The sequence below is a fragment of the Pleurodeles waltl genome, chromosome 9 (assembly GCF_031143425.1).
Source record: "Pleurodeles waltl isolate 20211129_DDA chromosome 9, aPleWal1.hap1.20221129, whole genome shotgun sequence".
Taxonomy (NCBI): Eukaryota; Metazoa; Chordata; class Amphibia; order Caudata; family Salamandridae; genus Pleurodeles; species Pleurodeles waltl.
Window position 1 is genome coordinate 479,966,028 of NC_090448.1, and position 72,089 is coordinate 480,038,116.

Here is a 72,089-nt window from a genome sequence, read left to right on the forward strand (position 1 = left end):
CCTAGACTACCCGAAGGAGCCAGGGAAGATAGTGAATTACTTAAAAAAACGGAAAAAAAAAAAAACACACAAAAAACGCAAGGTTATTCACTGGGTAAGGAGTAACAGGCACTGATTTTCTGTAATAACGTCTGATCTTGTACTGCTGAAAAGTTGCTCAATACAGGATGGGAAGTTTGATTATATAGCCATTAAAATGAGTAAAGAGGAATCAGCTTGCGGGCTAGTTAATCTGGACCTATAAACCTCCCATCCAAAGGGCTCCCAAATACAATTTAACCCCCCCCCCCCCCTTGCAGGGAGTATCCTAAACGCAGTGTATTTACCCCCAATAAAACCACATTAGCCATGAAGAACGAAGGGTTTACAACGGTACGAATGGCACCCAGATGAAGACCTTGATGCAACTGACTGATCAAAGAAGAGGCCTGGGTCTGCGATATTAGTAACGCATCAACCTGTCCCCTTACACCAAGATCGCACAGCACACAAACAATCATAGCAGGAGGACTAGACCCACAATTGAAAGGGGTAGCTTCACTGCTAAATCCTGTGCAGAATGTAGTGGATGCATTTTCTGAGGGGACCATAACATCAGTGAGACACCTGTCTGCCACTGCCCAAACATATACAAGGTTGACAAATGAGAGGGCTACAACACCACAGGGAGGAACACCCTTGATAGTTCCTGCATAGCAAACAGGGAATGGATCGCAATTTTATTTTCTCTGCTGGAATGTAGCAGGATAAAGATCTGAAGTTGTTGACCCTGAGTGGGAACATACATTGATAACTTTCATATTTGTGCTTTCCAAGAGATGTGAGCACTACAACCTATATATAGGACAGGGACATGTCAATTTTAGTATAGAGGTGGAATGCTCCTCGATGTGACGGCCGTCAGGTCTCACAATATGGGTTAAAACGTCAATAGCATGCAATATAAAAAGGCTGAGGGTCAGATGTATGACAGATTTTTCCCCCATTTAACAATCCTATTCTGCGAGTCAGTAACCTGTTGCCAACTCGCAGAATAGTTTGCATGTAGCTATTAGGAAAAGGCATGCCAAGGGCATCGCTTCCTCATAGCGAGTCACAGGGAGATCTAAGATTGTTTTGAGACCATGAGTGCAGTTGCAAAACAATTGCAGTTACCACTAACTTCAAGTTGGTGGTAACCATTTAAAAACAAGAAAGGGTCCCCAAGGGACCCCTTACCCTTTGTGAATAAAAGCGAAAACATTTTTTCAGAGCAGACTGTAGTCCCACAGACCACAGCCTACTCTAAAAAATAAAATAAAAAAAAAATACAACTTTTCATTGTTTTGTTTGAAATGCATCCAGTTTTCCATTCCTGGCCTTTGATACAAGTAGTATAAAAAAGGGTCTCTTGCAGTAAGCCTCCTGAATATTAAAACCACTTTTCTAGCCCATATCAGGATCTAAAACTGTAAAAGCCATGGAGGAACTCCTGGAGACTTATCGAAGAAGCCACCTTATACTAGCAGGTGACTTTAATACAACATTTGAACCCCTGGAGTTCTCACACAGAATACCTAAGCTATTTAACCCCCCCCCCCCCCCCCCAATTAAAGAAATGCTCAAAGGTGGCACTCCAGTTCGCATCTATTATGATAGCATAATGAGTGTATGCTTGTATTGGGCGCACAAACTCAGGAGCAAATTTTACATACCAGTGCCAATTCTAGAAGCCAAATTGATTAATTATATATCACTTGATCTAAATTTTTGGCCCACTGTTTAAGAAATGATGGCCGCTGATAGGACAGAGTGACCATAGCGCCCTCTAGAGTTGAAACATTTCACCTTTTCAAGTGCCCTCAATGCCTAGCACACGAGACCCCAACCACCCCCCTACCCCATTCACGTGGCTTCTTCTAAGGATAGTAGTAGAATAAAGCAGCCATCCACAAAGATGGACGAGGGCACACTTGCCTGTATATATTCCAAGGGCATCACAGCCTTAAACATGCTTGGAAGATCTGAGCAGCCAACAGTGGCTGTCGTGAATACATTTAATAATCTTCTTGAGTCCATCCAGGAGTATTTTTTATGAACTGTTAAGTTGCAGAGCATAATAATAAAGGGTCCAGAGTAGTTTGAGAACTGCAAAATAGCTAAACAGAATCTGAAGAGGGCGGTAAAAAAGTGGGTGTAGAATTGCTTTAACAGAAGAGGGGAAGATATATAAAAAGGAACAAGCCTAGCTAAGAAAAAAATGGGAAGAATCTAGCTGGAAACAACTAGTCAGTGCAGCCAACATGAAGGTACTAGATCCTTCTGGCATTTGCTTGCTAAAGGGGGTACCCTTTATTGTAAGTGAGGATGACTTCCATGTTGAACATCATACCTGTAAACAGTACTTTACTAGCATATACTCTGTTGAAGAAACAGCTGAAGGTAGTAGTGTTGGGAAGGCAGGGACGCAGGACCAAAAGATTGGGGGGATACTGTCCCTACTGTCACATTTACCACAGCAGAAACACTAGCAGCCATTAAATTTAGGACAACAGTCAAAGCACTGGGTCTAGATAGCATACCGGGTGACTTGTATTGGTCAGGCCCAGCTGTATGGAGATTTCTATTAAATGTAACATTGAATGCCATAGCTAATGAGGCGGAGATACCCGAGTCCGAGGGGCAGAAATAACCCCAATCTACTAAAAAAGGCTCAAAGAAATCTAACTTTTTTTGCGGCATTTATTTCGGCACTTTAACACCTTCTCAGAGCAGGCGTTAAAAGGCGGCATGCCATTGTTTGATGGGGCCTCAATGGGCTTCACAGGATTAGTGGCAACATTTCTAATGCTAATCCTGCAAAACTCCAAACTAGCCTCAAAAATTGACACTAGTTCCCTTAACTACCGCCATGGTGTCATTAGGACCCGGAGGGGGGGGTGGGGGAATGGTAGGGGTCACAAGAAAGGTGGTGCTGCATTGGGAATTTATCTTAAATAGGGTCCTGTGTTCTCAGATCTGTCCTATAGCGTGAACTTCCCATGGAGTTATGGCTGTTAATGAGTGGCATGAAGAGGCTGAACTCGCCAATGCAAATGTTGGAAGTACTTCGTTGTAGGTTTGGAGATCGATTAAAGGTGGTCACAAGGACCCAGCAAGGAATGGATAACAGTTGGCTCGTGCACCTCCCCTCTCCTAGGGCGAGCTTCACTTCCTGCTTCTGGAATTCTTGATAGCCCAGACAGAGGACTGATAAGTAAACCCTAGAACGCACTGTTGGCTCTGGGTTTTCCATGTTTTCGGAGAACTTACCAAACCTGTACATCCCCAACACAGAAGGGTCGATCAGATGTAACGGTATATTGCTTTTGTAAATCGGCAACTGCGACAGAAAAAAGATACAAGAGAAAACGTCATCAATGGCTATTTTTTTATTACTCCTTTAAAACTCAACTCTCCACTGGTTCTATAATTCAGTCTGAACTACTAGAGAGGAAGCTGCAGGCCATTTTCGATTGGATTGCTCCTTTCCTTGGATGCCGCTTCCCCCGTGTGGCCCTCAAGGAACATTACAGCCAGTTGATCGCCGTCATTTCTAAAATAGCTGAGTTTTTTTGGCCCTACTTCCTTGGAATTTTAAGACGGGGGGGGGGGGGGGGGGGGGGGGGGGGGAAGAGAAACACGAGTAAAAGAACTTTTTTTTTTTTTTTTTAATAACGAACTAAAAACCCATCCTCCTGCCAGACTACTCGGATAAGAACCCTATGTATTACCCACAGTCCCATCCCTTCACACACACTAAAGTCAAAACACTGCTCCAAATGCCTTTTGAAAATGGTTTGCAGAATGACGTTTGATTAAGGCACCTACGTAGGCCATCGTCTCTGCTTGGACATTCAAGTTGGCATGGATATTCCTTAGTAGATTCGGGGGACGGGGACAGGTCATATGCCTCCATTTGTGTAGGAGTCTACACAAACCACCACCTATGGTAGATGCAGCAGGACAAGGAAAAGCTCTACCACAAAAAACAACGTTCTGCCACAACCCAGTGATCTCGTCTCTCAAGCACCATTTTTTTTTTTTACTCCTCTACAGCGTGATACACACCACAAAGAACTAGTGAAATAATAAAACACAAATACCTAACTTCATCAATGCAAGGAACTGTCCACCCTTGCGCATTTAACGCGCCATTTCAGTACAGTTGTGTCATGTAGTCCTTTGTGTTATTTTTCCATCACTTTTTCCCCCCCAACAGCGGCAAACATCACGCAACAGTAAAATACAATTGTAATAACTGTGCAAAAGTTCATCTTAGTGTTAAGAAAAGGATGGAAATGGTACACAGTAGTAGTATAAATTCAGGGGCTGGCAGCTACAGCCAGTGGCCCACACGAATACTGCCAATACAAACTTATTGGACGTCAAAGTCACGAATGAACGAGGTGCCACCATCAGTTGGATGTGGAATTGTACATTTCCAGTATGCATTATCTTTAGTGTTTTAGCAGTTAGTATTATTGGTCTATCATGTGATTGATGGAGGCCGATAAGAGTGCAGTTTGGTAAAAAGTATAGCAAGCACAGAAAAAGCTGCATGGTAGTATTGAGATGTTTTACTAATTGTGATGCATAGTATTCTTATGAGGCATTTGAATTGTGTGGAAGAAATGCCATGTAATTGTTCATGTACCTGTACATATGTATAGAAACGCAGTGTTTTGACAAGGTCGCTAGGGAATGAACGTTATTATACAGAATTTCTTTAGACTATTTGCACTTAGATCATGATTAGTGGTTTAATACTGGAGGTTAAATGTTAACCAAGTTAGCTGAACCACAGTCCCCATCAGGAATGGTTGTAAATCTAGGAGCCTCATTTAGAAGAAACTGCTCACTGTGATCAATGCACCAGTTTGTTGTCCTGCCCTGCGTCCCTCCCCACACAATACAGTGCTACATGGCGCAGTGTCCACAGCTGTGTCAGAAATTGATGTGGGGTGCAGGTATAAGGTGGCACAAGACTTTACAAACCGGTGCAGCGCTGTGTGTGGGAATACGGTTTGTGTCATCGTAGTATAATTTTTTTTTACAGCAAAGCAGGAGCCTTGTAAATGAGTCCCTAAGTTTCTAATAAGCCATGGTTTACTACCTGCCTTACATGCATGTCAGATTTTCCTCATACCAAGTTAGGTCAGATGTCTACCTAGAAAGTAGCTTTTGCCTTTGTATAGTGTCTAAACGTCCAATATTTGCTATTATTCAGTGAGACCAGAAACCATGCAGCCAGACCACAAGATATTTATAGCTGCCACTTCTGCTCACCGGTCATTCCCCCCACAGACCCGCTGCTTTCTCTTAAAAGGAAGCTTTACAAGATTACTACCTTGGTTTTCTCCAGGTTCTTAAGAAGGAACTTGTGGAATTAAATTGCACAGAGGTCTGCCATGTATAGATTGAATAAGGTCTGGACAACACAGCCTTGTTTGAGGCCTTGGAGTATTTGGATTTTGGAAGTTACTCTCCTGTTGCCGCCAATTGTGACCCTGCCCCAGTTTCCACAGTATAAAAGATAAATTCCTCTTAACAAGATTGTCAGGATGTTCCAGTCATCTAGCTTTCTACACAGCTTATGCCTATCCACAGAATCAAATGCTTTTGACAGATCAACAAGGCAGGAGTACAGAGCGAGTCACTCCCTTTTATATATTTTTCTGCTAGGATCGCCAGGGCTGTGATGTTGTCAGAGATGCCACTCGATGGCCGAAAGCTGGTTTGATTCAGTGGGATTAGGTTTGCCTTACTAGCCCAGGCCATCAGCTCCTCCAGGAGGAGCTCCGCAAATATTTTTGCATCAATGTTGAGCAGCGCAATCATCCGGATTCCTGTAGTGACCCCTTTTCATAGAGAGGATGTAGGATTTCTCCTTTCCATGAGCATTGGGCTTTATTTTCCTTAGCGCAAGTGTTTAAACATTTTGCATAGTTGGCTATACCAGATAGCTTGATCAAATTTTTTTTAAACTGCTGCAGGAAGGTCATTCGGACCAGGAGTACCACTGCTTCTACACAGCCGTAATCGCGCTTCTATTTTTTGCTCCTCAAAGTTTAGGTTGGGGGGGGGGGGGGGTTCCTTGGGATAAGCCACTGCAAGGGTTCGCTGATAATTCCTCTGCTTTTTTTGTTATGGTGTAGTTTTGAAATGTGTTATACCCACTGTTACTCCAACACCGTATTACCTAGGACTCCAACAGGCCCTCACTCAAGTTGGTTATCAATGGACCAGACACGCTGGCTGTTATTTGTCTTACAAGCCTTTACGATTCTACCTTACATGAGCAGCAACTTCTTCCCCCACCCCCCCAACTTTGTAATGTGGGACTCTGCCGTTATTTAGGAGTGCAATTTCCCACACACACACACAATCGTAAAGCTGGAAATCTGGGTTTGCAATCCAATTGCTGAGGTGGTATCAATTTCTAGAAGATTGCACAGGTCACTAATTGGAATCATCGTACGGCAAACATGGTAGTGTGCTCCTGCATCTATTTCAGGACTTCGCTAGCCTACCACTGCGCCCCCCCCCCAAAGACCTAGACTTTTGCCTGAATTTGGGCACTGATATGGCATGTTATTACTCACTACTTTGAAGCTCCCACGTCAGAGGGTGCAGCACAAGGATCATAGAACTTGGTGCCTTGGTGCTTAGCAGTGCAAATGCAGCGCTGCAACTAGTTACCACAGGTGTAAAGTGCCTATTTTATAGGGCCCTACTCATAATGACGAAAACAAACCTAAACTTGAAGACAGACCTCAATCAGATAAAGAAGATAACTAGGTTGAGTCCCTGGAACCCCATCACAGTCTCTATAAACGCCAGCGTCAGATAACTACGTAAAACTTACCCAACCCCTGCAAAAGACAATTAATAGGATTTATATTTTAAATAAAGCACAATCATCTGGATGTAAATAGGAAGGTACAAAGTGAACCCGTATGGTATGTATCAACCATTCATATGGTAGTTCTGGATGGAGGAAATGGACATTTGAAGAAACGCTAGAGGTTGATATTCAGAGTCAATGCAGGTTGGGGGCTGTACACCTGACTGAAAGCAAACATAGCAGTAGACTCAAAACAGACACCACCATAGGCCAAAAATGATAATGACAGGGGAAATCAGCAATTGCCCCAAGCATGAAGGCATGTAAAAGGTTTAACTGGTGAAAAGCAGGGGGGATTACTTAAACACCCAACAGAGCACTAGTGGGCAGACATACAATCAACATTCAGAACTAGGGAACCGTTGGACAGCCCTGATGAAGTGACACAGCCAAAGGGTACATGTAGTAAGTGAACCACAAAGGCTAGACAACACTACTGCAACCCCTTCCATCCTCCACCAGATGACTTCACATGATGGCACAGTAAAGTGTGCTCTGATTCTAACTTGCCAGACAGCCACCCAAGGTGCACGATGTTTACTTCAAGTTTAACCTTAACTAAAAATGACCACCTGTCAACAAAAGAGAGAACTTTATTAAGCTTGACGAAATCAAACCGGGGTTGTCAAAACAATAGAAAATGAGATTGTTATCACATCAAGTTAGGGGTGGGGGGGGAGGGGTTTGAGGGGGAAACACCCCCCGCCACCCCCCCCCCCCCCAACACACACACCACAACAACACACACACACTTTGGGCACAGTACCGATCACAAAACCTGCAATTAACTAAACAAAATTGGAGTTCTGGTTAGACTGCCCAGGTGTACCCATTCTACCAAAATGAGGGGTAGATAGTCCCTGGATACTGTACTTACGTAGAAACTGATGTGCTATGTATATAGATTCCTCCATAATTCTGTTCCTAACCATTACCTAAATTCAGTTACTGCGGTGGCTTGTTAAGTACATGCCAGGTCTGAGCCATTTTCATCAGAGCCAAAGCCAGACTCAGATTAATAATCTTAGCACATGTATAAGCATCCTGTGTCCTTGCCCTCAAATAGTGATGTACACTGAAATGCTTACTGCTATAAGATAAGAGAACTGTACACAAGTTAGGCACCCACCACTTGATGATACTTTGACACTCATTTGGGAAATGGGGGCAACATGCTCAAAAAGTGAGAATCAGCAACATAGCAAAACCTTGCACACATACAGGGAAAAATTTAAGAGTTCCTTAGTCTTAATTGCAACACAGGGAGGGCCCACTCTCGCTCACCCACTCCAATCACATACTAAAACAAGACATTCTACTTTTATCATTCAGGTTGAATTATAAAAAAATATTTTATTTCAATCACTTACATTCTGTAAAAGTCATAGAATTTCAATATAAAAGTTACTATAACACACAACATTTACATGTTCCGTCACAGCTCAAAGGTGGTCCTTAAGGAGACACTTCAAATAACGAACAGCCATAACAGAATGCCTTCTCACAGATATCAGCATCACTGAAGGGAGAAAAAAAAAAAAATACAAAAAGTTAGACATGTCAATACATCCAGGAAACCCCCCCCCCCCCCCCCTCCCCCTTAAACTAGTGCCCTGGCCCAGCATCTAAAGCAGATGATTTATGAATGGACATGGTTTCAGAAAAAGAAAAAAATTCACAGAGCAGTGTCAGATAGTGGATAGTGACCAACGTCTGTGTGATAGAGGACAGGAAGGCAAATGGAAAATGCAGCCTAGCACTAACAAGTATGCATGGACAATCCAAAAAGAAGAAGCAAGACATGGATTATGTCAATGGGTGATGCCAACAACCTCCACGTCCTAGACACTTCTTCGTACAATGTAATCATGCCTTCAGCCTCCTAAAATTGTGGAAATGCCTTTTGAGACAGTCATACGCAGATAGAACCACTAAAAGGCGAGCTGCCTTAAATCCCACATTCTGTGGACATTGTTTAGACCAAAGACATTTTTCTAGCAACCGGGGGCATACAAATTAAGAGCACACAAGACCTAGCAAATTCACCACCCAAAAATGTATCAAAGATATGGACTTACTCAACAATGGGCACACAATGAACAGGTGACCGCACTGCAGCAGCTGCAGAGTACACTGCAATTTTTGCAAATGAACCGTTCACATTGTGCACAGGCTTCTTTATCACCAACAGATTTTACACAGGAAGAGCAGGCTTTGGAACTCCCAATGGGCACAGTTGCTGTGATGAGATGTTGCAATATTTAAGCAATGTTTCAAATATGTAATGTGTCATACAAAAAAAACATTCTAATCCTCAAACAAGTCACACATCCAATGACACCAAACAGTTTGACAAAGAAACTCTGCATAGGCCAAAAGAAAAACCACCTAACAAAACTGTACACTCAAATGACAATTAAAAGCCCCAACTTGCCACCCCGAACAAAAGATGGCCTATTCAGTACAGAGTGTATAGAAACCCCCCGCTCATGCATCGCCACACATCGATCCTGCAGTTGCACAGGTTTGGTCATTTGCATATTGCCAACAACCATTGTTAAATGTATTCAGTTTTTCATCTATGAAGGTCATCAAATGACCACGAGGAACCATAACCTGGCAGTCTCTTGTTCGTGTTTGGTTGTGTTAGAGTTGCCAGGGCCAATTTGTCTATTTTTTTTTGGGGGGGGGGGGGGGAGGGGAGTTGCAGTGACTAATAAATGTACCCACAAAAGAAACATTTAGTTCTTCACACGTCTATTGTATAACAAACTTATTTTGTCTAAATCACAAGTTTATTCTGTGTCTGTACTAATGAAATAAGCGGATATGAAAATGTTTCCACATCTTTGTAACTACCATCCGGTAGCAGTGTATTTTGGAATGGATGAACAAAAGGCTCTACAGACACCAATTGGAAGCAAGTCTAAGAAGCTACAAGTAGTATCGTTTGGAATTACGTAAACGGAAGAAGCACCAAATCAACGCCCTGCATGGTAACAGTGTTTCTTCGCTTCAGATATCTAATGTTTTTATGATTGGATGTTTTTTTCTTTGACTAATGCTTTTGACCAATGAAAACTACGAATGTATTTTAATTAAATGAACAGCTCACAGAGAGCTTTAGGTCATTCTGGAGCACACTTTGTTCTTGAGCCTTTCATGGTGATCTGTCTGACATCTCACGTTTTACCAGTCTACTGACGACTTGGTCAGTTATTTTCTGAGTTTATGTCTGTTCAAATGCTGAACTAATGCCTTGATGGTTTAGTGATCTTAAAGTCCAAATCCTAAAGCAGAAGAACAAACAAGATTGACTAACAGGGCAAGAATAAGAGGCAGACAAATGCACTACAAGGAAAGGCAACTAACAGCAATGCATAGGCACATACGAGTCTAGTCAGGCTAATCACCAGAACCAGAGCTGCAACAATCAAGTAATTAGACTTTAAAACATGTTATAAATTATAATTGTGCATGCAACTGAACAGGCCATAATTAAAACTGTTGCAAAAGGATAAAAATGTATAAGAAAACAAATTATCTAGCTTACACTTTTCGTGATTTGAACTCTTTAGCAGTTTCCCGTCTTGGCCAATTAGGGTCTGTCCTTGCAGTAGACCATTCACTTCACAAGATTCACTAGTCTTATTTTCAGAACCATGGTCAGGAGAATGGGGAATGGCACAGTTGACAACTGGTTTACTGCCATTCCAAACGCGATTCATGTACGTCTGTGCACCACTGAAGAGAAGTTTCTTGGTTTTCTCTAGACAAAAAACAAAAACATGAACCGCTCTTGGTATTCCTCGTATATGTTTCCATATTGCTTCAATGCACCCTACAATAACTTCTGATGTGGAATAACTAGGGTTGCGCAGCACTCAACATTGCATTTTAGGGTTGCACCATCAGTCCCAAAGCCACCACATTTCTTTGCACGGTTTTGACAATTCGTTACAACAAACCCTGCTTAAGAGCAGGTTTACTGTACATAGAACTATGCTGGGAAGAGAGGAAATAAGTAGGATTCATGTTGCCAAACCAGAGACCCTGTAAGGATCCAAGCCATAATGCCTCTTGCTGATCAGAACGCACTGCAATGGACTGTAGCGCGCCTTTTAGCCTCTTCAAATTAGCAATTTGGAAAGCTGAGAAGTTGCACTGTTTATGTTCTACTTCTGACCACATGACAAGTGTAGTTACAACACTTTATAGGCAGGAGTAAGGCAGCAGATAAAGACTGTACCGCCATTATGCATTTGACATTACACTGAACAAATAGACCCGTGCTTATGTATAATGTGAATACCATGCTGCACTACAATGAAGTTGCTACGCAGTGTTAATGTGCAACTTGATACCATATTTAGATAAAGGTCTGTTTTAACAGTCTAGCCATGTCGGAGGAACATAAATTACTCCCATATGCTAGAAGGCGTGTACAGTTTAGCCGTAAAGCCAGGCATTCGAGAAACTTGAGGCCGAAGCGTCCGTCGAAACAAGAGTCAGGGGGGTTAAAGAGAAAACCTTCAAACAAGTTCCAGGCTCAAAGACAACCAAAACTGAGGCATTGAGGAGATAGTGACGTCTCACCTAGCGATGACACACACTCCCGCAAGTAAGCATCGGGATTCCTTTTGGGAACAACATGCAACTGGTGACATTAACAAGCTGCGAGAATAAAAAAAATAGATAAATAAAAAGACTGATAAAGGTAAGTAAGACCGCTCCGTCCCCTTCAACAATTATAGGTCAGGACGCCATCGTTATGAGGTTTGACGAGATCCAGGAATCTGGGATAAACTAGGATACACGAAGGATAAGTTAGACTCTCACCCTGACAACCTGGGCGATTCATTAAAGGTTTTTCGATTCCAATCCAGCTCCTCACTCGCTTTACTAACCAATTTTATTTTTTTACGGATACAGCAATTAACCAAGGTGAAATGTGTGCAGCTAAACCAGGTTTAGTCTTACACGTATTAAATAACCACCTCCACTAACGAAATACGTTGTAGGTGTGTCCATGTCTAAATACAAAGTTAATGACTATTTCCTAAAAAAAATGTCTTACCATACAGTAAGGGTGTGTGTGTGTGGGTGGAGGGGGCAAATTATTATGTATTCTGCACTCCGAGGGCCCACATGGATCAAGTATCCCTGAATTGGCAGGTACATCAAGAGCGAAGGAAGGACAGAAATGTTTCCACACAGATCACAAACTAACCTAGTTTCATCCTTTAAAACAAACATTGGACCAATGCTTGGGACCAGTTAAATGCTTGCGCCCACTGTGCATCACTAGGCATTCTGCCTTATCTTGGACAGCACCTTTCCATCTACCCCCGCCACGCAGAACACCATAGCGTTGTCATTTCGCACCAACCCACTAGGTCCTCCATTCTCACAACGCCCTCATTAGCCCAGTTCAAATCCGCGACTGAGACCTAGCAGGGCCCTTTTGAAAGTCGGCGCTCGGAAACCAGTGGCAAAAACCATACGGTCCACTCCACCCGTCCGGCGCTTACCGAAGATTTCCCGCTTGAAAAAATCGCCTGACACACCGTCGCACAGCTGCTTCTGCCCAACGTGAGTTTTGAGCTGCAGGGGGCTGCATTCGCCGAACGGGTAGGATCGCTTAGGCATGGTATATTAACTAAGAAGTCGGGCTGGCTATTCCACCACAACGAACGAACGAGCTCGCACTTCAGGAAGTACCCGAGCCCTCCAAAACAGCGGGAAAAATGCAGCAACACACTCACGGAACTCTGCAAGCTCCGCCTTTCACCGTATTACGGGATGACGTCACAGCACATCCGAGCCAATGAACGTGGTTTCATTGTGGATTTCCGATGTCAACTACGAAGCATGCGAATCCTTTTCTTGCGCTGCCCTGAATTACAGATCACGAGTTAAAAATCGTCTGCAGCAGGAGAATGAGATATTTAATCGCGAATCCAAATAAGGCTAGGAAAAATGCAAGAAGACAATGAACAGTTTTTTATATCACCGACTACATTAATCGTAATTCATTTACAACACATTTGTGGTATAATGAAAATGGTTTTCGCTCTCAAATATAAGTGAATACGTCTTCGCGGGAATTCGTAGTTGTAATTTGCCTAGCTTCCCTGAGAATCTAAAATTTCAACATGGCCGCCAACAAGGATATCGAATAGTAGGCAGTAAATAACACACCTGCTTGTAAAACAAGCCGAGCATAAGCTAACCACTCATAAACAAGCTAGAGAGATAGAGAAAGGAGTGTCTCCGATAAACAGTGAAAACAGACTTCATTAATTTTCATTCAAAGAACAGAGGTAGATTGATTTTAGTTTCTTAGTCTAGTATACGCACTCTATGCACTGATACATATTTTTTACAATCAAAAATGATCTAGCTTACACGACAAGAATTTTCAATTCTATTAAGGCCACGGAGGCGAGGATTATGCTATCGCACTCTTTACTGTTAACACACAGCAGCCAATAGAAAAATAGAACTACATTTCCCAATACTAAAACAGCCTCGTTATGACCCCCAATCAGGGCCCACCATCTGCTATATATGCCCTTAACACCTTAGTCCTTCCTCTTTCTTTGTTTAATATCCAGCAACCAAAGACAACCATCAGCCAATAGAATTTGTGTTGTCGAACCACGGGAATCCCGAACGCGGGAGATGAACAGCACAACGCTGCAGCCAATATCAAACAGTTCTCCATGAGGAACTCACTCCAGCCTCCGTGGAATTCTTTCATGTAGCTTTCTCGTCTGAAAAAGAAAAACTTTACATAATACTATATCTTAATAAATCAAACAATCTCAACAAGGGTTACGTCATAATAATATCAATGTAAATAACATCAATACAATTTAACATTAAATTGTTACCAAAAACACGGGTGGGATAATCCTCGCCTCCGTGTCCTTAATAGAATTGAAAATTCTTGTTGTTTAAGCTAGAAGATTTTTGATTCTGTGTCAGGATTATGCTAGTTTAAAGCTGAGCAATTACCCCAGAAGCTACATCCACAATAGGTTTATGATAAAATAATTTGAAAGTAGAATCTGAAGACCAATCAGCCGCAGTCATAATGTCTTCAAGTCGAGAACCTGAATTGAAAGCTTTAGAAGCCATAGCTCCTCTGACAGAGTGAGTTCCAAACACAGATATATCAATTCCTGCCTCCTGCAACAGCCATCTGACCCATCTAGCTAAGGTGGCTGAAGACACAGGTCCAAATGGTTTCTGTAATGAAATCAACAATTGTCCAGAATGGTCTCTCCTCAATTCTCGAGTAACATCTTCATAAACTTTCAAACAATGTCCAACACAAAGTTTAGAATTATCCCTAAAACTTGGATACGAAATACATGTACAATGTGATTTAGTTTGTTTAGAAATCCGAAAAGAAACTCCTGTAGGAGTAAATACTCTACCTGCGATATCCAGGACTTTAACGTCAGATACCCTCTGATATGAAATCAGGCAAAGTAACATAGTTAATTTAGCAGACAACTGTTTTCTTGATAGACCCTCATTAGCCGGCCAAGAAACCAGGAATTTTAAGATAATATTTACATCCCATAAAGCATTTAGGTAGAGGAGGACGTACCAATCGTATACCACGTAAAAGCTTACATATCAAAGGATGTTCCCCAATAGGCTTACCCTCAACCTGCGGATGTTTAGCCGAAATGGCAGAACGGAAGTTATTATTCGTTCTGTAAGCAAGTCCTTGCGCCGCTAACTGGGACAAAAAATTTGCGATCATTTGCACTAATGCCCCCAAGGGATCCACACTCCCTTGACTGCACCAATCCAACCATCACTTCCATGCGGAGACATATGTCTTATGTGTACCAGGCGCCGAGGATTGAGAGAGGAAGAACCTAGTGTCTCCTGAAACTTCAGACAGTTGTTCGGGGAGCCCGAAATTCTCCAAGCCACGAGCGACAACTTGCCCTCCAGAACAAGAGGATGAGGTTGGCCCAGAGGATCCAATAAGAGATCCACTGAATTCAGAATTTGCACCGGAGCTGCACAACACAGGGACAATACTACTGGAAACCAAGATTGGGCTTTCGAGCATGGGGTTATCAAAATCAACTCTACACTCTGTTGAAGGACCAGGGAGAGAACCCTTTGAATAATCGAACAAGGAGGAAACGCGTAACTCAATTCCCCGTCTAGGACTGCAGGAAGGCGTCTGACCCTAGGGACATCGGATCTGGTATCCAACTGTAAAATCGTGGGAGATGAGAATTCAGGCGAGATGCAAACAGATCCACCGTGCAAGGACCCCAAAGGCGATTCAGAAATGGAAAAACCCTGGGGTGTAATCTCCAGTCGCTGGCATCTCGGAGATATCGAGAATTCCAGTGCGCTACTACATTCACCTTGCCCGGAATGTACACTGCTGAAATCAAGATTTGGTGAGCTAGGCAAAAATGCCAAAAATCTTTTGCGATCTCCGCTAGCATCTTGGATCGTGTTCTTCCCAATTTGTTGATGTATCTCACTGCAGCTATGTTGTCCATTTTTAGAAGGATACAACAATTCGACCTGAGAGGGGACAGAGTCTTCATCGCAAACGAGTCCGCTGGGAGCTCTAGACAATTGGTATGTAATTGGAGCTATTCCAGGGACCACCGACCCCCGTCTCTATCTGTCCACATCTGGCTCCCCAGCCCCATCTGCTGGCATTCAACTTTATGACCACCTCTGGAACAGAGGCAAAAATTGCTCTGCCGTTCCAAGAATCCATGTGAGCTAACCACCACTGGAGTTCCGTTTTGTCCTCTTGAGATAAAACTATCAGCTCTGAATAAGCTAGTCCCTTTTGAAGAAGCATAATCTTCAACCTCTGAAGAGCTCGATAATGTAGAGGGCCCGGAAAAATGGCCTGGATGGATGAAGCTAGGAGGCCCACCAGATGGGCAAGAACCCTCAAGGAAATCGAAGGAGCAAACAATGCTCTCCTCAACTTCTTCTTAATCGCCAATCTCTTGGTCAAAGGGAGTTTCAACTGAGACAAAATGGAATCTATCCTGAAACCTAGAAATTCTATAGTCTGAGAAGGATCCAGTTGGGGCTTTTCCGCATTTATAATGAAGCCCAAATCCTGAAGTAATTGAATCGCCCAAGATAGGTGGAGAAGAACAAGACTTCTCTCTTGTGCCATGGTGAGAATGTCGTCGAGATACATTATGAGACACACTCCTTTCTCTCTGAGCCACTGCATGACTGGATGCATACGTTTGGTGAAGCACCAGGGGGCGGGAGAAAGCCCGAAGGGAAGAGCTGCGAACTCGTAACATATGTTTCGCCAGAAGAATTGAAGGAAGCGACGATGAGGCGCGAAAACTGGAATGGTCAGATAGGCATCCTTGAGATCTAAACAGAACATCCAATCACCCTCTAGTAAGAGATCTCGGAGCAAATGAATGCCTTTCATCTTAAAATGGCGATGCACAATCCAATCGTTGAATTTTCGAAGATTGAGTACCAGCCGAGTTCCCCCTCCTTTCTTTTGCACCAGGAAAATAGTACTCATAAACCCTCTGGGATGAGGGGAAGAATGAACAATGGCTCTTTTTAGAAGCAAGGCTTCGATCTCCTGATCTATGAAACTGCTCTCTAGTTGGGAAAAACTGAGAGGAAGAGGTTGGGAATTCTTGTTCAGGAGTTGAGTAAAACTCCAGATGATAACCTGTCACAGTCTGCAAAACCCATGCATCTTGAGTGATTAAGGCCCAATTGTTTACAAATAAACTCACTCTGCCCTCCAACAAAACCTCCTGGAAAGAAAGAAGCTTTACCTGCTTAAGAAGAAACTTGGTTATATTGACCTCTTCTGTGAGGTCCTCTTGGATTGCATCCTCTATAGTCTCTGTCTCTTGAGAGGTATAATTTGGAGTTGTCTTGGAAGTTGGAATTACCTTTGCCTCTGTAATAAGGACGTGAGGTCTGGGAATAGCTGCGGCCTGGCGCTCGACCCTCAAAGCGTCCGGCCCTGCGAAAAAGGTCATCATTAAAAGCCTTTTTGATTGAGGTCTGGGCCTTTTCCAAAGCTGAAAAAGTCGTCACATACTTGGCAAGATCTTTAACAAATTGGTCGCCGAAGAGGAGTCCATTGGCAGCAGGACCCGCGTCAGTATGCGCTAATTCAGCAAGCTTGGGATCGATACGTAGTAGGGGAGACTTCCTGCATTCCGTGGAGATGGAACAATTAGCATTGCCTAAAAGGCAAATGGCCCTTTGGGCCCACTCCAGCAAAACTTCTGGATCGATGGCTTCCTGTGATTCCTTGGCCTGAACCGCTAGGTCCAGGATCTTCGTGAGGGGACCCGAAACATCCAGTAATTTATCTTGACATCCCCTCCAAGCCCTGTCAATACCTTTTGTGGGATCCTTGGCATACTTTTTTAGGAAAGTAACCATATGGGGATCTAGCTCGGGGGTATCTGCTACCTTACCGGCTAATGCAGGATAAGGGCATTCAGAACGCAATGTACTGCGAATGCCTTTTTCAAAGCTCTTCTGAAGTCGAGATTCGACATACATAGCCACTTTTTGACAAGGGGTCCATTCGGTTGATCTGGGATGTATCAGATCTTCAGGATCAAAAAGAAGATTCTTACTAGCCTGAGAGCTCAAGGGATCTTCAGCATGACGCGTTTTGCGTGTGTTTTTACCCTGTGTTTTATCAGGGGACGATTTATCCTCAGAGTCAGAAGAATTGGAGTTGTCAGAAGAGTCCTGATTAGTCCGAGAGGACTGAGCTTCTTTGTGGCTTCCTAAAGATTCATACTCATGATCATTTAAGATCGCATTCATGGACTGATCCAAAGGTTCATACAAAGATGACTGGCCAGGCTCATTTATATTGACCTCTGTGGGGTTGGGGTTCCCCGAGCCTGCACCAAAACGCCTGATCCCATAATTAAAAATGGGTTGTGCAAAAGGGCGCAAGGCTTTCACCAAGGCCTTATTTACAGAATCCTGCATGTGGAAGTCAAGGGCTTCCACCAGGCGCTCTTCCATATTTTGATCAAATTGACCAGCTTCATAGACCCCAAACTGCTCATCGTCTTGGTATTGTGCGATAATTACTTTGTTTGTAATTTGAATTCTTTTTAGAGGTCCCAAAGCACAAAAATATTTAAGGAGGGGGGAAAAACACCCAGGTGCAATTTTTCCCAGCCTGTAATTTTTGTTATTAATATTCAAATCACAAGAGGATTGGCACCAAAAAAAACCCTAGAGCAGAGCTCTAATGTTCATTGCAGCCCTTCCGGGCATAAAACGGGGGGGGCGCGCAATCTCAAATCCTTCCGAGCTCCGTGTTTCAGACGCGCTCGCACTGAACTTAAAAGATAAGTTCATGCACATGCACAAGAAGGGAAACAGAGAGAGGACTGCACTACTATAAGCGCGGCCGCCCCAGCGCTCCTCACCGGCAAATATTTTTGAATCGGCAAGAAGCCGAGATTACTAAGGAAGTAGAATTTGTCCAGCACATCGCGAGCACGCGCAACCTCAACCGGAGCAAAGACGCCTGAAGGCAAAAGTGCCGCACCACAGAGGAAAGCTGAAAAGAAATCACAACGTAATCACAATGTAAAGCACCATGAAAATAAAGGACTTATCTCTGCGTGTTGAGCAGCAAAGAAAAAGGAATTCAGTGGGCTTACAACACGCTCACAGCTGCTGAAGCAGATGTCTTAACTAGAGATTATTGAGTGTTTTATGAATTTTGAATAATGAATTTTGTAGAAAAATGAATAACGTAGAAAAATAATGCATACATTGGAAATGTGACCTCGGAGAATGGCCACCAATATTCACAAAATGTACTAGTTGATGGTTAATACTAATGCAATATTGGAAATGTATTAGATTAATAGAGTAGTAATGTCATATTTAGGGTTATGGAGTATGTTCTTACTTATTAATTGTAGGCCTTAACTTAGCAAGTTTTGGCCTAGTTGCCAGGCCTCATGCAGAAGCTGTGTTTCTTAGCGGTTAATAGAAAATGCTGACAGAGTGAACTAAACTGTGAAATGTCCATTGTCTTGTTAAAAGTGCTTAACCAAAGCTTTCTGTGGGAACCAACGGACAGGAGATGATGTCTCTAGCAATGTATCGAAATGTATGTAATGTGTGTGAGATGTACTTTCCCAGGACGCAAACAATGAAGACACTGACTGGAGACGAAGATGCAACAAATTCGATCCCTGACGAGCCTCATGATGAGGACATTGTAAAGTGGACCAAGCAACGTTGTGTGAAGAGTGAAATATTAGAATTCATAGATTTGGTTTATAAATATTATTGGGTAGTGTATAAATGTACAATAAAGTGACCAATAGGGAATTAGGGGATAGTTAGGGTGACTTTGATATAACAACCCCACAGAGGGAAAATACTTCAGACTACAGACCAGATGATCCGACTAGAGAGAGACTTTAGGGAATTACTGCAATATTGAGAAGAGAATTCAAGATCCTGTCATTGGGCTCATACTCTCTGACTGAGAGCCTGATGCTTTAGTGATCGATTGATGACCTGAGGACGAAGACTGATCCTGCTTGCTGTCTCATAACGTGGATAGGTAGATATGACAATGTGACTGAATAAAATTTTTATGCCTTTCCTTTCTAGGTACCAACTGCACTGTCTGGATAGTCCCTTAGCTATATGTTTTTCTATATTTGTGTTCTAAATTGTTTTGCATGAAGTCCCTCATGCTGATGCTAATCTGGGTTAGTTGAGGCTATTCACATGACGACTGACGAATTGCAGGGACAAATGTTTGATGAACTATCTTGCTGAATTCTATGTATCATATATTTCTATTACAGCTGACTTTGCTGTTGATCTGCATTGTTGCCTTAGAATGTGCTGTGATTCAGGCTTTGATTAGATTGCGTTTCTTCGTCGATTGGTCAACCAGTGTTGTTCTTATATGTGTTCCATTTGATTTTGAGATTAAGCTACTTGATTTTAGCATTGTTAATGTAAGGTAAATAAACTTACTAAACTTTTACTAAAGGTGTGGTTATTAATGGCTGAAAAGTCATGGTGCGTGACAATTACTGACTCTATTGATTATTGATTTGATTAATGATTATTGATTATTGTGTTTTGCTGTAGGAAAGTCCTCCTTTTTGCCCTGGTCACCCCCACACTTTTTGGACAGGTACTGGTGGTTACTGACTCTTGGCTGTGCCGTGGGTACTGCTTACCAGTCCCAGGGCCAGTGCTCTGTGTAAAATGGATATGCAAATTAGGCTAATTATAATTGGCTAAGTTAACCTACCTATAAGTCCCTAGTATATGGTAGGGCATGTAGGTTTAGGGGCCACAGCATAGGTAGTGCACCCATAGGTGCACTGCTGAGGTGCCCAGTGACATTTTAAAGGCAGGCCTGCCTTGCTGGCTGCTTTTAAATTAAAGTTATATGCAAATTCGACTTTGGAATTAAAAGTAGTTCCAAAGTCTTAAACTACCTTATTTTCACATATAAGTCACCCCTAAGGTGTGCCCTATGTGCCCCTAGGGCTGGGTGCCATGTAACTATAAGCAGGGATCTTATAAAAAAATAGTTTTATAAGCCCTGGTGAGGTAAAAACAGCCAAATTCGTTTTTCCCTCATTGTAGTAAATGGCCTTCATAGGCTAGAATGGGGAGACTTTATTTTAATTCTTAAAGTCTCCTTAAATGATGGATCTCAAGATTTTGGTATCAAATTAATTGTTGTAATAAATCCCACAACTTCCAGTTGTTGGATTTAATATAACTTGTTCAGGTAAAGAGTTTTAAACTTTACCTGAAAAGTTGCCAATTTCAGCCCTGCATTGTTTTTGCTGCTGTGCTCTGATTGGCCAGCCTCTAGCAGCCTGGCCAGGCTGCCTTGATGAGGTGTGAAGTGGCCTGGCTTCACACAAAGGAATGTGCCTGTGGGGGGGAATCTCCCCTCAGCAGATGGTGAGGCAGGAAGGGGGAGGGCTGCCAAACTGGTCTTCAAAGGCAGAGAAGGACATTTGGAGCAACCAGCAACCCCCCCAGATCCTGCAACCCCAGGAAACTGGGTGCCCCCTTGATTAGATTAGGAGAGGGCAGGAGAGGGGTGTGTTTATGATTTTTAGCCACACCAGTGGGTGGGCTCAGCCAGATGTAACCTCCAAAAATCAGATTCAGCCATGATGGATTTTTGGAGAATGGTGCCTCATGGGATTGATTTTTGCCACACTTCCCAGGAAGTGGTCATCACAGGGGGAAGGACCAGGACCCCCCTGCTTTTCACCCAGGAGCAAGGATAAAACTGGCAGACCTGCACCCACACCTTAGATCCCCATCAGATTCCAACAAGGAAGAACCAAAGGAGAAGAAGGACTGCCCTGCTGAACCCCTGGCCTGCACCTGGAACCTGCACTCAGAAGGACTGCACCAGCTGCACACTTGGGCTTCACCACAAGAAGGACTTTGCCTGGCTTCAACTGGTTCAAGGAGGGACTCCCTGTTTGCTACAGGTGAAACATTTCTATCCAGAGTCCCCAGCACCAACTCCTGAAGAAATCAACCAGCTGGCCACTGCCCAGTGGCCAAAAAGGAGTTTGTGCCAGGTGCATTCTGGGAGTTGTAGTCCGTACCCCCATGGACCATCTCAGAACTTCTGGACCCTTGGGGTGAGCTGTGGACCTCAAAAGAACCTTAAAAGGACATCTGGGAGAAGCCCCAGAAGTTTGGAGAAGTTTGGAGAACTTTTGTAAAAAAGCTCCATAGAGGGACCGACCCGCCGCGGCAACTCTAGCCGGCTTGCCTCAACCGTGACCCGGCCTGATTTGCTGGTTCGTCCCGGTAAAGAAAATCTCTGAAAAAGAGACTAAGGGCCTCATTATGACCCTGGCGGGCGGCGGAGGCCGCCCGCCAGGATCCCGCCCTCCAAATTACCGCGCCGCGGTCAAAAGACCGCGGCGGGTATTACGAGTTTTCCCCTGGGCTGGCGGGCGGTTCCAGTTAAACCGCCCGCCAGCCCAGGGGAAAACGACCTTCCCACGAGGATGCCGGCTCGTAATCGAGCCGGCGGAGTGGGAAGGTGCGACGGGTGCTACTGCACCCGTCGCGTATTTCACTGTCTGCAAGGCAGACAGTGAAATACATTTTGGGGCCCTCTTACGGGGGCCCCTGCCGTGCCCATGCCATTGGCATGGGCACGGCAGGGGCCCCGCGACCCCCCCTACCGCCATCCTGTTCATGGCGGCTTTCCCGCCATGAACTGGATGGCGGTAGGGGGGGTCAGAATCCTCATGGCTGCGGAGCGCGCTCCGCAGCCATGGAGGATTCCAATGAGCAGCGGAAAGTCAGCGGGAGACCGCTGACTTTCCGCTTCTGACCGCGGCTGAACCGCCGCGGTCAGAATGCTCATTGGAGCACCGCCAGCCTGTTGGCGGTGCTCCCGTGGTCGGTGGCCCTGGCGGCCACCGGCCGCCAGGGTCAGAATGACCCTCTAAGTCCGAAGGTAAAAAGTTGACCGGGACCTCCCAGCCAGCGTATCCGAGGAGGGCTCCAGGGACGTCGGATCAAGATCCAGGTTTAACCCGGTCGAAGGATTTTCACCTCTAAAAAAATGACTAAGTCCGAAGGTAAAAATCTCCACCGAGGATTCCCGCATCGCGTATCCGGAGAAGGGCTCCAGGAGGTCGGATTGGACTGGCAGGTTCGTCCCGCTGAAGAAAATCTTCGAAAAAGTGACTAAGTGTGAAGGTAAACTTTTAACCGAGGCATACCACGGCCTGTAGCCGAGCAGGGCTCCATCGCGGTCGGCCTTAAACTTTGACTTTGCCCCGGTCGAGGTGCAACCAGATGACCTGATTGGCGCTTTTTGTTTCTAGGCGCTAAAAAAAAAAAATTCTTTAAAAATTCATATCTCCGGTTCCCCTTATCCGATTTTATTCGTTTTTGTGTCATTTTAAAGTTGAAAATATATTCTATTTTATAAATTGGTTTTGGATTTTTAAACTGTTTCCTGTGTTTTATTTAATTACTGTTTTGTGATATTTGAATGCTTTACACTCTGTCTCCTGAGTTAAGCCTTGACGCTCGTTGCCAAGCTACCAAGGGTTGAGCTGGGTTTAATTTACTGAGACCTAACTGGACCTTAGTGGAGGTTAGTGGCCTATTGCTAAGTGTAGGTACCAACCTGCCCTTACCAATAACCCATTTTCCAACATTTTTGGTGACCAGTGGTGGGATCCTGTACTTGTGTTCAGTATCACGTTACAGTTTTAAGTAAAACAAATTAAGAATCCTTTAAATTGTCCTAGTGCAAAAATTGTTTTGAATTTTTAATTTGGATTAATTTCAATTATTGAATTTTTGTGATTTTTCTAAATTCTTGTTTCCAATTTTTGCAAAAAGTTTTTGTTGACACAAAACTAGGGAACCATGGAGCTTGATCTGTCTAGCCTACCCACACTGACAGTAGTCCAGCTTAGGGGGTTGTGTACTGAAAGAGGGTTGCCTGCAACCACTGACCTCAGGAAGCATGTCCTGATCAAATCCCTGACAGCATGGGCTGAGGCCCAAGATGTAGACTCAGAAGAAGCTCCAGAGGAGGGAGAAGTAGGGGAGGATGCTAGCTCCAACCACTCAGGGGAGGGAGGGCATCTGAGCCTAAGTGAGGATGAGGAAGACCGGTCCTCAATACATACAGTCACTAGGGGCAGACACAAAGCTAGTTGGGGGAAGGGAGTCCCTTCAGGAGGAGAGAGCCTGTCCCTCAGGGAAAGAGAGCTGGAGGCCCAGCTAGCATTCATAGCTTTGGAGGCAAAGAAGCTGGCCCTGGAAAAGAAAAAGTGGGCAAGGGAAGAGAAAAGAGATGGTGGCAGCGACAAAGAAGCCGAGGTGTCCATGGGTGTTTTTTTTTGCCCCAGATTACCCAAAGGGGTGGTTCCTGCCTATGTAGAGGGGGGTGATATAGATAAATTGCTGGGGGCCTTTGAGAGGGCCCTCCAGATGAGGAGAGTCAAGCCTCAGTACTGGGTTTCACTTCTTTGGGAGTTGGTTCCCAACTCTGGGAGGGATAGGCTCCTAACCTTGAGGGGGGAGGAGGCAGACTCATACCCCAGTATGAAGAGATGCTTGACTAAAAAGTTTGGTCTGACCCCAGAGCAGTATAGGCTCAAGTTTAGGGACACCCAAAAGACAAGCACCCAGTCCTGGGTGGACTTTGTGGACATTTCAGTAAAAGCACTAGAGGGCTGGATACAGGGCAACAAGGCACCTTTGAGGGGCTGTACAATTTGATTATGAGGGAGCACCTTCTAACCAATTGTGTCCAAGAGAAGCTCCGCCAGTATCTAGTTGACTCTAAGTTGACCAACCCCAGAGAGCTGGGGGAGGCAGCAGATGACTGGTTAAGAACTAGGGTTAACTAGAACCCCCCAGGGGGTGATCAGAAAAAGGGAGGACATGGTTCTTCTCAGGGGAAGAACCAAGTGAAAGATGATAAAAAGCCCAAGGAGTCCTCACAAGAGTCCCCAAAAACTTCTCAGGGTGGGGGAGCCCCGAGCCATTCCACTACTAAGGGGAAAGGGCATCAGGGAAAGAATTATGATCCTGCTAAAGCAGGAAAGTTTCAGGAGCTTGCTAAGGCCGGCAAGTGTTTTGAGTGTCATCAACCTGGACACAAAAGAGGAGATGCTATCTGCTCCAAGAAGCCCCCCACTGGTGGGCAATCCCAGGGGATTGCTAGTGTAGGGTTGGGATGGAAGTTGGCCCAGGGCTGGGATCAGGGTACACAGAGGTCACCTTAGTATCCGTGGGTGGGGTGAGCATTGCAACTATGGCCACCTTACCTCCCAGCGTGGAGAGGTATAGGCAGAGGCCTAAAGTCAATGGGACTGAGGTGGAAGCTCTGAGAAATACAGGAGCCAGTGTGACAATGGTCACAGAGAAGCTGGTTTCTACAGAACAGGTCTTACCTGGTGTCTTCCACCAAGTGACTTATGCAGATAGCAGAACCAAACTCCATCCCATGGCCATGGTGAGTCTGGAATGGGGAGGTGTTACTGGCCCTAAGAAGGTAGCTGTAGCTCCTGCCCTCCCAGTAGAGTGTCTGCTGGGAAATGATCTTGAAGCATCTGAATGGTCAGAGGTGGAGAGAAGGGTCCATGCACAGATGCTGGACCTCCCTGAATGGGTGTGTGCTGTGACCAGGTCACAGGCAGCACAACAGGGAAGTGCTGGACACTTGGACCCTGGAACAATGGGCCAAGCCTCCAAGAAGAAGAGAAAGGGCACTGGGTCTGGCTTACCAGCCCCTACAAGTACAGAGGGTCAGGAGGAATCCAACCCTGAGGGGGAGGATCTGACCTCTGAGGGAGGGGCACTTCCCCTGCAAGCTCTGCCTGACTTGGCAGAACTGCAAGGGGCAGGTGGGCCCACCAGAGAAGAGTTGTGCCAGGGACAAAGAGAGTGTCCCACTCTTGAGGGCCTGAGGCAGACTGCTGCCAGGCAAGAACAAGGGGATACCAGTGGGACCCACAAGGTTTACTGGGAGGATGGAGTTCTCTACACTGAGGCAAGGGCCCTCAAACCAGGGGCCACCAGGAGAGTAGTGGTCCCCCAGAAGTATAGAGAATTCCTCCTTACCTTAAGCCATGATATCCCCTTAGCTGGACATTTGGGACAGACCAAGACCTGGAACAGGCTGGTCAACCATTTTTATTGGCCCCAAATGTCAGAAAAAGTCAAAGAGTTTTGCAGCTCCTGTGTCACCTGCCAAGCCAGTGGCAAGACAGGGGGCAAGCCAAAGGCTCCCTTGATACCACTGCCAGTGGTTGGGACTCCCTTTGAGCGGGTGGGGATTGACATTGTTGGTCCCCTACACCCACCCACTGCCTAAGGTAACAGGTACATTTTGGTGGCTGTGGACCATGCCACCAGGTACCCTGAGGCAATTCCCCTCCGGACAGTCACTGCTCCCACCATGGCTAAGGCCCTACTTGGTGTGTTCACCAGAGTGGGGTTCCCAAAGGAGGTGGTCTCAGATAGGGGCACAAACTTTATGTCAGCCTATCTGAAAGCCATGTGGGATGAGTGTGGTGTTACTTATAAGTTCACCACCCCCTATCATCCACAGACCAATGGTCTGGTGGAAAGATTTAATAAGACCCTGAAGGGCATGATCATGGGTTTGTCTGACAAACTCAGGAGGAGATAGGATGTTCTCCTCCCATGCCTGCTGTTTGCCTACAGAGAGGTGCCACAGAAGGGGGTTGGATTCAGCCCCTTTGGGTTACTGTTTGGGCACCCTGTAAGAGGCCCATTGTGCTTGGTGAGAGAGTCTTGGGAAAAGCCTCTCAGAGAGTCCAAGGAAAATGTGCTAGATTATGTGCTGGGCCTGCGGTCACGCATGGCTGAGTACATGAAGAAGGCAAGCAGAAACCTGGAGGTCAGCCAGGAGCTCATGAAGCTCTGGCATGATCAGAAGGTTACCATGCCTGAGGATCACCCAGGACAGCTGGTGTGGGTTTTGGAGCCCATGGCTCCTAGGGCACTTCAGGCCAAATGGACTGGGCCCTATCCAATTCTGGAGAAAAAGGGTGAGGTCACCTTCTTGGTGGACCTTGGCACCCCCAGGAATCCTCATAGGATCATGCATGTTAACAGGCTGAAACCCCACTAGGACAGGGCAGACATGACCATGCTGATGGTCAATGATGAAGGGAAGGAGGAGGAGAGTGAACCTCTGCCAGACCTCCTGTCCTCAAATGCACAAGATGGGTCAGTGGAGGGAGTGGTGCTCTCTCCCAAGCTGACAGACCAGCAACAAAAAGACTGCAAACAGGTTTTGGAACAGTTTGCTAGACTGTTCTCCCTGACCCCTGGACTCACCAATTGGTGTGTCCATGATGTTGACACTGGTGACAGCTTGCCTGTCGAAAACAAGCTATGCAGGCTGTCTGACCAGGTCAAGGCCAACATCAAAGCTGAAGTGGCTAAGATGTTGGAGCTCAAGGTAATTGAGCCCTCTGACAGTCCTTGGTCCAGTCCAGTGGTACTGGTGCCCAAACATAATCCCCAAGGTGGAAAGAAGGAATTGAGATTTTGTGTGGACTACAGAGGTCTAAATGCAGTCACTAGGACTGATGCTCACCCCATACCTAGAGCTGATGAGCTCATTGATAGGTTGGGGGCTGCCAAATTCCTGAGCACATTTGATCTGACCTCAGGATACTGGCAGATTTGCCAGAAGTCCAGGAGCTAAGGAGAGGTCAGCATTTTCCACACCAGAGGGCCACTTTCAGTTCGAGGTGATGCCCTTAGGCCTGAAAAATGCTCCTGCCACCTTCCAACGGTTGGTGAATAGAGTCCTGTCTGGGTTGGAATCTTTCAGTGCAGCTTATCTGGACGATATAGCTGTAATCAGTTTCACCTGGGAGGACCACCTGGTCCACCTGAAGCAAGTGCTTCAGGCCCTGCTTCAAGCAGGCCTGACTATCAAGGCAAGCAAGTGCCAGATAGGGCAAAGCTCAGTTGACTACCTGGGCCACCTTGTTGGTGGAGGCCATGTATAACCTCTCCAGCCCAAGATCCAGACTATCCTGGATTGGGAGGCTCCTAAAACCCAGACTCAGGTCAGGGCCTTTATTGGCCTGACTGGGTACTACAGGAGGTTTGTTCAGAATTATGGGACTATAGTGGCCCCTCTGACTGAGCTTACCTCCAAGAAACAGCCCAAGAAGGTTATTTGGACCCTAGAGTGTCAGAAAGCTTTTGATTCCCTAAAACAGGCTATGTGTTCAGCACCAGTGTTACTGGCCCCTGACTATAGCAAGGAGTTTATGGTGCAAACAGATGCTTCAGAGGAAGGGATTGGGGCAGTGTTAGCACAAGTTAATGAAGAGGGCCAAGATCAACCAGTTGCCTTCATCAGCAGGCGAGTACTCCCCAGAGAGAAAAGATGGAGTGCCATTGAGAGGGAGGCCTTTGCTGTGGTCTGATCCCTGAAGAAGTTGAGGCCATACTTGTTTGGCACTCACTTCCGTGTACAAACTGACCACAGACCTCTCAGATGGTTGATGCAGATGAGGGGGGAGAACCCAAAACTGTTAAGGTGGTCCATTTCCCTACAGGGGATGGACTTCACAGTGGAGCACAGACCTGGGACTGCCCGTGCCAATGCAGATGGCCTTTCCAGGTTTTTCCACTTAGCTGATGAGGACTACCAGGGTGTAGGTTAGTACCCATCACCTTTCATCTGGGGGGGCAGTGTAGGAAAGTCCTCCTTTTTGCCCTGGTCACCCCCACACTTTTTGGACAGGTACTGGTGGTTACTGACTCTTGGCTGTGCCCTGGGTACTGCTTACCAGTCCCAGGGCCAGTGCTCTATGTAAAATGGATATGCAAATTAGGCTAATTATAATTGGCTAAGTTAACCTACCTATAAGTCCCTAGTATATGGTAGGGCATGTCGGTTTAGGGACCACAGCATAGGTAGTGCACTCATAGGTGCACTGCTGAGGTGCCCAGTGTCATTTTAAAGGCAGGCCTGCCTTGCTGGCTGCTTTTAAATTAAAGTTATATGCAAATTCGACTTTGGAATTAAAAGTAGTTCCAAAGTCTTAAACTACCTTATTTTCACATATAAGTCACCCCTAAGGTGTGCCCTATGTGCCCCTAGGGCTGGGTGCCATGTAACTATAAGCAGGGACCTTATAAAAATAGTTTTATAAGCCCTGGTGAGGTAAAAACAGCCAAATTCGTTTTTCCCTCATTGTAGTAAATGGCCTTCATAGGCTAGAATGGGGAGACTTTATTTTAATTTTCAAAGTCTCCTTAAATGATGGATCCCAAGATTTTGGTATCAAATTAATTGTTGTAATAAATCCCACAACTTCCAGTTGTTGGATTTAATATAACTTGTTCAGGTAAAGAGTTTTAAACTTTACCTGAAAAGTTGCCAATTTCAGCCCTGCATTGTTTTTGCTGCTGTGCTCTGATTGGCCAGCCTCTAGCAGCCTGGCCAGGCTGACTTGATGAGGTGTGAAGTGGCCTGGCTTCACACAATGGAATGTGCCTGTGGGAGGGAATCTCCCCTCAGCAGATGGTGAGGCAGGAAGGGGGAGGGCTGCCAAACTGGTCTTCAAAGGCAGAGAAGGACATTTGGAGCAACCAGCAACACCCCCACATCCTGCAATCCCAGACAACTAGGTGCCCCCTTGATTAGATTAGGAGAGGGCAGGAGAGGGGTGTGTTTATGATTTTTAGCCACACCAATGGGTGGGCTCAGCCAGATGTAACCTCCAAAAATCAGATTCAGCCATGATGGATTTTTGGAGAATGGTGCCTCCTGGGATTGATTTTTGCCACACTTCCCAGTAAGTGGTCATCACAGGGGGAAGGACCCTGCACCTGATTGGAGAACCAGGACCCCCATGCTTTTCACCCAGGAGCAAGGATAAAACTGGCAGACCTGCACCCACACCTCAGATCCCCATCAGATTCCAACAAGGAAGAACCAAAGGAGAAGAAGGACTGCCCTGCTGGACCCCTGGCCTGCACCTGGAACCTGCACTCAGAAGGACTGCACCAGCTGCACACTTGGGCATCACCCCAAGAAGGACTTTGCCTGGCTTCAACTGGTTCAAGGAGGGACTCCCTGTTTGCTACAGGTGAGAAATTACTATCCAGAGTCCCCTGCACCAACTCCTGAAGAAATCAACCAGCTGGCCACTGCCCAGTGGCCAAAAAGGAGTTTGCGCCAGGTGCATTCTGTGAGTTGTAGTCCGCACCCCCATGGACCATCTCAGAACTTTTGGATCCTTGGGGTGAGCTGTGGACCTCAAAAGAACCTTAAAAGGACATCTGGGAGAAGCCCCAGAAGTTTGGAGAACTTTTGTAAAAAAGCTCCATAGAGGGACCGACCCGCCACGGCAACTCTAGCCGGCTTGCCTCAACCGCGACCCGGCCTGATTTGCTGGTTCGTCCCGGTAAAGAAAATCTCCGAAAAAGAGACTTAGTCCGAAGGTAAAAAGTTGACCGTGACCTCCCAGCCAGCGTATCTGAGGAGGGCTCCAGGGACGTCGGATCAAGATACAGGTTTAACCCGGTCGAAGGATTTTCACCTCGAAAAAAACGACTAAGTCCGAAGGTAAAAATCTCCACCGAGGATTCCCGCATCGCGTATCCAGAGAAGGGCTCCAGGAGGTCTGATTGGACTGGCAGGTTCGTCCCGCTAAAGAAAATCTTCAAAAAAGTGACTAAGTGTGAAGGTAAACTTTTAACCGAGGCCTCCCGTGGCCTGTAGTTGAGCAGGGCTTCATCGCGGTCGGCCTTAAACTTTGACTTTGCCCCGGTCGAGGTGCAACCAGATGACCCGATAGGCGCTTTGTGTTTCTAGGCGCTAAAAAAAAAAAAATCTTTAAAAATTCATATCTCCGGTTCCCCTTATCCGATTTTATTTGTTTTTGTGTCATTTTAAAGATAAAAATACAATCTATATGTATAAATTGGTTTTGGATTTTTAAACTGTTTCCTGTGTTTTATTTAATTACTGTTTTGTGATATTTGAATGCTTTGCACTCTGTCTCCTAAGTTAAGCCTTGACGCTCGTTGCCAAGCTACCAAGGGTTGAGCTGGGTTTAATTTACTGAGACCTAACTGGACCTTAGTGGAGGTTAGTGGCCTATTGCTAAGTGTAGGTACCTACCTGCCCTTACCAATAACCCATTTTCCAACAATTGATTATTGTTTCTGTTCAGGAACTATGGTAACAATATCTTAAACAAGTCAAAAGGTTCATCGACCTATACGTGTCCCCTTGTAAGTTTCTTTATTAAGGACTGACACGCTAACACAGCACACCATTAGTTGTTTTCATTGTGACTCTCATTTGCACTCTTTCGACTGCTTAGCTTCATAGGCTTCCCTTTCTTTCTTGTGTTAGCCTCCGCCTGGAGCATGAACCAAGTATGGGTTCTTACTCAGATTTGTTCTTGCTTGTCTTTTTACAACACACTTTTTTCCCATAAGTTATCTGGTATTATTCCTAGACATGCATTGTGCTTTCCTAGTTTTAACACTGGAATACAGCTTCTTATTTATGTTGCTTTCACCCTATCTATTGTCTTTAGTGATGCTTTATTTACTTACACCCACAATTGTACTACACTACGCCACTGTATTCTATGCAACTCTGCTCAGAGTTCTACATTGACTCTCTTCGCGTGAAGGACGAGCAGACGTGTATACATGCTCGCTTCAGAGACTAGTTCCTCCTATTCCCTGCCTCTCATGGCTCTCTTCTCTGCCCGTGAGGCACTGCAGGAGGCACCCAGGAGGCACTGCAGGAGATCTAAGCACTGCTGGCGAAGTTTGAAGAAGTCTCCCGGCAGTAATCATGCACCGGACCCCCCTTGCAAACTCAGCAGGCTCGGTGAGGCGAAGTGTGGAGGCTATCTACTCCGGCAGGAGGTGGCGGCCCGGCAGCAGTGTCTGCCCTAGAAGGTGGCAGAAGAAGGGTGGCGGAAGCAGGGCGAATGGGGAACCGTGAGGTGGGCCAAGCGGTGAGCAAGGCTGTGGCTGCAGCATGGTGCGGTGTTAAGTTTCACGTTTTATTTTTATTTGATGCGTAGTTAATAAAAAACAATACACCATACACATTCTTTAACAATATATATAAACAACCTCTAACCATGACATCCCTAATATCTATGTTACATAAAATAATGTTGTTTGAATGTTTTTGCTTATGATAACCTCCTATTTGGAGGTGGATACATTTTTACCATACCCTCGTAGGTCTAAATCTAAAAAATACTGTGAGAACTAAGGTCTAATAAATTATCTAAGAATACAGCTAAAAATATTCCGTAAGTACTACACGGAAGCCGATAATCCAGCCGGTACTTATATATATTTATATTAATAATGAGCCTATAATAAAAAGTTTTTGATATTAAACATAAAAACTTTGTAAATCTAGTGTTCAGAGCAAAGTCAGCGGGCTTGAAGCAGGCCATCACTGCTGGTCTGCAGGACTGTATTCTCCTTTGATTAAATGCTGCCTTTAACAGGGACTTACGCTCGTTTTGTAGGACGTGGCAAATCCAACTCAGGTGGATTAGATCTTCCGGTCCATGGCCACACAGCCTGCACGAGGAATTGTTGTTAGCGTTCCCATGGTGATAAATGGGCACCACCAGGAATAATGCCAAATCGATATTTGATGAAAAAATCCTTGTCCACTTTTGACCACCCAGCCTCCAAATATGGCTGGTATTTCAAGAGTTTGTATTCATTTAGTACCATCCAGGAGTGCGATCTGGTTGCTAATAGGCTCTTATCCATAATTAACGATCCCTTCTTCACTCTTCGGTTTAAGTTTTTTTTCAAGGCGTAATAGGAGAGGCTTGAATCCCATAATTCCCATACTACCAGGCCATCTAATGCCTGATCTAAGTATTGTTGAGATTTGGTTTTAGGGTTTAAACTGATCTCCTTCCAGAGTGCCTGGCAAAGTTTTTTTTCTTTTGTTAGTTGTAAATGCTTCCAGGTTTTGATGTAGCCGGCTTTCCTAGCTATACACTTGTTTAGGTAACCAAACTCCAGCCTAATTTGTGCTTGGGAAGCATGCCCTGGTAGCTGGAATAGGGACCTAAAAACTTTCCCAATGATTTTATTTAAGATGATGGCATCTTGTCCGCGCAGGGCTCCACTTCCATATACTAAAGTCGAATTTAGCTTTGTTGCAATGACTTGAAGCAAAGGACGGTAGCTAGGGCCGTTGAGCAGTTTTTTTAAAGTGCAAAAGGCAAGCAGTAAAACATTTCCCTTTCTGTATATGTCCTGTTTCTGCAGGAGAAAGGAACCCTGTTCATCAAATAGCACGCCCAAGTATAAATACTGAGTTACTTGTTCCAAAGTTCAGCCTCGTATATACCATTTTTTTGCTCTAGTATTTTTTTTTGCTGATTTCCATTACTTTATTTTTTTCTGATTAATTTCCATTCCATTCTGCTCGGCATATTCAAATAGCTCGACGATGAGCCGACATAGCTCTACTTTGGTTTCACTCAGGAGTCCCATATCGTTGGCATATAGCAAGTTTGAAATAAGCATATCGCCAAGCTTTGGGGAGTCCGCGTTCACCTTATTTAACTTCACAGTCAGGTCTGATAGAAAGAGATAAAAAAGAAATGGTGCCAACACGCAACTCTGTTTCTGACCTTGTTTTGTCTCGATCTCTCTAGAGAGGAAGGATCCGTCCCCTATCTTAACTCTTACCCATGTATCTGTGTATAACTGTTGAATAGCTTTTAGCAGATTCTCAGGTATTCCCCAGGAGGCTAGTTTCTCCCATAATAGAGATCATTGTACCAAGTCAAAGGCTAATTTGAAATCAACAAAGCACAGATACAAAGGTTGAATTTTTTGCTTGCATTTGTCAATAATCATGGATAGAGTTAGAATGTTTGTAGCAGTACTGTGGCCCTTTACAAAACCTGTCTGATTCGGGGGAATAATGCTACTTTCGGTTGCCCACCTTTGAGGATGCTCCAATAATATCCCTGCATAATATTTGGCCTCTACATCCGTTAAGGTAATCAATCGAAAATTCTCAAGATGAAATTTACTGCCTCCTTTGTAAATTGGATGGATTATGGCCCCCTCCAAGATTTTGGAATGCTTCCTAGCGCTGTACAGTGATTGTAAGTTGATGCCAGTTTTTTACCCCAAAAAGCTAGTTCATTTTAAACATTTTTAACATTTAAATTAGGTATCCCATTTGGACCTGGGACACCCCGCTTCTGCTGTTTTTATTAAATTCATAACTTCTGCTGTTGTAAATATTATTTTTCCAGATCCCTTTTGGAGGGTAAGGGGCCTTAATTTAACTACTTCTGTGTTTGGCGCATTTGATTGCTTTTCTGGATGTTTGATGGCTCTTTTTTCCGCCAAAGTGGTAAATTAGGTAATCAGACCAGACGGATTCCGAGATGTTAGAGCTGGACAAGGTCATTGGAGCTTTATTCAGGTCATTCACCATTTTCCAGAAACCCTGCAAATTTGATTTTCTGCTTAAGAATAGGGCCTTTGCCCCAAAATCTTTATTTTCCTGATGTTTATATTCCCATATTTGTTTCCGATGTGTATAGTTTAATTTTTTTTAGGTCCGCCTTAATATAGCAGTTTGTTGGATTTTTGTTGTCTATGCCCTCATGATAACCCTGGCGGTCGGTGTTAAAGCGGCGGTAAGACCACCAACAGGCCGGCGGTAATAAAAATGGGATCACGACCACAGCGGAAACCGCCAACACAGACAGACACTTTAACACTCCGACCGCCACGGCGGTAGCAACAAACACTGCGGCGGTCACCGCCAACAGACAGGCGGAAGACAATGTACAGCCCACCCCATCACAACCTGCCAATCCGCCAGCTTTTCCGGGGCAGTACCAAGGCCATCAAAAGCACGGCAGAAACAGTGTTTGGAAGGGAAACCACTCACCTCTCGACACTCAACGAAGAACCAGGATGCCATGGAGCCCGAGTTACAGGTCCTGCCCATGCTGGTCTACCTTCTCATCTACCAGGAATACTAAAGGTTGCTGCGATGACCACGGTGAGTTCTGCACCTAGTAAACAGGGGAAGGGGGAGGAAAACGAGAGTGACACACACACGCAACATGCAACACCCCCACACCCACCCACAACACCACACACACAAACACATGCTGCAACATTACATTTACACCTCGTAACCCCCTGGAAGAATGCAAGGACAAAAGGAATAGAGTTAAATCATTGATATTTTAGAAATAGGCAGATATACGTAACGATTATAAAAACAGTATCTACAAAAACATACAATATGTACATAAGGCTGTACATTGACCTTTCCAAATGTCCGTGGGTCACTGGGCCAAAAATCATCCTGCCTCAATACGGAGAGAACACTGCAGGGGCATCAGGTCGAAAACACACAGGCACCTCAGGGGGACAGGGAAGGGGGGTGCACCTCAGCCGGAAGATGGAATAACACCACTGCTCCTCGAGGGGGCTCCATGCCCATAGTGATGTCCTGGGGAGTGCAAAGCCACAGTCTCTCAAGTGGGTGGTTTGCCCACTGCTTGGTCCTAGGGAGTGCAAAGCCACAAAGCCACAGTCTCTAAAGTGGGTGGTCTGCCCACTGCTTGGTCCTGGGGAGTGCAAAGCCACAGTCTCTCAAGTGGGTGGTTTGCCCACTGCTTGGTCCTGGGGAGTTCAATGCCACAGTCTCTCAAGTGTATGGCTCCTTCCAATGGTTCTGTAGTGGGCTTAGTGCCCAGTATCCTTCTTCCTACTAAGGATAGGGTGAGTGGATGCCTTTCTCCACTGGTTCTGGAGGGGGCTTGGTGCCCAGTCTGCTTCATGCTGCCAAGGATAGGGTGAGTGGATGCCTTTCTCCACTGGTTCTGGAGGTGGGTTTGTGCCAAGTGATGCAGCACTTGGGTTGTGGCAGTTCACATTCCCTCACCTGGGTGTCTGAGGCACTAGATTTGCAGGGACCAGGTTGCATGATAGTCCATGGAGGCAGGACTAGACTCCATCCTGCAGCGCCTAAGCCTGCAAACTGGTGGTAGTGCCAGTGCTGGTGGGGGTGGTGCCAGTGGTGGTGGGAGGCTCCAGCCTGTCTCCTGCAGCCTCGGACGGCCACCCACTGGGGCTGCTGGTGCTGGTAGTGGTCCTACTGTCAGCGGTGCAGGTGGCGGTGCTTGCAGCGGGGCTGCTGGCGGTGCTGGCCGTGGTGCAGGTCCCGATGCTGCCAGTGGTGGAGGTAGGCCCCAGCCCTTCTCCTGCAGCCTCGGACGGATGCCCACTGGGGATGCTGCTGCTGACAGTAGTGGTGGCAGCTGCGGTGCAGGTGGTGGTGCTTGCGGCGGTGCCTGCGGTGGGGCTGCTGGCGGTGCTGCCCACAGTGCAGATGGTGGGGCTGGTGGTTCTGTTGGTGGGCACCAGGCCTTCCCCTGCAGCCTCCTACAGCTGAAATGCCATGCCTTGGGTTTTCCGCCCCTTCCTCATCTTGGCAGATGCTGTTGTGAAATTGGTTCTGGCAGCTGGAGTTTTAGAGGAGGCCTTGCTGGGTGGGTCGTGCTCCTTGCCCTTGCTGCATGTTGTCCCCTTCTTCACCTTGGCAGGTGGCAGAATGGTTTGGTCCTTTGCAGGGGTTGGTGGCACACTGGCTGGCCTGACGGGTGCCCCCTTTGAGCCTCTGGGAGTTGCAGGGACCACAGCGGACGCGGATTTGGTGGCTGAGGTGCTGGCCTGGGTTCTGGACACCCTGGCCCGAGGGTAAGGACAGGGGGGTAGGAAACAGGTCAATGTTTGCCAGGAAAAGCTTTTTAGACACACTAGGGTGGGAAGAGGGAGAGGGTTTGGGAGTGGAGGAAGAGGGAGTGGTGGTACGAGGTGTCTGTCTGCCGAGTTTGGATGAAGGTGCATGTGCTGGATGCTGTTGGGAGGTGGATGGCTATTGGGTGGGTGGGTGCTTGCATTTGTGTACTTTGGGAGGAGGGGTCACAGACACACTGGAAGAAGACACCAGGGATGTGTGAATTGATGTGGGGGTGGTGACTGCCAGTGAGGGGTGAGTAGTGATGGGCATGCTGGTGATGGAGGTAGAGGATGAGGATGTAGTGCATGCAGGTGTGAGTGGAGACAATACTGGGAAGGAGGTGGACGAGGAGGAGGAGGGGGATACAGTGGAGGCAGTGGATGTTGGTGTGTCTGCATGGGTATGGTGTTTGTGTGAGTGCCTGTAGGATGATGTGTGGTGCTTGTGTTTGCCTGAACCACTTCTGTGTGTTGATTTGGGTGAATGCTGGTCTGAAGGTGTGCTTAGGATAGGCTGGGGTTGAGGGGATTGGGACTGGGTAGAGGAAGTTGGAGGGGGGAGGCTAGATACAGGGACAATGGCTGCAATTAGTGCAGAGGCCAGAGCCTGAATGCTCTTGGGCCGCCACACCAGAGTGAATGCCCTCCAGGCATGTATTTGTTTGTTGCAAATGCCTCTCGACACCCTGGATGGCATTCAGAATGGTTGTTTGCCCATCAGTGAGGGATCTCAGGAGGTCAATAACCTCCTAACTGAGGGCAGCATGGCTGACTGGGGCAGGGCCTGAGGGGCCTGGGGCGAAGGAGATGCCCACCCTCCTGGGTGAGCGGGCACAGGAAACTCGCTGAGGGGCTGCTGGGGGGATGTGCTGGTAGGGGGGTGGCAGCTGTACCTGTTGTTGGGGTGGGCACATAGTTGTCCGCCACCGCCAGGGAGCTTCCATCGGAGGAGGAGTCGCTGTCTGTGGTCTCCCCTCTTGTCCCCGTCATGGTGCTCCCCTCGCCCTCCGTCCCACTGGTGCCCTCACCATCGCGGATTCGGCCTCCAGGCCCATGTGGGATGCAACTCCCTCCGTCGCCGGTGCCTCTGCTCCTCCGCCAGATGATGCTAATGCACATAAGGACAGGGTGACAAAACAAAAAGGGGGGAAGAGACAGAGGATACACTTGGTCAATGCCAGCAACACCACTACCGTTAGCGGACACAACACACAGGAAGCAGCCCTATGCACTAGGCCATGCACAACTGTTTTGCTTTCCTTATGACTGAGCTGACAAAGCTTCTCTGGAATACACTTCTAGTTTAAAGAAGACATTTATTATTATTCTTTCTTCACCACGAGGTTCCTGAAAGACAAGATTAGTAGTTTGGAAGCACACGTTTAAAAAGTAGTCACAGTAATGAAAGCAAAATATATCAAAGTACTTCTCAATTACAATGTACACAGCAAATAAATGTGATTATATTATAGCATAACTTCAAAGCAAAGAATAAAAGTCAAAATTGCATCACCATAGGGCCTATCACTGCTTGTTATCTTTCTCATGCCAGCAAGTTGATGACTCCTGTTCAACTGCGAGAAAGAGATTTTCCACCCAAACTGGAGGCCAGGCAGCTGACGTCCGCTCCTGACTGAAGTCCTGGAAAATTTCCCCTTGCTGCTGCCCAGGGACACCGTTAAAAAGCCTGGCCTTTTCCTCTCAGAGTTGAGAAATAAACAAGCCATTGGAGATTGGCCAGATCTGCTATGCCTCTCCTCTTCCCAAGGCTGAGTAGAAAGGAAAACACAAAATATACGCTCTCTCATCACGTTAGGGTTCGTGTGAATTCACTTTGAAAAACACAGCTTGGTCTGGAAAAACACAGCTCATCTGCAATGTCTCAACTGCAATGTCTAACTCCATGTTAAAGCCAATAGGCAGCTAACCTAAATACCAAATGTAATGTCTAATGCCATGTTAAAGCCAATAGGCAGCTAAACTGAATACAGAATGTAATGTTGAATGCCACGTTAAAGCCAATAGGCAGCTAAACTAAATATAGAATGTAATGTCTAATACCATGTTAAAGCCAATAGGCAGCTAACCTAAATACCAAATGTAATGTCTAATGCCACATTAAAGCCAATAGGCAGCTAAACTAAATACAGAATGTGATGTGCTCCTGAGGAACATTGAACAACTAATATGCGCAGTGGTGAAACACAAAGTCATTGGTCAAACACAATTAATGGCATAACACCAACCAGTTACTAAAATAGTCACCAGCCCATGGGGTAGAATGCCTAACGCCATCAGCTGCACACCAGAAACCCACAGGACCCTGCCCAGTAGTAGATACCCACTAACACTATTGGGGAAAGAGTGCTTCAGAGCCTGCCCAACAAGGGACCTACCCTGCCATCTTCGCCCTGGCTTAGGGGTGCCTATAGCTCACATGCCCCACCCAGGTACCTCTTAACGCGCGCAAAGTCAGGAGTCAGATTCTGTACTCACCCCCTTGTGGCTGCTGTGATGCCTTCAAGTGCCCATCCAACTCCGAATAGACCACTGCCATGATGTGGAACATCATGGGGTTCATGGTGCAACGGGCACCCCTTCCTCGTTGGGAGGCCGGCCCCAGCTGGGCCTCCGCCATCTTCTTTGCCCAGCGGTGCAGGTCCTCCCACCTCTTGCGGCAGTGGGTGCTCCGCCTGTCAAAGAACCCCAGGGTCCGCAAATCCTTGGCGATGGCACTCCAAATATCCTTCTTCTGGTGGCACTGACCTGCAGTGAAAAGACAGTAGAAAAGGGAATTAGTAAACCGTCTGGACGGTCAGACTCATGGCCCACCAGATCCCTCCCATCCCCTGACGCACATACATTGTCCACCTTACATGCTGCACTCTGGCCAGGACGCCTCTGCCCCCCCACATGTGGCTTACATACACAGCACTCAATACATTCATGGCCCACGCATCATGCTCAGAGTGTACTCACCTGTTTGTCTGGCGGGCCGTAGAGTAATGTGTACTGGGGTAGGAACCCATCCACCAGTTTCTCCAACTCTTCTGCAGTGAAGGTAGGGGCCCTTCCCCAGACACATGAGCCATAGTCGGTTCCAGACGAAGGTCACAGCAGCACTTGCAGTGTAGGTCCTCTCCTGTTGAAGGTCAGGTAGCAAGTGAGTAGATAGATAGAAAATGGCGGTGACGTCCGCAGCGGTGCGTACCGTCACTGCTGGCGTACATCGCCATTGGCTCCCGGAACCCGTAGGGCCCAATAATGACCAATGCAAAGTTGCGCGGCGGTCATTGACCGCCCACCGCGACTGCGCACAACGACAGTGCAATTACCTCATTTCCACTTGTCCCTCCTCACAGGTCAGGCATCCGCCATTTTAGGGGGGCACAGCAGACATTGGCACGGCAACTGATTGTCAGGTTCACATTTTGTTTCTGTAAAGTAAACAAATCATCTTTAGTGCAATAGATGTGGGAATATGACCTTCTGCTCACGTTCTCTTCCATAGGCTTCAACCGCTGAGGCTGAATATGAGATGGCCGCATCCTCCGGTGTACAGACCCCTGGTGGACCTTGCGACAATGGTGGACAGACACATTATCATTACATACAGACTTGATCGGGCCACCATCCAAGAACTCTGTGCCCAATTGGAACCAGACCTGATGTCAGCTATCTGCCAGCCCACAGGTATCCCCCCTCCAGTGAAGGTCCTGTCAGTGCTCCATTTCTTGGCAAGTGGTTCCTTCCAAACAACAGTGGCCATGGCATCAGGGATGTCTCAGCCAATGTTCTCCAACGTGTTGACCAGAGTGTTGTCTGCCCTGCTGAAACACATGCGCAGCTACATCGTGTTCCCTCAGGTAGAGGATTTGGCCACAGTGAAAGCTGACGTTTATGTCCTGGGTCATATCCCCAACATCATTGGTGCCATTGATGGTACACATGTGGCATTTGTCCCCCCTCCTTGAGAAGTGAACAAGTTGTCAGGAATAGAAAAAGCTATCACTCTATGAATGTGCAGATGGTGAGTTTGGCGGACCAGTACATCTCCCATGTGAATGACAAATATCCTGGCTCTGTGCATGACGCCTTTATCTTGAGGAATAGCAGCATCCCATATGTGATGATCCAACTCTAGAGGCACCGGGTGTGGCTAATAGGTGAGCCAAAGGTCCCCACACAATATGAGTAGGTGTCTGGGTATGGGGTTGTCCCTAAGGGTTAGTGTGTGTCTAACAGTTGTCCCTTGATATTTGCAGGTGACTCTTGCTACCCCAACCTCTCATGGCTACTGACCCCAGTGTGGAATGCCAGGGCAAGGGCAGAGGAACGTTACAATGAGGCACATGGGCGTACAAGGAGGATTATTGAAAGGACCTTCGGCCTCCTGAAGGCCAGGTTCCAGTGCCTCCATCTGACAGGTGACTCCCTGTACTGCTCACCCAAGAAGGTGTGCTAGATGATCGTTGCATGTTGCACAACCTGGCCTTGAGACGCCAGGTGCCTTTTCTGCAGGAAGATGTGCCTGGAGATGGTCTTGTAGCAGCAGTGGAGCCTGTGGACAGTGAGGAAGAGGAGGCAGAGGAAGAAGATGTTGACAACAGAATCAATGTAATTCAGCAGTACTTCCAGTGATACACAGGTAAGACACTGCAAATTCACTTTACATTTCAGTTATCTTTTGGACATTGTACAAGGCAGCCTCTTACCCTATATCTATGGCCACTGACTTTACCCTTTGGCATCTCTATTTTCAGATCTCCGTGCCCCACTCTGGCTCCTGCTTGTGTACTACTGCCCATCAAAGATCATTCCAAAGTATATTTTACTGTACATTTGAGTTGCAATGCTTTGATAATGTTGTACTAATACATTTGTGAATCATTTGACAGACTCCAGATTAGTATTTGTTCCAAGGGTGTTTATTTAGGTGCTCATAAGTAGAGGGGGATATGCAATGGGCTGGGCTGATGGTGGAGGAAAGACCAGGATAGAGTCCAGTCTCTTGATATCACAGGCGCATTGTCCAGTGGGGCATAGGAAGGGGAGTAATGGCAGTTCAAGGTGGACAGGGTGACAGAGTGGGACAGAAGGGTGACAATCAGGAGAGTCTTATTTCCTGGCGGGGGTCTTGGCAATGTTCTCTGTCTTCTGCCTGGATCGCAGGAACCGTTTGCGGGGTGGTTCTCCTTCTGCAGGGGGTGGGGTGCAGGTGGCCAGTTGTTGCTGTGGTGGGGCCTCCTGTCCACTAGTGCTGGTGGAGGTGGAAGGCTGTTCATCGGTTTGGCTAGTGTCATGCGCCCATTGTTGTGCCACTTCCTCCCTCATGGTCTTGGCCATATCTGCGAGCACCCCTGCAATGGTGACCAGGATGGTGTAGATGTTTGTTAGGTCATCCCTGATTCCCAGGTACTGTCCCTCCTGCAGCCGCTGGGTCTCCTGCAACTTAGCCAGTATCTGGCCCAACATCTCCTGGGAATGGTGGTATGCTCCCAGGATGTTGGAGAGTGACTCGTGGAGAGTGGGATCCCTGGGCCTGTCCTCCCCCTGTCGCACAGCAGTCCTCCCAGCTTCCCTGTTGTCTTGTGCCTCTGTCCCCTGAACCGTGTGCCCACTGACCCCAGGTCCCTGATCATCCTGTGTTTGTGGGGTTGCCTCGGGTCCCTGTAGTGGTGGACACACTGCTGATTGACGTGTCCTGGGGACCGTGGCATGGGCCTGCTGGGTGGGTGCTGTGCTGGTGTTTCCTGAGGGGGGGAGGCTCTGTGGTGGGTTGCGACTGTGGCTGGGTACCCAACTGTCCAGAGGTCCCTGATGGGCCAGGTTGGTCATCCTGATCCAGGCGTGCAGAGCTGCTGTCATCACTGTGGGCCTCTTTGGAGGGGGGACTGGATGTAGCTGGCACCTCCTCTCCGGTGACGTTGAATATGGGTCCTGTGGTGATGCAAATGCAGTGTTAATGTATCTGCGTGTGCCATCTTGTGCATGGGTGTGTTTCCCTGTATGGTTGTGATTTCCCTGTCAGCTTGGCCTTGTGTGAGTGGTGATTTTGTGGGCTGGGTGAGTCTCTCTACTGGGCATGCTGTGGTGATCGGTGTCCATGCATGTCTGTGTTGGGGGTCCATGCTTTGGTGTTGCATGCAGGGCTTGGTATTGGGATGGGTGGGTTGTGATAGTTGGGTATATGTGAGGTGTTGGAGTGAAGGATGTGAGGGTAGGGGTAGGAGTTTGTGATGACATGCAGGTAGGGTGGGAGGGATAAAGTAGTAAAGATTTGACTTACCAGAGTCCAGTCCTCCTGCGAGGCCCTCAGGATGAATAATTGCCAAGACTTGCTCCTCCCACATGTTAGTTGTGGGGGTCTACCGCCAGTCCTCTATACTGCTACCTGGTGTCTTGCAACCACAGAACGCACCTTCCCCCGTAGGTCGTTCCACCTCTTCCTGATGTCATCCCTTGTTCTTGGGTGCTGTCCCACGGCGTTGACCCTGTCCACGATTCTCCGCCATAGCTCCATCTTCCTTGCAATGTAGTCTGCTGCACCTGTGATCTGAATAGCTGTAGCTCTACCCGGATGATTTCCTCCACAATGACCCTTAGCTCCTCTTCAGAAATCCTGGGGAGTCTTTGGGATGCCATAGATGTGGTGTGTGTGATACGTGTGAGGATGTGTGGGGTGATGTGTGGGGTGATGTGTTGGGGTGTATGCTGTGAGGTGCAAGGATGGTGTATGGGTGATAGTATTCTGTGGCTCTGATTGAGTGGGTGCTCCTGGCTTCTGTCACTCTGTGTTGGAAATCTTTTTTTATTCGTTGAAAGGGTTGTGGGATAGTGGTGTGAGTGTGTGGGTGTGATGTGTGTATGTGTGTCAGGTGTGTGTAGTTTGAATTGTCCAATGTGGTGGTGTTTTGTAAATGTGTGTGTATTTTGAGCGCAGTGATTCGCGGGTCGTGATACTGCGGGCGTATTCCTGTTGGCGTAACGGTGTGGGTTTGGCTATCGCCAGTTTATCACTGACCTTTGGGCTGGCAGACTTGTGTGGGTGCCTGTATTGTGGCGGAATTCTCAGTGTGGGTCATAATATCAGTAGCGGAATACCGCCGGAGGCACAGTATGTTGGCGGCCGTCAGCACGGCAGTAGGCGACATTTACCACCACGGTTGTAATGAGGGCCATAGTCTTAGGAGTCTATACCGTTCTCTTCTTAATTTAATCATACGTACTGAAAGATACATATATTTTTTTGTTTTCACACATCCTTGGTTTTGATAACTCTTTTGTGATCTATTTGTGAGAAGCCCAGCTGCAAATCTATCCAGGAAAGTCGACCAGACGGTTATTGAATCCCTGGTTATATCAATATAGCATTGGTCCTTTATCGCCATTGATTGTTCACCAATGGATTCCTTTGTAGTTCGTAGTGGTGATGTCTTTTGATGAAGTTAGTGCAGGGTTGAATTTGGGAAGGCCACATCCTATCTCCAGGCATTGCTGACCATGGTCACTCATATCTGATTTTACGATATAGAACTTAGTAATTAGCGTAAGTAAAAATAAGGAGGCCACACTATAATCAATTGTCGCTTGAGTTCCAGTGACATAGCAGGTAGTTGCCGGTGGAGTATCTTGTGGATATCTCCCATTTCAGAGTCTAAGTCCAAGAGCCTCCAGAACTTCTAGTAAGGAGAGTGCCATTATGCTTGTTTTACCTCATTCTATTACCCCCAGAGACTGCTGTGGAACTGCCCGTAGTTGGTCTTGCAGGATGGTTTGGGCGTCCCTTTCAAAGGGATTTAGTAGTTTCAGGTTGAAGTCCCCTGCTATTAAGAACTCCAGGGATCCTAAGTCCTGATGGGCAGTTAATATTGTATCTATCAGTCTGGAGGATATGTATTTCTTGGATCGTGCATCTAGATGGATATAAACATTTATTAGCAAGAGTGGACTGGAATGTTCTTTATTCCATCCATTTAGCTTCACTAGCAGAAACTCTTTGTTTTCCTCATATAATCGTGTGCACTCTATGTTTAATCCTGCTGAAATAAAGATTGCTAATCCCCCCTTTGGATGGCCAAACCTTTTCTCCCTAATTGCTGGGGAGAAAAATCCCATAAATCCATCGTTTGAGAAAGGGTTAGTGACCCAGGTCTCCTGAAGAAAAATAATTTGATATTTTTTTAATAGGCTTAACAGGTCTTTTTGTTGGGTGTTTGACCTAACCCCATTTATATTCCAAGCACAAACTTGGAGAGGGTATTCGTTCGGATTTACCGACCTGATGTGTGCCTGACTGTTCAGGAGTCACTGATTTTTTTTCCAGACGGATTGTATCCGATATCCAACCTAAATCTAGCTGCGATGAGGGGTGCTTGTTGGATACCATGCGCCCTAAAGGGTAGTCTTCCTTTTTTCCGATTGCAGATCTTGGAACTTAAAAAGGTTTGTCCAACTCTTTCGATTTGGTTAGATTAGGCATAATGTTTTGATCCTGTAGAGGGTCAGGATAACCAGTTTGTTTGTGTATGCTGAATTTAATTCCCCATTTTAGGAAGGAGGTTTTTTTCTTTAACAACTCTTTTTACCAAGTGGGATGTCCTCCAGGTTACCAGGGTTGGTTCATTGAGTCCTGCTTCATTACTTTTAACCACTGGGAAAAACTCTATGGAGACACTGTCAGTGGACTTTATATCATTTGAAGCAGGAATGGCTTGTAATAGTTTTACTATATTTCCTCGATTTAAGATATCATATCGACCCCTAGATTGATATTGAGGTTCCAGTATTATTTGTTGGCAATCAGTAAACAGAATGAAATTGGGGCTTCCTATAGAGACCACCTGTTCCTCCTGTTGGACTGTCCTTTGATGTTCTATTACCTGCATGCCTAACGGAGACTCTCTATCTGACCATCCTGAATTTGCACTCTTTTGCCTCCCTGTTGATCTATTTGAGGGCTCTTCCTCCAGGAGTGGTCTGAGCATTCTTCCTTTCTTTGACTGATGCTGAGACATTTGGGTCTTGATTTGAGTCTCTTGGTGCTCAGCATATTCAGGATTGGTGACTGTAATTGTTATGCCTTCTTCTTTAAATGACCTCCTATTTGTTACGGGACTAGGACTTGTTTCAGCTTGCAGTTCCCATTGATGGAGTTTTATGTTCTGTGGTTCCTGCTTTGATTGACCTATATCATTTGATATTGGCTGAAATTATTGGTCCATGCTTTTTAAAGACCCCTCATTGGGGTGTGGTTCGCTTTGCCACCTATGGTTTTGGAGGATATGGCCCCTCGTACCAGTGTTGAATAGCGGAAACAGTTTATTTGCCATTGAAACACTCTTTGTGTTTGTCGCAAGGTCATAGGACGTTGACATACCATTTCCTATATCTTGATTTGAAAAGGGGCTCGACTTTATAGTCTGGGGGGGGCACTAAAGCACCCCCTATTTTATTCCTTGCTTTCCGTTGCTTTTTCTTTTGTCTCTTAGTAGGTGTTTTTTCTGACTGTAGCAGCTGCCCCACTGGTTTGGGGGAAGACAGATGTAGTATGTTTATTTCAGTCTTAGGCTGACATCTTTTCTCCTTCTTCGGAGAGTCTAATGGGCATACATTTTCCTTAAAGGCTCCTTTCTCATCACATCCCAGTTCTTTAAGGGATTCTATCTCCTTGTCAGTTGTTTCCACCAGGCACCAATTTACTCCATTGCCCATGTTTTTGTTATACCCAGCCTCTCCTGATACACTAGGGGGGATTCTTCGGCTATACTTCCATTCTCTCTTTTCGTATTGAATTTCCTTTGAGGTTTGTTATCAATGAATTTAGTGCTTCTGGAAGTGTGGTCAGCTTGTTGACTATGGGCTCGCAAGTGCAATCTGAAATTGTCATTTCAGCAAGGTTCTGAGCTCTCTTAATCAGGTTGTTTAAGTTTGTCAGTTCCTGATCAATTCCTGCTACTGATTTGGCCATAGCGTTCAATAAGTCCACCTGGACATCCATTTTAGAGGACTGATAAGACAGGACATCCAGCGTTAGCTGTGAGGTTTAAAAAAAGATGTCCCATACAGCATTTTGATCCAGTTGGTTGTGAATATTTTGTGAGTGCACTATGTTCTCATTTTTGTCCTCCTTAACTTCAGATTCATTTATTTTTTCTTTTGATACAGTGGAGACATTAGGGGAACTGTATTCGAAGGCAGAAGTATCCATTTGAGTTTCTAGGATTGCAATTTTGTCTTCTTGCCGAAAGACCCCCATATCTTGGCAAAAAAAATTATTGAATTTATTGGTGGTGTGCGTAGTGGAGCTTAGATCCACTTTCAGGCAAGAAGGATTTAATTTTGTTGAATCTGGATTATTGGTCTTCTCCGAGCTATAAATAGTTTCTAAGGGGTGATTCATTTTCTTCGCTTTGCCAAGCTCTAGTGGCCTCCCTGCAATGTGACTTTGAGAGAAGTCCTTTGCCCCATTAATGATTACATTTACCTTGAATGGAGGTTGAATCCCTAATTGAGGGAAGTCAATTTGACTTTCCAAGGATGGAAATTTAGAAGTGACAGGGGACGGCGATGACGACCAGAGGGTCAATAGTTCTAAGTCACTGATTGAGCCCCAGGCTTTTTCTTTGGGATTGTCGTCTGTTAATTTGTTATTGCTGAGGGTAGCTTTTTCAGTCAGCCCCTCTTCCTTGTGCCCACTTTTATCACCTTGCTCATATAGAAGGCTACTTTCACTTTTTATAGGGGAAATTGGGTGAGGTAAGGTCTCTGAGCCGTTAAGTAAGGAAAGTATTGCATCCACCGGGTCCTTCAAGAAGTCTGTTTTGTGGGGGAGGTTCGCTGATTTTTGTATCCTATGAAAGAAGGGGGTTATAGGGGAAATCAAGGTTTGATATTTTGACTTCATTTTTCTTTCCCATTTTGGTGTTACAGGTGGGGATGAGGGTTATTTAGCTTCTTACTTTTGTTTGCAGCTGGAGTGCCCTTTCTTTCCCTGATCTCATCTTCACCGTCTATGAAGTTGTTTCCTTAGTTATTCCCCCTTGCTTTTCGTCTGCTAAAATGCGCTGCCACACCTGGAGTTGAGGGGCAAAAGCATGCGTGGTCCTCCTCAAGTGCTGCCCAAGTTTGCTGCTGGCTCCTATTCCGGTCGCTAGTGGTCTTGGTTCTTTTCTTATCAGATAGACGCGCCGCCACACCTTTGGGTTGAGGGGCACGAGCATGCGTGGTCCTCCTCAGGTACTTCCAGAAAAAAGCTGCTGGCGACTATTCAGCGACTGTTTGGGACGCCAAAGGTCTGGACCTCCTGTGATGACCCTGGGAGTCCTGTTGAAGCTGACTGGGTATTCCTCCAGTACTTTCAGTAAACCCTAGGATTTATGTGTATGCCACCACACCTTGGCTGGTTTTAATGTTTGATTTTTTTAACTTAAATCATATCAGGTGAGTGCGCCAAATTTACCTCTACAAGCCGCACCCAGACCTGGTTAGGCCGCTTCTGTGGAGGCTTGGACTCGTCTGACCTTACCTACGCTGCCCTGCCATGACCTCAGTTTGGCAGTAGGCAGTATACCTATAGGGAAATAATGTAAATAATGTGGCAGTGGCAATTTAGCGATGCAGCAAGGTTTGGCAGAGAACAGAAACAGGGGGCGCAAGCAGGCCAATTTTCCTCAGGTGAGGACTGCGGCTGGAGCTAGGGCTTAAAATAGGAAACGGTTTCTAGGTGCAGCACAGGTGTTCAGCACAGGGTTTTTGCTGATTGCTGAGATCCAGAAATAGCCCTGATAAAGTTGCCACAGCGCATGCGTATGCTCACTAGCAGAAAATAAAAGGTTTAAGGCACATCCAGGCCATGCAGCTGCTCGCAACTACTCATGGTACACAGATTCCTCGGCTGCAAGGCTGCCTGTTCCTGCTCTTCCGCAGGCGTGACCAGGTCCGTGACTTGAGGCCTGAGACTGCCTTCCACAGCTTCTACATGCTGCCTCCAAATGGCTTCCTCACTGCCACTGGTCTGCCGTTGTTTAAGTTTTGCCGGTTTACCAATTTGCCAAATTTCTAGTTCCCACTGGGCCCCGGTGCCCGGAGCTCTGGATTTCCACTGCCTTTCAGGTGCCTCCAACACCTGTTACTCTGGCTGAGCTTTGGGAGCTGTTTGGAGGTGCAAGCTGAGACTGCACACCTCCTCCTCCTCTCCACAAGTGCCAAAACACTGAGTGCCCGAGTGCGCTGAGTGCGCGAGCCCGTCTGCCGCCTCCTCCGGCGCTCTTTTCCCACTTCCGTCTGCCTCAGTGCCCGTGCCTGGCCCTACCTGAAGCCCGAAGCTCTGGGGTCTCGCCACTTCACCGCCTCTCTACCCCCCTCCTTGACATCACTACAGGGTAGGTACTGGCTGGGTAGGTGGACCGAGTCGGAAAGGCCCCCAGGGTTGCCCGGAGTAGAGGTGCGGGTTGTTCACCTCCTCCTCTTCCACAAACTCCGAATGCGTTGAGTGCGCCGAGCACATCAGACCATCAGCACATCAGACAGCCAAAGGTGCGGTGTTAAGACTGCACCCTTAGGGTAGAAGCAGAGTGGTACAGAGGCAGCCTGGCTAGTTCCCTCATGTGGTTTGTGCCACGCTTGTGCTCCCGCACTCAGCCCAGTCCTCGGGCTATACTGCAAACCGCATCTTTGTGTACCCACCCCTGCATCAGCTCCTGCAGTGATCGATACTCCAGTCATAGCAGTTATTTTATCTTGGCACTGGTCACCATTGTTGTTGACGGTCCCAGCCCTAGGGCTGGGGCCTTGTGCTATGCCCTAGAGCTATGGCAGTGCTGGAGAGCCGGCTTACACCAGGGACAGAAAGTCAGGTGCTTTGGATGGACAGGATCACAAAGGGGACCGTCCTGGCCCTGGCCTGGCTGTTAGACATGGGGGTCTCTAGTTGCGCCTTGTCCAAGTAGGGACCCTCACTCTAGTCAGGATACGGGAGATACCTGCTCAGATAACCTTTGCTCATCCCCTTGGTAGCTTGGCATGAGCAGTCAGGCTTATCTCAGAAGCAATGTGTAAAGCATTTGCACATAACACACAGTAACACAGTGAAAGCACTACAACAGGACACCACACCAGTTTTAGAAAAATAGCCAATATGTATCTATGTAAAACAAGCCCAAATGAGAAAAATCCAACATTCAGTAATAAATGTATGAATTTTGCAAGAATTAACTTAAAAATACAGTTCCTTGAAGTCGATAGCTCTACCTGGGTCTATCACGGCGTTGTGATCAACAAAACTAACAGTTCAGGCTGGCCGCGGCGTTGCATGCCACCTACGGTGTTGGGAAGACCCCAAACAGTACTTTGTTACATCGTGATCCTCGACATGAGATCCGGAGAGCGGTGTTGCTGGTGTCGCAGTGTCAGTTCCAGAGTCGGTGCGGGGGTCGTTGGGCCCTTGAAGTCACACGTGTTGCAAATCGAGCTTGGAGCTGATGAAGTCAGGAGCGCTGGCGTGGATAGTGCTGGGGCTTCAGTGTGAAGAGGGATGATGCGACGTGCGGTGCCCGCAAGTCACAGTGCAGGCAGCGGCTTGGTGACGCCGTCAGATGGCGTGAGACCAGGGTTGCGGTGTGAAGCAGGCAGTACAACTCGGTGCGGCGTTGGCAGGCCAGCGGTTTCGTTGGCGGCGTTGCAGTGGCTTTTTTTTTTAACAGCACAAAACACACAGTTCCCAGTGCTGTAGGCAGATGAAACTGAAGTCTTTCATATCCCTGAGACTTCCAACAGGAGGCAAGCTCTACTCCAAGCTCCTGGTGAACTTTCTCAAGCAGGATACAGAACAAAGGTCACCCTTTGCTCTCTTTTAAGGCAGAAGCAGCAACTGCAGGTCAACCCAGCAAAGCAACACAGCAAAGGGGCAGTACTCCTCCTCCAGCTCTTCAGCTCTTCTCCTTGGCAGAGGTTCCTCTTGATTCCAGGAAGATTCCAAAAGTCTGGGGTTTTGGGTCCACTACTTATACCCCTTTCTGCCTTTGAAGTTGTCCAACTTCAAAGGAAAGTTGTTGATTAGATCCTGCCTTGCCCAGGCTAGGCCCCAGGCACACACCGGGGTTTGGAGACTGCATTGTGTGAGGGAAGGCACAGTCTTTTCAGGTGTAAGTGACCACTCCTCCCTCCACCCTAGCTCAGATGGCTCATCAGGATATGCAGACTACACCCCAGCTTCCTTTGTGTCACTGTCTAGAGGAGAGGTCCAAACAGCCCATCTGTCAAACTGACCCAGACAGGGAATCCACAAACAGGCAGAGTCACAAAATGGTTTAAGCAAGAAAATGCCTACTTTCTAGAAGTGGCATTTTCAAACTAACAATCTAAAAAACCAACTCCACTTAAATATGCATTTTTAATTTAAGTTGTGAGTTCAGAGATCCCAGACTCCATATTTCTATCTACTCTCAAAGGGAAACTGCACTTAAACATTATTTCAAAGGCAACCCCCATGTTAACCTATGAGAGAGAGATGCCTTGCAACAGTGAAAACCGAATTTGGCAGTATTGCACTTTTAGGACATGTAAAACTCACCGGTACAGGCCCTACCTTCTAAATACATTGCACCCTGCCCATGGGGCAACCTAGAGCCTACCTTAGGGGTATCTTATATGTAGTAGAAGGGAAGGTTTGGGCCTGGCAAGTGGGTACAATTGGCAGGTCGTATTGCCAGTTTAAAATTGCACACACAGACATTGCAGTGGCAGGTCTGACATGTTCACAGGGCTACTCATGTGGGTGGCACAACCAGTGCTGCAGGCCCATTAGTAGCATTTGATTTGCAGGCCCTGTGCACCTCTAGTGCACTTTACTAGGGACTTACTAGTAAATCAGATATGTCAATCATGGATAACCCAATCACCAATACAATTTATATAGGGCGCACTTGCACTTTAGCACTTATTAGGAGTGGTAAAGTGCGCAGAGATAATAAACCAGCAGAGACAGAGTCCAGTTTACCATAAAAACAGGAGGTCAGAAGGCAAAAAGACAGAGGGGACACGCTAAAAAGCTGCCAGGTCTAACTCTGGCTAATCCATTAACTAATCTTCAACTGGTACCAGCAGTTGGTCTATGCAGATCCTTGTGGCATGTGTGCTTGTGCCCCCCTTCCTAGAAGTGATAGCTTTGTAAGGGCACATTACCACACAGTGCCTTAAGCAAGGCTGCAGGAGGTGTGTGGTGAAGCACAAGAATTCAATACTGGCATCAGGCCAAATTGTTGCAGTCATCTTACAACAGCTTCTATTTGGCCTCCTGTTTGCCTGAGTAAGAAGGCTTTATGCCTATATCCAGCACATCTGTGAAGCAGCTGTAAGCTCTAGGATCATTCACTCACAACAGATAGTGAGATCAGGCAAAACTAGACAACAATACACATCCTCTTGCCAACCCTGGCTTTGCTCCTAAGATGCCAAGAAGAACACTTATAAGTTCAACACAGGACCAGACAATTGGTCCAGTCCATCTTACCCCCTGTTGCGGGCCCACAAAGTGGGCAAAGAACGGGGGGGGGGACCTGGCAAGGGGGGACCCAAGTCAATTTAGAGGCATCAAACATCTCTAACCTTCACACCTCTTTGTTGAGCATACTTCAGACATCAATTACCGCTCTCAACATGCAATCAGATAAACTTGACCTTATGAATGCTATAGCTGCACATATCTCTGGAATTAATGCTAAATTGGAGAAATTGATGGATTTAATTTTTAAAGAACAAGTAAGGAAGTCACTGAATTCATCAACCTGTGGGTGTGGCCCAATCATGGACAAGCTAAGCTTCAGCCCAGCCATCCTACCTAACATTTTAAATGAAAGGAAAAAACTTGAGGAGGAAAAAGTAAATCGTAGTCCCAACGCTAAACGGTTTAGATGCACCCAAAATCAGGTAATGGCCAGGCAACAGACACCAGACCAAGCAATGAAAACTGTTTAAGCTAATGTAAATGTAAATTAGCACTTGTATAGCGCACTACTCACCCGTTAGGGTCTCAAGGCGCTGTACTCATACCGCTATGGAACCCCTCCTGGCTTTTCCCTGTGAGGCACCCACTCCTGAGCACCCCCATGGTGAAGCCAGGCATCCAAGTGCTGTTGGGGCCTGGCTTTTCCCTGTGAGGCACCCACTCCTGAGCACCCCCAGGGTGAAGCCAGGCATCCAAGTGCTGTTGGGGCCGGGCCATTGTGGAGATTAAGCAAGCTATTGCCCAGAGTTGCAGAGTGGGACCCATGAATTAGATTAGGCACCGAGGTGAGAATTATCTGATCAACGGGAATTGAGCCCAAGACCTACCAAGCAGGACTTGAACCCTGGTCTTGAGCCAGATCTCTGCTTCAGGGTCTGCCGCTCTAACCATTGAGCCACACTTCTCCAAGTGTGGCTTGGAGAAGCAGGTTAAGCAATACATGTTGGATCAAGGATGTGCTTATCCAGCTTCACACAACCCACCTGAGGCTGGCGTTCCAATAAAGCATACAATCGGAGCGCCCACCAAGCCACAGACATTGGGAGCAGAACAGCCCAACTCCTTGCATACAACCTCACATAGCACGTCAGATGGCCATGGCATAACTGAGCATCCACCTCTACCCCGATATACTGCACTCAATGGTGGTGAAGGACCAGGAAATCATGACCCTAGTACAAATCGAAAGGCAGAAGAAATGAGTCAGGATGGCTTGAATAAATCTTCTCCGTCTCCCTGCAGCCTGTGCAGAATAAGAAATTACATCCGATCTTTGAGCTCAAGCAGGATCAACAACATTCTGTTGCTGCGATCACTCAGGAAACATTGGAAAAAGGCATTGATCATGCAGTCTGTGAAGTCCATCGTACATCCTGGGATTATTTGGATTCTCCGAATTCATCGCAAATAACCTCTGGCACATCTGACGCTTCGAGGAACGGACCAAAAAGAGTTTGTATGCATCCTGGTTTCGATCAGAACTCCCAGGATATGGAGAAGTGTACACATTCCCAGTCACACACACTACCAGAAGAACTAGGGGGGCAGAGCCTTAGGCAGCCATAAGGTCCTCACAACATCTTCTCAGTTAATTGATTTGTGGTGTATCACTGAGAATAACATCGAAATGCGGAAGTGGATCAGTGCATATGCAAGGGCAAACTTCCACAAGCCGGTTTACTATGGCTCACAGCACCTCAAGGCCCTCGCACCCACGTGATAAGCCTGTGGTGAATGCAAAAGCGCAAAGTACAACTAATGCCGATTTTGATATTTCATCTTACTCCTCCACCTTAACAACAACTACTCACTTAATGGAGCATGCAAACAATCACATAGTTTTAACCTCACAGTATATTTCACAAGGGTCCCAGGGCATCTTCAATAGAGGCAACATTTTGAGGCTGTTGGCGGTGATACCTACCCTGCAGTATGTAAAATCTTCTGACCTGCTAGCAATTAAAGTCCTCCTACAAGTCAACACCCGCCAGCCTGAACAGACTGTTTCCACCTGAAGATTGGAAGAGATAGCAGCTCTAATATTCAGTGCAAGTCAGCAATGTGATGCCTGGGATATAACACTCTCTAAGCCTACAAAACCTTTTTACCCCTCACCTTCGCTAACTTCCATCACTGCCTCACCTGACAAACCAGGATCGATTCCAGTTTACTCAATGCTACACGGTTGGTGTGGCCCAGCAGATCTCAATAAGCAACAAAATAAGAGTCTGCTAAATAGTGAGAACCAGGACCATCGGCACTGGTTAGCACCCATTTTAAACGCTCCAGCACACAACTGGCTCCCCCCAGAAGGGATGGAGGCCCCCCCTAGGGGCATCACTTAAACTTCTCTCCTGAAGCATCGCAGGACTGAAAAAGAATCTTCATAATGGGGCCCCTGCGCCACAATGGGGCAACTATGAGATAATTGCTCTTCGAGAAACCTGGCAAATTCAACCTCTCCAGTTGGCAGCTTTCACATTACATCAAATTGAGGCCATAAAACTACACAGATTCGGTAGACTAATGGGGGGGCCTGGCGGTCAATGTGTCAACAGCCTTGGACAATATTTCAGAGCAATTACCATCTCTGTTATCTGATCTCCAAATCATTAAGTTCAACATGAGTTACAAGAATCTCTCAAAAAAAGTAATATTGTCCAATGTCTATGCCCATCCTACCACATACAAAAAAGGGCACTATTTAAAAAGCTAATATCCATGATAGCAGACATAAAATGTACAAACCCGACTTGGGAAATAATCATCACTAGCGATTTCAATACCAACCTAATCTTCACCCTGGCAGACGAGGAGCATCTGGCAATTGATGATGACCTATGGGCTGCAGAACTGCAAGCAGATCATCTGAATAAACGCAACAACCGTATTGGTCTGGAGTTAGTCATTGCCTTGGAATACCTGGGCTTACGAGTGATCAACGGTAGAACAAAAGAAGATAAGCTGCCTAGGTATACCCATTATGGGGCAAAACCAGGTCGATAATAGATTAAACTATTCTTTCGATTCCATTGTAAAGAATGTGCAGAAGTATACAGTAAAATACACCACTCGTAGCAATCACATGTATGAACATCTGGAGCTGAGTCTACATCCACCCAGACATGAGTCTGCACTACTTGATGTTGGCTTCTTGTGTACCACCATCCTGAAGCGACTGAGATGGACAAACCACTCACTTCCGAGACTGGCCATTACGCAAGGAAAATAGTGGTGGCTAGCTGCACACAGCACAGGACAAACATTGCTGCCTTTTCATTATTTTCTTTATGCTTGGTTTCCACTCCCTTCCTCTTAGGACCCATCAATAGGCAAACGGTTAACCGGCCTGGGGGACCAATACCTAAGTGCAGAACCATAAAAAATGATTTAAGAAGAGCAACTAGACAGGCAAGTAAATTTCCATGCATGTGGAAAAATAAGAGATCTGAGGAAACAATATAAGAAGCAACTCTGGGCTGACCAAAAAGCAAAGTACAGCGCCTTTTGGGTGAAGCTATACTTCAAAGCTAAACAACCAAACTTCAGGGCACCTGGATAAGGTGTTAACAGCACCACCAAAGATGTAGTGACAATAAACTCCTCAGGTATGTCTGAGGAATTTTGGGTATCCCATTTGATCAAATCATTTTCCAACAGTCTGCAATTGGTCATTCACAATTATGCATGGAGAGGTGCATACTCGAGAAAGCGAAATCAAGGGCATTTGCATCACTCAAAATACAGATCCATCCACCACTGCGTGCACTGCAATATTCAGCCTGACCTGGCAACTAACTTTTATACAGCAGTAGATGTGGCAAAAGTTGTAAAAGCTGGTCACACGGATGGTGCGCCGGGCAAAACTGCATTCTGCAGGCCATTTACAAATTTGACCCTGAATATTGGGCCCATCATTTATCATCTCTTTATAATGAAGTGGCATCAACCAATACAAACCCTAGCAGCTGGAGAGGATCAATAATAAGCCCGATCTTCAAGAAAGGAGATCCTTCAAACCCAGCCAACTACAGTTTTATTGCACTCATTGATGCAGAGGCAAAATACTATGCCTCTCTAATTCTGGATGAATTGGTAAAATGGTCAACCACAAAATATTTAATCCCTGTTAACCATATTGGGTTACACAAAGGCTTTGGAACCACTACAACCTTCTAAGCCTTAGCATCAATAGCTGACGAGTGCAAGCGATCAAAGAACAAGCAGCACCTATGTTTTATAGATTTCAAGGTGACCTTTGACTGGGTGAATCAGAGCCTCCTATGGCAAAAGCTAAGAATGAGGGGGCTATGAGAAAGGGGCTCTTTTTGCATGGTTAGCTTCCCACTGTTTGCGTGGAAAATTATGTTGTTTCAAACTGTAAATGTCCTGGGCCCCTGCTAAACAGGTTTGCAGGGCCAAATCTCTTTCCCCAAAACTGTTCTATGCATTGGCACTTCAGGCACCCTTGTAAGTCCCTAGTAAATGGTACCCCTGGTACCTATGGAATGGGTACTGAAGAAGACACCCATAGATACAGCACTAATTGTGCCACTCTGAGAGGCCCTACACCAGCCTCATGCAGACTGCCATTACAAATGCATGACAAGGTGTGTTTAAAAGTGCAAACTCAACAAGGCACTCATTAAGAGTGCTTGTCCACTAACACTGCATGGCCTATAGGTAAGTCACCACTTTGCCAGACCTTACAGCCCCAAAGCATGTGAGGGCATTTGTTTGCATAACCAAATATGCCCCTAATGTGCCTATACAAAACCTTAAGACATAGTAAGTGTACAGGGGAGCAATAGCAAAGACGTGCTGGACACTAGTCATTATGAGTTCCCCAGCTACTATGTATGAATTCCAATTTGGGAAGAAGTGTGTCAAGGGCGTCCCTTCCTAATACTGAATCGCAGCGGTATGTAGGTATGTTTTGTGACTGAAATGCGGTTCAAAACATTCACATTTTACCACCTCTTAGTAGGTGGTAACCCATTCTTTAATGGCAAGAGGTCCCCAAGGGACACCTTAGCCTTTGTGAATGCATGCAAAAAATTTTTTTAGAATAGGCAATGGTCCCAAGGACCACTGCCTACTCTTAAAAAATTAAAAGAAAACTTTTCATTTTTCTTTTTTGAATGCATCTCGTTTTTCTTTAAGGAAAATGGTCTGCATCTCAAAAAAATGGTTGCTTTATTTACAAGCAATCACAGACATGGTGGTCTGCTGAGCCCAGCAGGACACCATCCCTGCAATTTTAGCATTTCCAAATGGGTCGCAAATTGCGACTTACCTTATGAATATTAATGAGGTAGGGTCGATTTGCGAGCCATTGGGAAAGGCTAAATGAAAGTTCTGGAGTTTCACACATTCAAATAATGACTACCTAATTGCGATTCACAGAAGATCGCTGTTAGGTAAGCCATATTCAAAAAAATGATACATCTTGCCCTAAAAGTCTTTACTCTGGTTAGGCCTTAGAAAAATGTTTCCAAAAGTTTTTGAAAGTTTTTGAAAGTTTGCAAAAGGTTTCGAAAGTTTAAAAAGGTCCCAACTTTAGTAATATAAAACATGTCTGATGCAGAGACCCAGGTTCAGGAACTCGACCTGACCCCTTATCTAGAATACAACCATAAACACCTAAAGACTCTCTTCAAGTCTTACCACATTCACACTGGGAGGAGTCCTTCCACAGAAAAGCTTAGATAGCTTGTTGCACAGTACGACAAAGACCAACCCAGAAAAAACAAAGAAGAAAATTCTGAGCAAGAAGCTAACATTGAGGAGAGAGCGAGTAGTCAGCCAGCCACCCTCCATCACAGGTGCCCCCTCAGCGGAGGACCTGAGTCTGGACAGACTGCCCAATAGGTTGGCCTTAGAGGTACAACCTTTAGAAATAGAGAGATGAGCTTATGACCTAGCTCTGAGGGCAGAATACAAATAAATAGAGGAAAAGAGGAATCCTTCAACCTAAAACTCCCAAAAGGAGTTGTCCCCCCTTACACTGAAGGTGATGATATCATTAAGTGATTTTCTGTCTTTGAAAGAGTCTGTGAAGACAGGAGAGTGACAAGGGAAAATTGGGACACTTTAATGTGGGAACTGTTCTTGAGTAAAAGCAGGGATAGGGTCCTGACATTAAATGAGGCAGACACCAAGTCCTATGACCTCATGAAGGGTACCCTGATTGAGGGCTTTGGATTCACAACTGAAGACTATTGCATAAAATTCAGGGAGACTTGAAAAACCCACAGTCAGGCCTGTGTAGAATTTGTGGACTATTCAGTATAAATGCTGGGTGGCTGGTTAGACGGTAACAAGGTACAAGGTTGTGGTGAGTTTTACAATGTATTCACAAAAGTGCATCTATTGAGTAATTGTTACAATGAGAAACTACATCAGTTCCTCGTAGACCTAGGTCCACTTTCCCCTCAAGAATTGGGGAGGAAGACAGATCACTAGGTCAAAACAAGGGTGTCCAAAACAACCACTTGTGGGGAAGACCAAAAGAAAGAGGCCAAAAAGCACCCCATGGGAAAGATGGGAACCAAAATAAAAGCAAAGAGTCTTCATCAGGCCCACAGACAACTGGGCAGGAGGGTAGGCCCAGAGACACCTCACAGTCTGAGTGTGGATGCAAGGGTAGGAACTTTGATCCCAACAAGGCTTGGTGCCATGATTGTGAGAATAGAGGGCACCAAACTAGATACCCTAGCTTTAAAAACAAGAAAAATGCCTCTAGTCCACCAGCAGTAAATGCAGTTGCTAATCTCCAGATGGGATCACAGTTGAGGCCTGACTATGACAGTGAACCCACTATGGTAACATTACCCCACTGAGGGAAGGTGAGACCTATCCTGTGCTGCCTGGTTAACTAACATGCAAAAATACAGACCAACCCCATGATTAATGGGACTAACGTAGAAGCCTTGAGAGACACTGGGACTAGTGTCACTATGGTGCCCCAGCACCTGGTCCGCCCAGATCAGTACCTGGTAGGAGAAACGTATCCTGCCCCCACTGTTGACAATGTCACAAAGATCCACCTGATGGCTTTGGTATCTTGCCTTGTGGGGGGAGTAGTTGGACATAACAAAGTGACTGTGTCCTCATCCATCCCTGTGGACTGTTTGCTTGGAAATGATTTGGAGCAATCTCCCGGGCGGAAGTTGAACTGAGGACTCAATCACCAATGCTTGGGCTCCCAGAATGGGATTGTGTCAAAACGAGGGCACAGAGCAAACTCCAGAGTGAAAAAGAGGTGTTGAATCCTGAAAGAGTGGACCAACCCTACAAATGAAAAGGCAAGACTAGCTTCTTAACAGATTACAAGGTCAGAACCCCTCTTCTCAGGAAGAGGACTTGTTATCCCCAGAGGGAGCTGAGCCTGCGGAGCTTGGGCTTACCACCAATAGCTCTTAGGACCAGGGGACACTCTAGGGAGGATCTGTGCCAGGATCAAAAACCTGTCCCACTCTTGAAAGCCTGAGGCAGCAAGCTGCACTGGAAGAAAAGGGTAGTGTCAGTGGGAACCACAGTGTTTAGTGGGAGAATGGACTTCTGTTTACTGAGGCCAGGGACCCCAAGCCTGGTGGTGGTATCCAAGCATTACAGAGAGTTACCTCTCTCTCTAGCCCATGGCAGTCCCCTAGCTGGGCATCTGGACCAAAACAAAACTTGTAGCATGCTAGTTAATCATTTTTACTGGCCTGGGTTGTCCCAGAAGGTAAAGAACGTTTGCCAGTCCTGTGCCACCTGCCATGCCAGTGGCAAGGCAGGAGGCCACCTGAAGGCCCCATTAATCCCACTATCTGTGGTTGGGGTACTCTTCAAAAGGGTAGGGGTTGACATTGTTGGCCCCCTTTACCTTCAAACAGCTTCAGGAAAGAGGTAAATTTTAATGGTAATGGATTATGCCACTAGCTACTCTGAAGCCATTCCACTTAGGACCATCACTGCCCCTGCAGTGGCCAAGACCCTCCTGGGTATTTTTACCAGTGTTGGCTTTACTAAGGAGGTAGTATCAGAGAGGGGTTCAAACCTCATGTCTGCATTTAAAATAGATGTGACAGGAATGTGGAGTGACTAATACGTTCACTCACCCATACCATCCACAGACCAATGGACTGGTTAAAAGATGTAATCAGAAATTCGAAGGCATGATTGGAGGACTCCCTGAAAAACTCGGAAGGAAATAGGATGTCTTACTTCAATGTCTGCTTTTTGCCTACAGGGAAGTGCCACAAATGGGAGTAGGGTTTTGCCCTTTGAAGTTTTGTTTCGGCAGCCTGTTAGGGGTCTATAAAGTCTTGTGAGGGAAGGCTGGGAAAGGCCTCTCAAAGAGCCTACACAGGACACTCTGGACTATGTGCTTGGCCTACATTCCGGGATGGCTGAGTATATGGAGAAAGCAAGTCAAAATCTTCAGGCCAGTCAGGAGCTTCAAAAGGACTTGTATGACTAAAAACTGCCCCGGTGGAGTTCCAACCAGGACAGAAAGCTTGGCTATTAGAGCCTGTGGCTCCCAGGGCTCTCCAAGACAAGTGATCTGGGCCCTATCGAATAGTTGAAAGAAAAGGGGAGGTCACCTACCTGGTTGACCTTGGCAGTTGCAAGAATCCCAAAAGGATTATGCATGTCAACCGTCTGAAGACCTATTTTGACAGAGCTGATGTGACCCTGCTCATGGTTACAGATGAGGGACAGGAAGCAGAGAGTGAACCTCTCCCTGAAACCCTCTCCAGAAACCCAAAAGATGGTTCTGTGGATGGAGTGGTCTTGTCAGACACCCTCACAGGCCAGCAGGAGGCTGATTGCAGGCAAGCCCTCAACCAGTATGCTGACTTACTCTCCCTGACCCCTAGCAGGACTAAATTGTGTACTCATGATGTGGACACTGGTGACAGCTTGCCTGTCAAATTCAAAATCTGTAGGCAGTCAGACCATGTCAGAGAGAGCATCTAAGTGTCTTTGAATACTCTGAAAGTCCCTGGGCTAGCTCAGCAGTTTTAGAAACCAAACCTCACTCCAAGGAAGAGAAAAAGCTTTTGTGTGGACCTCAGGGGCCTCAACTCAGTCTCAAAAACCGATGCACACCCAATTTCAGGAGCTGATGAGCTCCTAGATAGATTAGGGGCAGCCACACATCTGAGTACCTTTGATCTTACATCTGGGTACTGGCAAATTGGCCTGACCCCTGGAGCAAAAGAGAGATCAGCATTCTCCACCCCAAGTGAGCACTATCAGTTTACTATCAAGCCCTTTGCATTATAAAATACCCCTTCCACTTTCTAGAGATGGGTGAACCAAGCCTGGCTGGGCTGGAATCCTATAGTGCAGCATATCTAGATGATATTGCTGTCTACAGCTCCACCTGGCATGACCCCCTGGTCCACCTGGGAAAGGTCATTGAGGCCCTGCAAAACGCAGACCTCACTATCAAGGCCAGTAAGTGCCAGATAGGGCAAGGAAAGGTTGTGTACTTGGGCTACCTGGTAGGTGGAGGCCAGGTTCATCCCCTAGAGACCAAGATCCAGACAATTCTGGCATGGGAAGCTCCAAATACCCATATCCAAGTCAGGGGGCATTCCTTGTCTTGACTGGATACCACAGCAGGGTTGTGAAGGATTATGGCACCATAGTGACCCCCTCACAGAACTTACCTCCAAGAAAATGCCCAAAAAGATCAACTGGACAATGGGTTGTCAAAAGGTTTTTGACACTCTGAAGTATGCAATACGCTCTGCCCCAGCCCTGAAAGCTCCAAGTTACTCCAGGCAATTTATTGTCCAAACAGACACCTCAGAAATTGGGATAGGAGCAGTTCTAGCCCAGACAAATGATGAGGGACATGACCAGCCTGTTGCTTTTATAAGCAGAAGACTACTCCCTAGGGAACAAAGATGGAGTGCCACAGAGACGGAAGCCTTTACTGTGCTCTGGGCCTTGAAGAAGCTGAGGCCATACTTTTTTGGATCTTACTTCATAGTTCAGACAGACCACAGGCCTCTCAGGTGGCTCCAACAGATGAAAGGTGAAAACCCCAAACTGCTTAGATGGTCCATATCTCTACAGGGAATAGACTTCATAGTGGAACACAGATCTGGGACTACCCGCGCCAATGCAGATGGCCTTTCCAGATTCTTCCACTTAGAGGATGAAGACTCCCAGGGGAAGGGTAGCTTCACCCTCTTTCATTTGGGGGAAGGGTATGGAAAGGGCCTCTTTTTGCATGGTTAGTCCGCCCACTTTCTGCCTGGAAAATTATGTGGTTTCAAACTGTAAGTGCCCTGGGCCACTTCTAAACAGGTTCACAGGGCCAGATATCTTTCTTCAAAACTGTACTATGCATTGGCACTTCAGCCACCCTTGTAAGTCCCTAGTAAATTGTACCCCTGGTACCTAGAACATGGGTACTGAAGAGGGCCCCCAGAGCAGCAGCAATAATTGTGCCACTCTGAGAGGCCCCACACCAGCCTCATGAAGACTGCCATTGCAAATGCACGACAAGGTGTATTTAAAAATGCAAACTCAACATGATACTCACCAAGAGTGATTGTCCACTAACACTGCATGCACTATAGGTAAGTCACCCTGCTGGCAGGCCTTACAGCCCTAATACAGGGTGCACTAAAATGCATGTGAGGACATATGTTTGCAAGAGCAAATATACCCCTACTGTGCCTTTACAAAACCTTTAGACATAGTAAGGGGAGCCATAACAAAGACATGTGCTGGACACTGGTCGTTACGAGTTCCCCAGATACATGATGGCCTCTCTGAATACTGTTTTTTTTGGTATCACACAATTCAAAAAATAAACCCACACTCATACCAGTGTTGGATATGTTATAGCAAGTACCCAGAGGGCACCTTAGAGGTCCCCCTGCAAAACCTACAAACCCTGGCATGGTTGCTGACTGGGTTTTACCAGCCTGCCACCACCAGACACAGATCTGGACTCCTGGGGTAAGAGCCTCTGCTGTCAGGAGCCAGAACACAAAGCCTTTCCTGGGTGAAGGTGTTACCCCTCCTTCGGCAGGCACCCAGGCCCAGCAGTCAGCTTCAAAAGCTTTACTGCCTTTGAAATCTGATCTCTGCTGCTAGCAGATGTGTGCCCAACAGTTTTCCCCCCACTTTGAGCTGGAAAACTCAGCCAGAGTAGGAGGAGTGACCACCCCCAGCCTGCACCACCGCCCAGGTGTGGCAGGCGAAATTACCACTCCATTTCATTTTCCTCTATTTTGGATGGCAGGAAAATAGCCTATCAGGGTTAGGGATGTGACCTCATCCCACAGGAAGTGGTCACATAGTGGGTGTACCCTCCCTGAGGTAAATGGTCGATTGGCCACTGCCAGGTACTCCCCTTACTGCCCACTAAATGCAGTATTTAGTGGGCATCCCTAGACCTATAGATCAAATTTGACAGACACAAGAAAACCAGTGACAAAGAAGACCAAAGGCTCGAGAACAGAAGTCCTGCTGCAAGAAGAAAAAGGTGCTAATCCCTTCCTGCTGCACCCAGGACTCGACAATTGCCACTGAGGGGTCGACAGGACCTTGAGTAGACTCTACGAAACCCCAGAGGACCTCCAACCTTCTACAAAGTGCAGAGAACCTCCCAACAGAGGAAGGCATCACTCCCTGCACCCAGCGGGCAAGAAACAATGAAGCCAGTTCACTGACCGGTCACTGACCAAGGAGCCGAACACAGCAGCTAGACCAAATTTCGAGGGACTTCAGGATACCCCAGAACCAACCCCCAGAGTGTCTCTGCTGACCAGCAATCCACCCTCAAAGTGACCTTTACCTGGCTTCAAAGACCCTAGGACGCACATCCCTTGGCTGACCTATCTGCACTGCACCTGGCCTGCCTGGCTCCTGCAACGGAAAAACAGCTGTACTGTAGAGCGTCCCTAACCCCTTGTGACCTCTACAGTCCAAGGGGACACACTAGGCTTACCTTTTGGTCCTCCTATGCAGTGTGTTACCAAGTGGTCCCCTTCTTCATTCTGCACTATCTCCAAGACTTTCAGCCGCTGCTGCCATTTAAACCGGAAACCGCCCAAACTTCTCCGGCTGGCCCATAGGACATCTCGGTGACCTCAACCTAAAAAGAGAAGGTGGCACTTGTGAGAGCATTGTCTAATTTTGTACACAAGTTTTCTTCCATTGATCCCTATGGTGTGTAATTACCCACAAAAAGACTATTTTTGCTAACTTTGAAAAATCATAACTTAAAAAGTGCTTATCCGATTTTGATGATCTTGGTCTTAAAAATTCTATAAAAATGTGAAGTATTTTTGTAAATTGGTCTTGAGTTATTCCTTTGAGTGTGTGTCCACATTTACTGGTACTTTGAGTACAACAAATGCTACATATATACAAGATTAGCCTAACTGCTCAACCAAGCTACCACTAAAAATAGAGTATGGAAGGAGGCCTGGAACAAGTGTGCGTGTTAGCCTCGCATCTGTTTAACCTGTTTGTAGCTGACCTGTCTAATAGACTTGACCAGACAAACTCCCATCTGCCACGATTGAGCCTCTTAAGCTTCACCCACCTCTCTTTTGCAAATGAAATCGTTTTACTTAGTCATACAAGAGTGGGTCTGTGAAGCTCTTGTCTTCAATTACATATGCTAGTGTGGTCAAGCTTAGATAGGATGCACTGCTCCTGGACAAACTTCAAATCAGGAAATACAAGCATGCATTAGGACTCCCACGGAATGTCTCCCATGCACAGGTCCAAATGGAATTCAGTCTCATGAACCAAATCTGGGGGTGAAGATACTCCACCATAAAAGTGTGGTATAAGATAAGAATAAATCAAGATTGTGTATTATTAAACGCCTTATAGAAGTCCATTAAATTGAATCCCAGATCATCTTATAGGGCATTGCTGCACTCCGCACTGGCAGCAACAAGCGCTTATGGAATTTGAACTTATCTCACCCTGCATTCTGTCAAGCATTAAATAAAGGTGCTAAAATGCACCCTTCTCTAACTGATCAGCAAGCACTCCCAGCTCGCACCCACGACCTGAATGGTCTTGCGATCCTATAGGAACCTGCAGCCAGCAGCATATCTAAGCATGACCTTCTCGATACATTTAAAAAGAAAACTGCTGGCATGTCGTCTTGGCATTCTACCATCTCTGGCCGATCTGCCATTGTGGAAGCACTCTAGTGTGTAGAGCCAGAAAGGAGGACATTATACATTTGGTCTATATATGCCCACTTAGAAAGCATCTAAGGGTTGCACTACTGAAAGACGTCTTTAACAGTCGAGGCATTAGAACCTGCTGATCTGCTATAATTAACACTCTTCACCTGTCAGACCCTCAGATCAATTGTAAACTGATGAAGTACTTGATTGCGTTCAGCCATATTTAGAGTGAAGCATCTGCTGGGAGCTATTATCAATATTACAGGCTGCGTGAGCCCAAACCGTGAAAACATTAGTGATAGGCTTTCTAGCGCGGAGTCAAAATAGAGGCAGGAATTTAACAAATCTCATAGTGAACTTTGACATTCAAATAATACTGAATCAACAATCTTTTTTAAGAGGCTCGCGACATCCCTTCTGTATTTTAAAAAAAATCTAACAATGTCAATATTTGGGAGCTCAGCACTATTTCAACCAGAATTTTATTCTATTGCATTTATTAATATTTTAATGATGTTTGTATTTGGAAGATGAGAAGATTGTTGTGGTTTTAGTGAATTGAAACAATAAAGTATTGATTGATTGATTGCTCCACTTTACACCACACCACTGTACTCTACGCCACTCCACTCTACACCACTCTGTGCCGCTCCACTCTACTCTACTCTATTCCACTCCACTTTTCTCTGCACCGCCCCATTCTACTCTAAGCAACTCCACTGCACGGCACTCCACTATGCCACTCTATTCCATGCCACTCTACTCCACACTGCCCACTTCACGCCACTCAAATCTATGCCAGTATATTCTATGCCACTCCACTCTACTATACACTCCTCTACTCCACTTTGTGCAACTCCACTCTACTGTACTCCACTTCACTCTTCTCTTCCTCTCCACTCTGTTCTGCTCCACTCTACGCCACTCCACACTATGCCACTCCAATCTACGCCACTCTGCTCTATGACACTTCACTTCATACAATTCCACTATATGAGACTCTAAGCCACTTCACCTCCTCTCTACACCAGTTGACTCTACGCCATTCCACTCCACTCTACTCTATACCACTCCACTCTACTCTATGCAACTCCATGCCATTCTACTCCAAGCTACTCTATTCTACATCTCTCTACTCCACTCTAACCATTCCTCTCTACTCCATGCCACTCCATTCTACTCTATGCCACTCCATGCCACTCTACACCACTCTAGTCTATGCCATTCCACTCTACATCACTCTAGTCTATGCCACGCCTCTTTACTCCATGCCCCTCTACTCCACTCTACCAAACTCTGTGCCACTCTACTCTTCACCAATCGACTCTATACTACTGTACTCTACACCACTCTGCTACTCTACTCCATTGTAGTCTGTGCCGCACTATGCCGCTCTTCTCTATGCCACTCCATTTTGCTCCACTTTACATCACGCTATACCACTCTATGACACTCCACTCTACTCCACTACAATCTATGCCACTCTACTTCACTCTACTCTATGTCATGCCATTCTATGCCACTCTACTCCATGCTACTCCACACAGTGTCACTATATGGTACTCTACTCTATGCCATGCCACACCACTCTGACACGTTACTCTACTCCACTCCACTCAATGGTACTCTAAGCCATTCCATTGTATGCCACTCTACTCTACATCACTCTATGCCATTCCAATCTATGCCACCCCACTCTACACCACTCCACTCTGTCATTCTACTCTATGCCATTCCACCCTATTCTATGTCACTCTATTCTGTACCAATCTACTGTAAGCCACTTTACTGACTCCAGTCAATACCACTGCACTCTACTCCCATCTACGCCATTCTGTGCCACTCCACTCTCCGTCACTCCACTCTACAGCACTCTACTATACTCCAGTCTACTCAATGTCACTCTATCCTATGCCGCTCCACTCTACTGTATGCAACTCTACACTACACTACTGTACACCACTCCACTCTATGCCACTCCCCTTTACACGACTGCACTCTACACCACTCTACTCCACTCTCCTATAGTCTATGCCACTCTAACCTACTTCACTCAGTGCCACTACATTTTACTCTACGCCACTCCTCTCTACTCTATGACACTCTACTCTATTCCACTCCATTCTATGTTATCCCACTCTATGCCACTCTACTCTGTGCCACTCTACCCTATGCTACTCTACTCTACACCACTCCAATTTATTCTGTGCCACTCTGCTCTTTCGTTCTCATGTATGTTACTCTACTCTAAGCCACTCCATGCCACTCCACTCCACTCTAGTCCACTCCACACAATGGCACTGTACAGCACTCTACTCCGCCACTCCATCTACGCCACTCCACTCTGCTTTATGACCCTCCACTCCATGCCACTCCATTTGACACCAATCCATGCTGTGCCACTCTATGCCACTTTACTTTAGGTTACTCTACTCTGTCACTCCATGCCAATACACTGTATTCTACCCAGTCCACTCCAAACAATGCTAATTCACAGCACTCAATGCCACTCCATGCTACGCCACTCTACTCTAAGTCACTCTGCTGCACTCTACTCCACTTCAGTCTAATCTACTCTATGCCACTCCTCTCCACGTCACTCTACTCTTCTCTACATCACTTTATGCCACTCCACTCTACACCAATATACTCCATTCCATTCTACGCCACTGTACTCCATGCAACTCTACTCCTTGATACTCTACTTCATGCCACTCTGTGCCACTCCATTCCACTCTACGTCACTTTATGCTGCTGTACGCCACTCTATGCCACTCTACTTTCTATGTGACTTTATTCAGTGCTTTTCCATGTCACTTCATTCCACTCCACATAGTGCCACTCTATGGCACTCTCTGCCTCTCCACTGTACGCCACTCTACTCTAAGCCACTCTACTTTATGCCACTATACTCTATGCCACTCTACTCAGCTCTGTTCTATGCCACTCTACTCTATACTAATCAGTTTATGGCACTCTACTGTACATCACTCCACTCCCCACAGTGCTACTCTGTGGCACTCTGTGCAATTCTACTTTATGATGTGCTATTCTATACCATTCTAACTGACTCTACACTTTGCCACTCTACTCTACGCCACTCTACTTCACCACTCTACTATAAACCTTTCCACTCTAAGCCACTCCGCTCTACATCATGCCACTCCACTCTAAACTACTCTGTTCTACGTCTCTCTATGCCACTCCACTGTATGCCACTCCACTCTGCAACACTCCTCTCTACGCCACCCCACTCTGTCCATGCTACTCTGCTCTAAGCCATTCTACTCTACATCACTCTAGGCAGCTCCATCCTATGCCTCGCCCCTCTATACCAATTTACTCTACACTACTCTATTGTGTGCTGCTCTACGGCACTCCAGTCTATGCCACTCTACTCCACTCCTCTCTATCCCACTTCACTTAATGCCACTCCATGTCACCCCACTTCACACCTTTGCACTCTACTTCACTCTACGCACTCTTCGCCACTCCACTCTTTTCAATGCCATAATGCGTTATGCCACTCCACTCTATACACTCTATGCCACTCCACTTTACTCTGTGCCACTCTAACCTATGTCACTATACACCACTCCACTATACACCATTTTATGACACTCCACTCTACGCTACTGTACGACACTCCACTCTAAACTCCTCTATGCCACTCTCCTCTATGCCATTCTAATCTGTGCCACAACATCCCACTAACCTTTAGCTATGCTGAATAGAAGCCATGCTGCTGTACAGCTTGATTAAAAGACATTGGAAAACCCAATAGCTCTCACATAGACTTTGCCAGTGCTTGTTTTTGTATGTGGCAGTGATACAGGCCCAGATGTACGACTGCGAGTTTTGCAACTCTCAATTTGCAACTCATATGCGAGTTGCAAATTGCGAGTCGCAAAATCAGATGCACAATAGTGTAACTCACACTGTTTGCGATTCCCAGTGGGGTTGAAAATTACCTACTTCATTAATATTCATGGGGTAGGTCTCAATATGCAACCCCATTGGAAATGGCTGCACTCACAGGGATGGTGGCCTGTTGGGGACAGCAGTGAATGCTTTTTAAAAAAAGCAGCTTTTTATTTAAAAAAATGCAGCCCGTTTTCCTTGAACAAAAATGCATTTCAAACAAAAAAATGAAAAGTATTCTTTTCATTTTTTCAGCGTGGGACCACAGCCTGCTCTGAAAAAATATTTTCGCATCCATTCACAAAGGGGAAGGGGTCCCCTGGGGATCTCTTCCCGTTTGCGAATGGGTTACCACCACTTTGGAATTGGCGGTAACAGCAATTGTTTTTTGTGACCGCAATTGTGGTCACAAAACAATCATACATCTCCCTGCGACTCGCAATTAAGGAGGGACACCCTTAGCACGCCCATTCCTAATTGTGAGTTGCAATCCCTATTTTGTGTGTCGGTATTTGCATGCTGGCTTGCAAAATAAGAACTGTATATTCAGAAAGGCCATTATGCGGTCGCAAAAGGTGAAATTTGCATTATACTTTGGGCCCTCAGTATTCATCTTTTGAAAAATTAGACTATTCAAAAGTCCGAAAAACTTAATTAAAATCTGTGGAGGCTTTTTTTTTCGTCAGGCGGGTGAACAGAAGTGAAAAGCAGTTAACACCCACCAAAAGCCTACATTCCAGCAGACCCGATTCAGACACGAAATCCCTGATTTTTTAAAGAAAAAAATCGATTTATTTTTACTGTCTCCTTCCTAAAATCGCCTCTGCTTCAACAGAAATCAGTGGGGAAAAATATTTTGCCATATGGTCTTCAAAACCGCGCACTTTCCATGTCTACGATGTTGACATTTATGCAAATGTGGGTGAGTTGACTAGTATGATATGGATGACCCTCACAATGAGTGTACTCTGCTCTTGCATTGTGGACCCTACAATGAAAGCAGAAGTGTTCTTAGGTATCTCATATCTGTAAGCACTCACAATTCGGGCTGGAGATTCCCGATATTTAAAGCAAAAAAGGCTGCTTTCTTTTAGATTTATTCAGCCTGAAGTCGTCCCCATGGTAATCCAAGTCAACAGGAAAAATAAATACCATGTTGTATTTACTTAGGGTTGCCAACTTTCCCAGATAAAAATAATGGCCATCTTTTCAGCTTTAACATTCTGCAAAGGCCTGAAAATGAGTCCTATGTAGAACTTTGCAGGGCATTGTCTGGATTCGTTTTTAATATGCCGATTCTGGCTTTGGTTACATTAATTATCAGTCAAGGGTCATTTCAAAGTGTTTTCCTATATCATTTACTGTTTAAATTATAAGCTGATTTTTTTTACCGACAAGGACGTTGAAATACCACTTATGTCATATAAATCCGGTCAGGTGTGATAACGCGTCCAGCCCTTATGAATTACCTGTACCTGGACACGGAGGTCCGTGAACCTTTTAGCCAAGTTGGGCTCTCCTCATCCTCGAATAGTCGGGTTATTTAAATCAATAATCAATAACTATAGTACGCCATAGTCAATACTCAATTAATAGATCGAGATAACACATTGGGAATCAATAACAGTTGGTAATTCGACTCACCATGACCTTTCAGTCATGAATAACCACACCAGTTTATTAAAAGTTAGTGAATTTATTTCCCTATATTAACAAAGCTAGCACAATGTATATAAGTCTCAAAACCAAATGATATATGTATACGAACATTACTAGCTGCCCATAACGGCGGAAGAAATGCAGTCTACGAAATATCTGAATAATAGTGCATTCAGTTATGGCAATGCAAATCACTAATATGAGTAACTGTATTTGACTAATCTCATACATTGCTCAGCATAACAAGATTTCAATTCCACGTGGTGCATTAATTGTATACCTCAACTAACCTCTAATTAGCATTGGCATGTGTGGGCTTCATGCAAAACGAATTTAGTCCACATGAATTTAGAAAACTTCTAGCTTGGGCCCTATCAAAATAGCAGTTGGTACCTAGAGGGAAAAACACAATGCATAATACAATTATCCTTTCATATTTACCAATTACAATCAGCATTCAAGAATATCTTCGTCCTTCAGGTACCGGTTCGGTCAGCATGGGGCAGAATTTCAAAGGGGCAAAGTTAGGGCAGGTTTCCTTGCAGCAGCAAGGAGAATGGGCAAAGTTACTGCATAGGCAAGACGGGGCAATTTAAAGTTAAAGTCTCTAGGGTGAGAATTCTCAAAGTCTCTTTCTCAATAATAGAGAAAAGGGCATCAGGATGTCGTCTAAGATGGCGTCTGGCATTCGGCTTCAAAGATGGCATCAAGGAAAATGGCTGACCTCTCTTTGTCCAGTGGGTTTAAATAAGAAACATTCCAAATTCAGCAGGGTCTTCCATTGGAGAGTTCATAAGGTGGCTTCAAATTAACCAATGAAAAATGTCTTTCTACTAGTACTCATTTATGCATACATTGTCCTTGGAGCCTTGGAACACAAGTTGCAACATGGCTTGCCAATTATTTTGGTATCTGTACCTCCTTTGTCCGCACCTGCAGAGACTGACCTTGCTTCAAAGGGGATGAAACTGGCCTAGTACGAAACCTTGGAGATAAGTGTATTAGTCATCTTCTACTGGAAAAATACAACCTTTAAACGTGAATATATGTTACATTAGTTCAAGGAAAAGCCACGCAGTTTAGAATTTGAGACCAGGCAACTAGGCCAAAGCCTCTACTAAATTTAAGCTAAGCACAAACAGTTTCAATAAGAAATCATAACACACATTTGCAATTATGACGGATTAATACATTTTTCAATTCTCCATGATTAATAAAGCACGATTATAATATTGGCGAACTACTCCGAGGGCACAATTTCCCTTGTACATTATTTTCTTCACTAAAATCACACTACATTATACGAATTTGGTTATGAAATATGTGGATATATGTAGGACCTTCTTTCTCTGCGTCATCAGGTGCCAACCCTATTTCCACTTCCAAATATTGGTATGTATGATAGCTCTTCATGACAGCCTATTCTGTGTTCTTTCTTGGCACGTAGCCCTGCCTAGTCTCATGTATCAGGGTTTAGACTAATTAATTTTAGTGATGATGTCTGCATTACCGCACT

The 72,089-nt window shown here is 46.0% G+C and overlaps 1 protein-coding gene across 1 annotated transcript; it reads right to left on the minus strand.

Annotated features, from left to right (window-relative positions):
* Positions 1 to 8,557: 8,557 nt before the first annotated feature.
* On the minus strand, positions 8,558 to 12,718 carry SIVA1 (SIVA1 apoptosis inducing factor). The gene is made up of 3 exons (XM_069207321.1): positions 12,457 to 12,718; positions 10,479 to 10,694; positions 8,558 to 9,164 (listed from the first exon to the last, which is right to left on the minus strand). The coding sequence occupies exons 1-3, from the start codon at positions 12,572 to 12,574 to the stop codon at positions 9,004 to 9,006; spliced, it is 495 nt and encodes a 164-aa protein (XP_069063422.1). The 5' UTR covers positions 12,575 to 12,718; the 3' UTR covers positions 8,558 to 9,003.
* Between the last annotated feature and the right edge of the window lie 59,371 nt (positions 12,719 to 72,089).

Excerpts from the sequence above, each read along its gene's own strand:
- SIVA1 (XM_069207321.1), bottom strand. The coding sequence starts at position 12,574 with ATGCCTAAGCGATCCTACCCGTTCGGCGAATGCAGCCCCCTGCAGCTC. Across the intron at positions 10,695-12,456 it reads TTTCAAGCGGGAAATCTTCG|AGAAAACCAAGAAACTTCTC; the intron begins GTAAGCGCCGGA and ends TTTTTTGTCTAG. Across the intron at positions 9,165-10,478 it reads GAGTTCAAATCACGAAAAGT|CAACTGTGCCCATTGGGAGT; the intron begins GTAAGCTAGATA and ends ATCTCATCACAG.